The 72,089-nt window shown below is 36.0% G+C and overlaps 1 protein-coding gene across 2 annotated transcripts; it reads left to right on the top strand.

The window, feature by feature from the left end:
• The first annotated feature begins 31,206 nt into the window (after positions 1-31,206).
• Positions 31,207-71,296, top strand: LOC126856635 (protein apterous). 2 transcript variants are annotated; one of them, XM_050605327.1, is made up of 6 exons: positions 31,207-32,041; positions 42,831-43,110; positions 43,313-43,700; positions 63,287-63,828; positions 65,299-65,516; positions 69,984-71,296. In XM_050605327.1, exons 1-6 carry the CDS (start codon positions 31,994-31,996, stop codon positions 70,197-70,199), a joined length of 1,692 nt encoding a protein of 563 aa, XP_050461284.1. In that variant the 5' UTR covers positions 31,207-31,993; the 3' UTR covers positions 70,200-71,296. The 2 variants fall into 2 exon arrangements, with proteins under 2 accessions (XP_050461284.1, XP_050461285.1); XM_050605328.1 differs by having other exon boundaries at positions 31,208-32,041; positions 42,834-43,110.
• The last annotated feature ends 793 nt before the right edge of the window (positions 71,297-72,089 follow it).

Raw genomic sequence — 72,089 nt, 5'->3', positions numbered from 1 at the left:
CTTTCAGACATCCAGATCTAAAAATTCAAAAATGTATTTAAATTTTAAGAAAATTTTTTACAGTGTTTGTCCGCTAAATTAATGTGTCTACTGTCGGTTTCGTGCAGATTCATGTAGAATTGATTCAGACCTGATCGAACATGTTGCTTTGTCTTTGCAAACAGCAAAGACAGAAACTATAGTTGACAGAATTTATAGATTTACGCCAGATGAAATATGAGGCCCAATTTTCTACTGTTAACGAAAGAGGAGCAACAAATTTAGCACGTGCAAATAAAATCTATATCCATTTTATGAAATATCAGAGTATCAAACATAATATGTATGTATACGTGCATAATATATGACATTTTACCGTGATAATCGCATACAAGATTAGGTTATATCCTTTTACTCAAACCACCCATATTAAGATACTCGAAACCGCTCTAGGTATATTCTGTATGTATTCGCAACGTGCACCCGTTACATTTTTCTTTATTTAATTACATATTCGCGACCAGCATATCGCGAGCAAATACGCGCATAATAAAGCGGTAAGATGAAAAAAGGATCCGCGCGTCATGTATTATAAGCGACGTTCGGCTTATGCCGGGAATGGCAAAAAAAAGGGCGGCGCGATCCTCATGTGAAAATGTCGAAGCATAATGTAACAGTTTTATTCACAGCGGCCAGTGTAAATATACGAGATTATGAGCTCTTCGTGCGACTTGGAGATATAACCCTAGACGCGCGTGTTGTTGCGTTTGCGCCTAATTCCGCGAGTTTCCTCTCCTCCCGGTCACTCAACCGTATGACGTCACAATCCGTCACATACATACGGAGCGCATAGTTGCGCAATGTAAGATCGATCATAAAAAAAATAGTCTCTTAGGCGAAAACGTTGCACGATTATTTCAAATTTTGCATTAATGAATTATACGAGAAGTGTTCATTAAAGTATTATCCTAAGGTATTCATTAAAGTATTGTCCTAAAATGTTGTTTTGAACTACTTTTTTTTTTAATTTGCGACAAAAATTGGAGATAAAATTTCTAGTTACAATTTTACGTGCTGCATATACAGAGTATCCGGAAACTTTTGACACACTCGAAATGAAGATAGATTGGGTCAAATTGAGTCGAAAAGTTCTGTATATATATATAGGGTGTCCGGCATCAATCGCATCACCGGTCGTGTGCAGGTAGAGCAGGTAAAATTAAAGAGAAAAGTCCTGTATCACTTTGCTATTTTTGCAATAATTTTCGAGAAATTAATTAAAAAAGAGATCGACCAATTCGCGTGAGTATAAGTGTGCGGCGAGAAAGGACGGCCCAAAGCAACCCAAAAGTTTGTGGTCGCTAGGCGCGTGACAAAATTTTGGGAGGAGCTCTCTACAAATGACAATGGTTACATACGAGCGAAACATAACAATGGATTCTCGCGTTCTAGCAGCCACATATCAATGGGTTGTGTCTTTTTACTTATATATGTATATATATATATATATATATATATATATATAATTTCTTCAAATGTTTTATTAGATAGAATTCCGTTCCGAATTTTATCATGAATTATAGATTGTCCAAAGTGTCTTAGATATTTTATTAGCATGATGTATCGTATTCTCTGACTGTCCAATCAAGGATTAAATTTCTAGATTAAATTTTGCAGTTTAAGGAATGACTAGATAGACATTACGCGGCTACAGGCATTCCTATATATATTTCTTATCTAGATTTTCACACGTTTTCGAAATATTTTAATGCCACAAGAAGGGAAATAAGTAATACGCGGTATGTTGCTTTTGAAGCTGTTAATCACACAATGCAGGTAGCACGAAGTCACATCGGAGAGTTAATCGCGATTACAGGTGGCATGGGAGACGCGGAGAGAGATTCGCAAGCGCCTCGGGTCCCACATATCCCATAATCTCATTCAACATGCGCCTCTCTCACCCTCTCTTCCCTATCTCCCCTTTCTCGGGCGCGGAATCACTTCGTGATCCGAGAGTCGCCTCGATACACAACACGCCGAAAGAGACGACCGGTGCGTGCCCCGCGGCAATTCCCCAGCACGGAATTCGCGATTCGCTCGAGATTTAATGTGGAAGGAAGCGGGCATATACACAGTTGTGCTTTACCACCGTCGTGGCGTGCAAGCGTGCGCGTGTATAAGCTGCGCTTTGTAAAGCGCGTTCTATAAGAACCTACGTTGCAATGTACAATGTAAAAAATTTTCTAAAAATTAAACACATTTTCGTCTTAATTTTAAGATCCGAATGTTCGAAAGAAATTTTTTAGATAATCTGTCTTAATCATTAGAGTCGTTCTTCTGAAAGGTCAGAAGAGTGTGTCTGAAAATTGAAGTGTGTCTGAAAGTTCAGACAGCATTCTGTTTGAAAATTCAGACAGTGTATCTACAAAAAAACTGCAGACATTTTGTCTGAAACTTCAGTCAGTTTTTTTTTACAGTGCGTCTGCTAGCGTTTTTGAGTGAAGCAAATTTGATTGCTCCGAGAGCGATTAATGATGTCAAACTCCGTCTTGGGTTATTAGGGATACTTAGATTATTCGATTAATCAATTAAATACTTTGAGTAAGCAGTTGATCGATTAACTAGAACAAAGAATCTTGTGCTTTAAAATCAAAACAGCATCAAACAGAATTCGTATTATTAATGTATTATTTTTTTTTATATCAATTAGATTCTCAAAACTTATTTTTGATCGAACATATGTTCTTGGCAAATTGGATTTAATCACTTTTATCGTTAAAACAATCAAATCTGCTTTGCTCGAAAACATTATAAGATTAAATAAAGATTTCATGCATATTTCCCAGCTAGGGCAATGCCCAAATTTGAAAATTTTATTTAACTGATTGTGTATCTTGCTTAATCGATTATGTAGCGTAGCAAGAGACTAATGAAAGTCATTGAATAAAATACCTTGATAAATAAAATATTATCAACACATTACACTGCTTTTATGTATAATTATACGAAGAAATGGTAAGGTATCGTGTCAGGAGAGCGAAACAGGATATCCTTGGACGATGCCAATCCAGATATCAAATTCAAGATAATGTTAAGAAAGATAGGGGGGAGGAGGCATGTGTCTTGAAGAAATGTCTTTTCTAAATTCCCCCAAGGAAAGAATCTTGTTTTGCTGATGTACACCTTCCGCTCTGCCTCTCCCTCTCTCCCACCATCGTCTGTATTTATAAAAGTGCGTATTACACAGGTGCGTGACCGTATATATATAAAATGCAAAGGCGCAAACAGGGACCACGGTTCGCACTGCCGTTTAATAGGAAGCCGCGGACTAGATCGGTAACTTCTCCCGGCAGCTCGTATTTATTAGCCTCTTACGGCGCCGTGCTCAGACCCGTGAGGGATGGCTCGCATATAAAATTAGTGATACACGTAATTGTTATCGCTTATATACCGGACGGCACGGTGATAGCGACTAATGTACGCGCGCCTTTCCTGTGAACTAGCGCGTATTTTATAATAAAGCGGAGAACAGCGGGAAACGCGCAAGCTTTCTCCTTATACAATGCATACCTGCATGTTGTGTGTGTCTGTGTATGTGTGTGCGTCTTATAAATTTAAAATTCAGAAATTTATACATATTCCCGGATCAAAAATCTCCCAATTTATAATTAAGATGCTTATATTTTAATTCATTAATATAGAGTTTTTGAAAAATAATTTTCTAAAGTTTCTCTCTCTCTCCCTCTTTCTTTACTATTTTTGCGTTTGAATAAATTTGTCTCAGAGCACTTAATAAATAAAGCTCTCTTTCTCTCTCTCTTTCTCTCTCTCTCTCTCTCTTTCTCTCTCTCTTTCTCTCTCTTTTCTTCCTCTTTCTAAAACAAATATATTATGTTACACAATTTTTGCATTAAATATAATGCATTAAATATTGCATAAAAAATTTGTACATTTTTTATATGCATCATGTATGAATTAATATAAAAAAAGAGTACACTGTGTGCTATAAATATAAATGCAAAATTTAGCTTAATCTCGGTTCCGTCGTGAATAGCCTACACGCTCCAGTCATTTTTTGGGCATCGATGAGCACGCGGTTGCTCGCTTTTGGATAAAGAGAACAATTAAGGAAATGTTGATGTCCAAGCGAGAAGCGCGCGGCATTTTTGTAAACGATAATAAGCAACGCGTGTCGGATTCCCGAGAAGCGGAATAAATTTATTGGTCTCATGACTCGCAATTACGCGTCGCAGTTTTATTTATCGTCGGTTAATTCGTTCCACATACAAATTTAATTGTATTGTAACATAGATAAAATATTAAGCATAAATAAAATGGGGAAAAAATTATTAGACGAGTCGGAAATCATAAAACTTGTAAGAAGTTAAATGCTCAAAAATTTGGGGATATTCACTCAGAAAAAAAAAAACTAAAGATTTAGAGCTTGAAATATTTTAAAAGAAATTAGTTTTTTGTTGTGTTAAAAATGATGAATTTTAGATAAGGAAATTTGATTTGAAATTAGAAATGCATATTTTATTTAAATTGTAATAGAGATTAATAAAAGGACCGGTAAATTAAGATGGACATCGCGAGATTATATCACGGTTGCGATAAAAAATTTGATGTTAAATACCCTGCAATTAAGTCTCAAATTAAATTGTCGAGAATAATTACGGCAAAGGTTTTAATTCGAGAAACAGATTTGACTATAAGATAAAGAGAATGAATAGAAAAGTCATGAAAAAGCAGGCGGTGAAAACGCGGTCGGCTGTCATGCGTTTAATTACCAATCAGAATCGCCAGGTTATCGCGTCGTTGATTTTTGCCGCAAGTTTTTGCGGATTTCTTACGAAATATAGTTACAGTGATTAAAAAAAGAAAAAAAAAGTAGAGAATTTATAATATATATATTCTGGCTGAATTTAAATATATTTTTTGCTTTTTTTGTTTTTTTTTCGCAAAAAAAGTAATCGATATTTTTAAATATATCATAGCGACATTTCATTAAAATTCAAGATAAAACTTAAAGAATGTAAGCACCATGAAAATAATGCGCTATATTTTTTTGAGATTCATATTTCTAGCAGAAAAAAAGGAATTGATAGAAAACTCATTTAAGTGGAAATATTTTACAAAAGATATAATTTTTTAAGAATTTTTTTACATATTAAATAAATAATGTATTAAACATACAGTTCTACATATATTTCTTCAGATTAATTTTAAATAGAAATTTTCAGCGGTTAATATTGATGCGACTTTTAATCACTAAAACAATGTTTAAAATGCCTCGAAGTTTGGCAATTTATTCCAAAACAGCATGTACTCCACTCCATTAATACGAAGGGAGCAATTTTCCAGGCCACCCCGTATAATACGTTCACATAGCTCGTTTGCGGAACGTGCACGCGAATGCATCTAATTCATATTTGTTGGCTGCGCGTTAAGACCGCCGTGCTAGCCTTTTTATTATTATACATTGTACATGCACACAAACACGCACGTACTCATACACAGCCGTACGCCACTCGCATAATCACCATCAGATAACGAAGCGCGCGATCCGTCGATGACAGGAACACGGTAGACGCACTCGAGCTGCTTCCCATTCTCGCGTTCATGCTCGGAAATTACCTCTGAAATTACCTTCCTCCCTTTAAGGCCGTTCCACCCTCCGTCCTTTCCCCCCGTCATCAACGGCGATAATATGATGCGCGACGGTCTGCTTCGATGACGCGCACCGGAAATCCCTTTGAAGACGCGCACCAGAAGCTCTTCCGATCTTGATGAGGACTGAAGCGTGCAATGAGAGGTTTAACGTGCAAATTCTTATAAATTCATAGAGAATACCTTGGTAATTAAGAGCCGGAATATGAATGCGAGAGCAACGAAGGTCCAATGTGTGTACCAAGAGTGTGACCTTGGATATTCCCGAGAGGTTTATCTAATGAGAATCGCATCTATATCCGGAATAGACGATATTATCGGGGTGATGCATGGCTTTGGATAGAAGTCATTGACTGATGGGCAAATTTCAGATTTGAATCCACTCAAATCTCATCCCCCATATGTTCTTTTAAAAAGTTGCAGAAAAGGATATATGTTAATTTTAACAATAATAAGTCTTATGAGATTTGTGCGAGATAATCGGTAGATTGAAGGCACTCAAAAATGTACCTACATTGGGTTAAATTTAAAATAATTTAAAATAAAAAAAGACAATATTATCCATATTTGGGAGAGCGTGCTTGTTTACAGCGACTTTCCCAAAGACGAAATTCGCAAGTTCGGCCGTTATGCAAGCCGTTAGAATTCACGAACATACGAGCAGAGAAGTGCGCGCGCGACTCGCCTAATTAATATCTGCAGTTAAATCTGGGATCTAGATCTGAACGAACCGCTAGCTCTCCAGCCAGCCAGCCAGCCAACCAACCAGCCAAGGTGTACCGGCTCCCTGATTCCGTTGCCCGTTGCTGTTGTTTCCAGCGTCATCGCGATGGTGTTCGTGTGAATGTTCACTGACCCGACCGGTTGCGAGTCCGGTCGCGAAATCTGCGAGGATCTGAGAGCACACACAGAGTCCCAGCTATGAGCACGTTCTAATTGTTTATACGTGGAGCGAGATTGTATCTGTAGGTTGACGCGTCTCGTCATTTTTAATCAAAGGGTATAGAATTTTCGAATTTGAAATTTCTCAATGTACGCGTATCATCTTTAAAATCTCTAAATTTAAATGTTTCTATGCTTTCCGAGTGTTCTCTTTTTTTTCGTTTCATCCTACGAGGCGGCAAAAAAGAACGACCGATACACACGGCCCGTAGATTTCACGGTACAGCTGCAACGAGGCGGTTGTAGACGATAAATCCTCGCCGCGGTTGCGGCGGAAGCGCGCGGATGTGTATCCTGCAGATTCGCGGCGCGAACAAATCGCAACGATTGCGACGCGATAGCTTTTCCTAATTTCGCATTATCAATGACAGATCAAAGAAAACATCGCATTAATGGAGTTCCGGACGATTAAATATCGAATGAACGCAAAAGGGGCAATAAGGATCTCAATATGCTCGTTTTTTTTTGTTTTTGTTACATTAATAATATTAATAAATGTATAGATTGTATTATTTATTGAAATATTTTATTTATTATTATATATTTTATTATTTATTGAATTATTTTATTTAGCAACAAAAGCATGAATTAGACATTTTTTGCTCTTTAATAACTACTTAAAGAAGACTGCAATAGTGAAATATTGTTATGCATCAATAAAAGAAATAAATAATGACGTCCAAATAAATAAGACAAATAAGATAATAAGCTTATGTTTTCAAATACTTGCAATAAAACATAAAATAGATCATATTTTGTGTTGTAAGTGTGGGACAGATTTTGTTTAAGCTTGTTTTTTATTACCTTCGCATTGTACAGTATTACTACAAATTTTATGTATGTCGTATCTTATGTAGTCATATATTATATGTGTAAAAATCTTTGTAATATACGAATGCGTTCTATGAAAAAACTGTAATTGAATGCGAAAGAAATATGATTTTTCATGATTTTGAACAGTCAGACTTAAGTTCAGGGTGTGTTTTATAATGGATAGTATTGAAATAAAAAAACAAATATTTTTATATTTACTAAGATATAAAAAAAAATTAATCCACTTATTTAAAAAAAGTCGTATTTTGGAATCTTCTTTCTTTTTGGAATCTACTCAATTTCTTCCGAGAATAAATTTTATTTTTTTCTAATCATAAATGTAACATTTATTATTACAATATTTTTCTGTTATTCTTTAATTTGAAAAAATTAACAAATTGAGAAAAGCGTGACATCGAATCTTAAACTACGTTTTTCAATTTAAAATTGAAATCTTTCTGGTTTCGAATTAAAACGGTCGATCTCAAGCAGCACGAAAATATACCAGTCTCATTCAGCGCTTCTCAATCCGGTGTTTACGGTGCACGAATGGCAAAGCGAGACGATCGACAAGATTGTCAAGAGAATCAGTAAACTCGTCGGAGGACGCTCAACTAATTTGCCCGGTTTATTTCATTCGACAGTCTTTATATCGGACTTTGCAGCGTGTCTCGCCGCATCTTCGAGGTCTTTAATCAGATCACGGCTGCGCAAGTAAACGTATAATTTGGCCATGTGGAAACTGCTATCTCCTAGAGGAGAAGTAACATTATTATATTATGTATATTTGGAATCGCGAATTGATTTTTTTAAACCCCTTTCAAGGTTGCGGTGTACATTTCCCGTAGATATTTCGAGTTACAGCTTTTTATCTCGGACGACAAGAGGAGAGATACATTGATTCTTTTTAATAAGATCACCGATATTTTAAAGCTCAATCACATACAATGTCCTCAGGCGATGCGCATGTGATTTGAGTATCACTGCGTTATTGGGACCGCATTCCCATTATGGGACCCGATGTGTGCGGTGTTTGAGGAGCGCGATTTAGAGCGGCGGCGCAATGCAAGGGAGATAACCCGTATGAAAAGCTGTCGGCGGTAATGCCGAATAAAATGTTTGATTTGCTGTACTGCCACCAATTCCTCGATCCCATGCCGTTCGAGGCGGCACGATGACCAAACATTCCGTGCCGCGTTTATGGGCCTTTCATGTCGATCATGGATAATCGCTACTCTCATCTTATACAGACAGAAAGACAGAGAAAGAGAAAAAAGAAAGATTGCGTGTAAGAAAGAGAGAGAAAGAGAGAGAGAGAGAAATAATACATCGGCAAGAATAAGAAAAATCCGCGCGGTCGATCTTTATGAGATACTTAATAAGAGGCCTTATCGTCCAGCGCTGAAGTTAGAGGCGTTTGCGTGAATATACGTCGATAATGCATGTTTAATCGTCGCGGCTGTCATCGAGCATTACGTTGATGAAAGCTACAATTAGGCCCCAAACGCGATTGGCGCGCTACTCGGTGAGTTACTTGATTTGTGTACTTGCCGATCAGTGACAATAAAATATCGTAAAATTTCTCGAGTAATATCGAGAACACAAGAAACTAAGTGTTTAAAAATAATCGAGATTACTTAATTCCTGTAGATTAGACAAATTTCAAGACTCTAAAGGTCATTCTACATTAGTCGCAAGCAGCTAATCACAAACATTGTATATCTAGACCGAGCGTTTGCCTTTATTTAAGAAGTGGGGATAAAGGTTACGTAGAAAAGAATACATTCTGTTTCGTGCTCCTTGCGTTCTCTCTCGCTCGCATAGTGCTCTTTTTTGCTATGCTACGCGTGAGTGAGAGAGAACGCAAGGGGCATGAAACAGAGTTTATCCTTTTCTACGTGCACCTTTATCCTCACTCCTCAATATTCGGTTTAGATATATTATGTCTATGCAGCTAACATAGAATTATAGCGTATTCGATTTGTTGATTCTACCCGACTCTGGGTCGAGTAGAGTCAGATCTCAAGATTTGAAACTCAATGACTCTAAACTATCATGGCGGTTTATGATTGGTTTCGCGATTCATAACCTCCATTAAAGAGTCTTTATTTTTAATCATCATCATCATAGAAATATAAGTTTATATTATATAAAATCAAAAGAAGAATAAGTAGTAATAATGAAAATATGATAAATAATAATGTTAAAAACTCTTTGAGGGAGGTTATGAATCACAAAACCAATCATAAACCGCTTTCCGCCATGATAATTTAGAGTCATTGAGTTTCAAATCGAACTTGAGATTTGACTTGACTCGATCCAGAGTCGGGTAGAGTCAACAAATTGAATAACCTTTTATAGAGATAGACTGCGCGCTCTTAAGGCCATTGCACGTTAAAAAATTTTAGTCATAATCGTAAAGCCGTAAGTAAATCAATCAATCACAGTTCAAACATTCTTATTATGTTTAGAATGTTTGATTGTGATTGGTCAATTTTCTTACGGCATTATGATTACGACTAAAATTTTTTAACGTGCAATGGCCTTTACGGTCTGGCTGTCTTAAACATTGAAGGACAGAGATATAGTGATCGAATCTCTTTCTCTCTCGCACAGTTGAAGGAGAGGGGATATTGAGGCTGGCGGAGAATGAATGGAGAGACGATGAAGTGCGCATATATTCAATTGACAGCAGTCTTGCTCTCCTCTCCTTCAATTCTCCCCACCACATAGCCGATTAGAAAGAGAAAGAAATCTGACTGCAATCGCTCTCTCTTTCTAATGTTTTTTTCTCTATAAGTCTATGGTTTATGCGATTAGCTGCTTGCGACTAATGTACGACTTAAGGCTGCTTAAGGATAATATTACATTTGTCGTACGACAAACTTTTTAAACATATTGATTGGCTGTAAAATAAAAAATTTTTTAAGTTTGTAGAAATTAGCTAATCAATGCGCTTAAAAAGTTTGTAATATCATTTAATTCGTCGATATTCTGATATATCATTAATTATATTGTAAGATTTTTATTAAAATAGAATCGAGATCTTTGTGATGTTTCTGCATACTAAAGCACGTAACGTCAAAAAGTTGCTTCGTCGCGTATTAGTGGAGAGGAGAATAAAAACAAATCATTACATTCTTTATTTTGCACATTGTGTGCCTAAATAAGCAGAGATTCCAAATTCAAAAAGTCCAAAACTATGTGATTCTGGCGCAGGAGTTGGCGTAAAAGTTAGGGCGCGCACAGGTAACGGGGGCATCAAACTCTCAGGGCCCGGACCAGGTCCGCTGCAGGGGGTCCAGTCACGCTGACATGTTTATCACACTCGTTCCTCCGACTCGTGCCATGCGTTATGCGAGCTTTGTATTATACCGGAGAGAGAAGAGGAAGAGAAAACCCGTGAGGTTTCACGTTACTGGCGACACAATGACGCTGTGTACGTGTCTTTTAATATTTTTCATCTCCCGGGTGAACTGCGGGAAGATGTTGCGCGTAGGATCTCGCGCGATAACAACATATAGTATGAATATACGTATGGATGCAGCGAATCCGACAAAATTGGAAACATTAAAAATATCAAGATTTGTAAAGATTAAATGGTCAAAGAATTTTCTAGTAAAAAATGTGAAAAACATTTTTATATACATAGTCTGAAAATTTTATATTGTTGTAACACACCTTTCCTTACAAGTTTTAAGATTGTTGATCTTTCAAATTCAATTCCTGGAAGTTATTATTCTACAAATTACATTGAACGCGAATATGTTAATCGCGTATCATGATATTCATAAGTCGCTAATAAATATGCATATTAGGGAACTCATTTCCAATGGCCTTGACCTTGATATATGTTGTCAAGATCATGAATAACATCCAAGAGCCATTACCTGTTGTTTATTAAAAAATTATTAACAATTAAATTGTACGATAAAAACAAATAACAAATGCAATAATCTAAACTTCTCCGTTTTGAAAAACTATGAATTTTATATTAATTGTATATTTAAGTATTTAAATAAATGCGTGCGTGATAGAAGAGTACCATCCCTCCATTCCCTCCCTTCAAAAAACTCACCAAACTTAAATTTAATTTTTATTTAAAAAATAAAAATTGGTTTGAATTAAGTTAAAATATTTCGGAACAGCGGTGAAAGGAAAAAAACGGAGTCCTTAAATTAAAAAAAAAATTATTCAAAAAACAAATCAAATATATATATATATATATATATATATATATATATATATATATATATATATACAGGGTATTCAAAAAGAATAAGACTCCCTTCTGATCTCCAGAAGTACTCATTTTCGGAAAATGATTCGAATAAAAGTTATATGGTTTCGAGGAGGACATAAGATGATGTCATTGCTTTGACCTTGAATGACATCGTTAAGATCAAGTCAAGGACACCTTTAATTTCTTAATTGGAATTCCCTATTTTTTATTGCATATTCTTATAGCTTATGTCGAGAGCTTTTCAAAACATTATAACAAAGTATTTTTTCATTAAGAATTTTTTGAGTTATTTTGTATCTTAATCTGACATATCTTAATATAAAATATAAAATATCTTAAAAATTATTTAGTTCGATAATTGTATCGTAATACTTTTATGTCCAGAATAATAAGATAAATTAAATGGTGTGAAGAAAAAATAAGTAATTGTTTTAAAAAAAAAGTATGCAATTATTTGCAATATATTTTTTTATAATAATTATTTATTTTTTCTTTACATCCTTTAATTCATTTATTATTATTCTATACATAAATATATTATCATATATACGTTATATAATTATTCAAAGTCCGTGGTCTAGTCACTCATCACTCATCACGTGTTGAAATTTCAAAAATTAAAAATAAAAGATCTAAAGTGGCGAATCTAATTTTTGAAAAATCATTCAAATCAAGGAAATGGCTGTAGGTTTCTGTAATCGCTATAACTTAAGAAAAAAATTAGACTAGTTTTTTATTACTTTTGTTACTAAATAAAAATTTAGTAACAGACAATTGGAGACGTATGACTGGCAAACACTATGATAGATTTATGTTTCGACTACTTTTTTTCGGGAAAACCTTTTCTGCCTGGAGCTTCTGGGATTTTTATTAAAAAGTCTTGAGTTTTATTTTGAGCTGTCGCTATAGCACGTCTCCATCAAAAAATATAATTTACGTAAAAGTATTAAAAACGCCTATTTTAGTAACTTTGACTAACAATAAGATTTTCTCAAAAACTTGGCATGATACGCCATCTTCACAACCAGATTTGCAATTAGCGCTAAAAAATCTGCCAGAAATGTCTGATGTTGGACAGTGTTATCACGGATACGTACGTATGCACGTTTGTATGCATCTCTATGTATCTGTGTACTTCTATGTACAAATGAAGAATTATGTGTGGAATTCAAATAGAACTGTATAATTATAAATCATACAATTATAACCATACAATTATATTGTTTTTTTTATATGTATATATTTGTCATACTTAATTATAACCAATAACATATATTCGTGATAATTATTAATATTAAGTTATTATCTATATAGTTACAGCAAAGTAAATGCATTCATTTCTTGTTCCACCTTCAATAAAACTAACCTAACCAATTTTTATTATTTGAATAATAATTAGATTTGGATTAAGTTAATTTTTTTTTTGGTGGGGGAGCGCAGGAGAAGCGGCGGGGCGACTCTCTCGCTCATGTATACTGAAATATTTAAATATAGATACAACCAATATAAAATTCATCCTTGGAGAAGTTTAGATTAGAAGTATTTTTTAATACTCGTTCTTATCATACAATATAATAACTTTTTAATAAACAATGAGCAATAGCTAAAACCTATTAGATGTTACTCAGGATTATGACCTTGATATATAAGGTCAAGGTCATTGAAGATGAGTGCACTAATATGCATTTTTACCATTTTGCCATAAAATTCAGAATAGAATTGTTGGATGAAAATCATGCTTTAAAATCGTTTATATAGAAAAATTCGGTAATAAGGTGAGATTATGTGTCGCATTAAGATTTATCGATTGTCCGCTCTCTTCCGTTGCGTGCACGTGTCTCCCTTGGGTGCAACAAATAAAACGTTTCATTATTCATTTTCTAATTATCAACGTCGACCATCATACCATCGTGATCGCGATATTCCCCGACATCTCTCTGTCTTCGCTAATTCTCTCTAGTTTCTCCCTCAAGGTTGTCTCCCGTATCTCTCTCTCGACCGTACTGTGTTAAGGAAGCGTAATGTACGAAGTAATGCGCATGTAAGAATGAGCAAGATTAACAGAATACTGCATAATGTAACATTATCTGAAAGATGTTATTAATTCCATGTACAGTAAAAAAAGGCTCATGACATTAATATTTATATCGAGTACAGGATATCTTCGAGCTGTCTCGCTCGGTGAGTTTGATTGGATATCAACGCTCTGATAAAACTTTTCTCCGTATGTAATATGATATATCTCGGCAATTAAAGCAACGTGCATTTTGTAGCCATTTGCTTCTGATTCAGTTTTACTGTGCGCATTTAAGTCCCGGCGCAAGACGGATATTTCCCGGAAACGTTCACGGCCAGAGCTCTCTTTAAAGCGCGACTATTCGTTGCCGTACAGTAGACGCGCGGATATGTTTCAGTCAATGATCTGTGACGCGAAAGATGACGCAGATAAATCTTGACAGCGATTAGAGATACCGTGTGTCTCTTCGAAACTTTTGCATACGTCAGGTTCTTTCGGCATTGTTATAAAAAGATAGATTTAATTTACTATTATATGTATATTCTAGATTTAACACGCATTGATGTCTAAGTTTTAAGATTTTATCTCTATAAATTTTGAGTTGTAATTTTTTGGAAAAAAATTATATTATTAAAATTTGTTATATATTACAATTTTTAAAAATCCCATAAATTATCGTACAAATTAAATGTCTAAAAGAATTAATTGTTGCAATTTTTTTTTAACATTAAAGAAAGTCGATTTTTATTTCTATTTATTCGATTAATATCCTAATAGCGGTATATCGAATATGCTTATCTATATTTTATTTTGGGGCAATCTTAAAAAAATAAGAAATAGTGGTAATGCGTTTTGCGGCGCCATCCCTTTCGCTTTTCTTCTTTGAAAATTAGTAAGACGTTTCGCATTTGTTCGAGCCATGTAAATATTGTCTTAGGACACAAAACTCTTGAGACTTCAATAATGAAGGCAATGATCGAATAAATCATCGAATTATCCTTTACCTTTTCTTTGAAAGAAAGGCGAGAAGAGCCGTCAGGTAAGAATTTTGCGACATGACTCGATGAAAGTGATCCGAAATAAAATCAAGCGTTCCTTTTTAAGGAGAACATAATTGTTAATTCTTCTTCAATTTTAGCATTTTTAATCATTTTTAAATATAGATAGCATTATTTTTTTTTATTTTTCTAATAATTTTCTTCAGAAGAGAGATACCTCGTCATTTTCAATAGATTCTTGTTTGTTAATCTTATTTTAAAATCTTAGCTAATTCGCTCTTAAATTGACTTTGACTTATATCAAAATGATCTTCATGACAAATATTTAATAACGATGTAATTGTATGCACGACTTTTATCTGCTCATATTATCTGGTGATATATCGCCAAGAGATGCATGCATTGATATCTAATGATTTTCGGGTGAGTTGGCGGCGAGAAAAGAAGAGAGAGAAAGTAAGAAAAAAGAGAAAAAAAGAGAACGAGAAAAAAAAAGCGAGAGAAAAAGCCGGTCGTTAAAAAAGATTTCCTCGCGATATATCTTCATTTATGTACGATAAATAACTCACGTGTCGCGCTCACACTCTCGAAAAAAAATATGTATCAGTGTGACGGTCAACTGATTTTTTCGCCGCCCTTTGATACCGTCGCACATTTTCGTCAGTTTTGTTTCTCGTCTGATGTGATGATTAGATAATTTTTTATCTTCTCCGTATCTTCTTTTTGTATACTTTCAATTAAATTTTAAAAGTTTTATAATTTTGTGTTTTTATAATCTTGGAATTAAAACTGTAAACAAATAGCAACATTTTCTTTTTTTTTCTCTAAATTATTTAAAAAATGCGCTAGTTATATTAATTTTATTTAAAAAATGCAAAAAGTACTGTCTTCTTTTAATATTTTAGTATCGAAGAATAAGATATAAGAATCAATAAGACGTTATTCATACAATATTGTTTCGAAATCCTTAGAGATGCTTTTCAGCGATGCTCATAAATAATCACCTCTATCGGAGAGAGCAAAGGGAAGAGAAAAAGAACGCGTCTCCGCGGGAGAGTGAAAGACATCGAGTTGCTTAAGTCGCATCACTACCGGTCATTTGATAAGGCTGATAAAGCGCATAAAGAATGCTTGTTCCCCCCTCCTATCTGCCTCTCGTTGGTATCTTAATGTCCGTGCGCGGCCATGTCTCCCTCTCGCTCTTTTACTGTTAATCTTCCTTCCTCCCTTTGCTCCTTGTTTCTTTCTCCCGTTTCTCTTTCTCTTCGTCTTTCACCCCTCCCCCTCCTTCTTCTTTTGGCCCGTCTCTCCTCGTCGATGCCATAAATTATGCGACTGCAACATGAGCGCAGCTGCGCCGATGCTCGAACGATCTTTTCGTTTCTCTCGGTATTGTACCGGTGGTCCACGATCGCCCCGGCCTCGAGAAAATCGACGCCGAACCGGATTAGAGGAGAAGATTAAAGTCGGATTAAAGGCGAATGAGCTCAGAGTTTGGATATGAGATATATCGAATCTGCGGAATTTAATGCTACGCACACCGTTTTGCTACAATTTAAAGTGCTTTGTTCTATATGAAGCGAAGAATGTATATACATATGTATATATTCATCTTCCTTCCCCCCCCTCTCCCCCTCCCCCCTTGAAGATAAGGCGAATTGTCAAGAAAGTTGCAAATGGCATAAATTTTATCTTAGAAAATTTGAGAAGGGAAAAAAGAATTTAACGTTCATATAAAGTTCGATATTTGAAATTATAAGAAGAGAAAGATGTATCTTCCTATATATGTATATCAAATTTATAAATTTTAGAAAGATATGTTTTGTAAAAGTCGTTAATAACACGCGCTTATATCATATGTTTATAAGAAGCATGAATATATAAATTTATAAAATAAAATTTATTCTTTTTTAAACTGATATTATTTCAAAGCAATTTTCTTTTTTGAGAAAATTTGTTTACATCATTAATATGATAGTTTTATATTCTATAATTAATATAATTCTCACAAAAGTAAATCGATTCTTGACTTATTCCTATCTGAGATTTATATAATTAACTAAAGATATTTTATTATAATATTTAAGTTTACACTTTCACAAAGTTTTTCGATTCAACAAAAAAATAATGAAATTAAAATGTAAATAATTGTAAATAAATATTATCACTGTGTATGTTTTTAATTTTGTCCATATTTTATGACGCACACGTGTAAATTTTTCAATATTCTGCAATAGCTTGCTCTAACCAAAATTTTTACTTTTATTCAAAATTTTCATTAACCAGGAATTTAAACAAATTTAAACAATGAAAGCTCAGCGTTGCTCGAAATTTTTGTATTTTGGAAACGAACGACAGGTTTTTCACTTTGGTAATACGCGTGAAAACGAACACGCCCCTGTGGATTTTTCGCTGATGACAGGTGTTATAATGCCACCGTGAAAAGTCTCCGAGGGCAGCTGCTATTTTATTGGGGTTGGCGATCTGTCGAAAAACATTTCACGACACGAATGGTTGTTCCGTAGAGTACCCTTGAATGTGTTCACACAGTTATGCTCATTTATAGTTCAATCGAGGACTCGCGATGTGCTCGATTGTATTAAATATGTATATATATATATATATATATATATATATATATATACATATAGGGTGAGTTATTAGAAACTGCCTTTTAAAATATTTTTATAAATATTGATTTTACACAAAAACGTTTAAGACAAAATATAAATAATTTTAAAAGAATTGTATTTTAGTCGTATTAGTTTATTTTTATGTGGAGGCGCCAAAAAGTTTCATCTCAAATTTTTTAAATGAAAAATAATAAAAATTTGAGATAACTTTGAAAACGTTTTGGCGCCTTTACCAAAAAAATAAATTAATATTACTAAAATGTAGCTGTTTTAAAATTATTTAATTTTTATTTTAAACATTTTTGTATAAAATCAATATTTATGGAAGATATCTTAGGAGGCAGTTTCTAGTGGCTCACCCGGTATACATGTTCGTCGACCCCAGAAGAAAAATCATAAATTCTAGATGTAAAACAAGCAATATAAAAAATCTGTAAGATAAACACAAAATTAAAGATTGAAAACTGTTTCTCGTGATAAATTATTGTAACTTGATTGCGCTTAAATCTTGAGATGATAATTTCGTACGAGAAGTAAATAAGCAAACAAATATCACATGGGAAAAATATATTGGTTAGTATTTGCTCACGTTTTCGTTAGCATTCGCGTAATGTCCGGCTGACAATGAGTGCATCGAACGATGATGCACTCCTCGCGAGACGCATCGGGAGAGAAGCCGCGGCGCAGCGTCACTCTCTTCACTCTCTCGAGAGCCTGTGCATCGAGTTGGCGTCTGATTGATATACGGACTGTTAAGTGTTTGCAATAACCGACGTTTATATCCACCTCTAATACATCCAACCATAAATAACTGCCACTTCGAGATCCGCCAGCCGGGCCTTCGAGAGAACGAATAAGAATGTACCGATGCGGACATCAGTATTTTTGGCTGTATTTTTGCAAGTTAACACCGATCCGCACAGATAAAGATGAAACCAATGTTTTACACGTAAAACTATAAATTGTATTCATCTAATGTCTGGAAGTTTGAAAATTATAAAAAAGCTTCTCTCTGATTTTTAAATAATCTTCAAGATCTCGTTTTTTTTCTTCGACAATTTGAATTAATAGTTTTAATCGATTTTTAAGATTACAAACGAAGACACTTATAATACAGAACGACGTTGCTTCCAAATGTAGAATTTAAGAAATTAGAGAGACGTTAAGCAGGCAATGACAGCTGGATCCAAGGATCATAGGTGCGTGCCAGAAGAATCCTTTTGGAAACGACCGATTTTCAAGGCTCGAAGAAGGGCACAAAGGGGCGTGACGACACGCTGAGCACGTTAAAGGTAAACGGATGATTTCACACAAATTAACCACAGCGTGATAGCTCATTTAAAGGAATTTACCGCCTAACGAGGAATCAGTAAGCTTGTGCACCATTTTAAGTGCCGAAAGCATCGGGATCACTTTCTGAGTAAACGCTTTTACTTTGTCGGATAAATGAGAATCCCAGTGTTGTGTACCCGGTTGCTTTGTATATATTTATTGTATACCAAGTCTACGAGAATTCAAAAGAATGTACAAGTTTCCAAAAAAATTGCAAATGTCAAAAAATTCAAACTATAGTAAATACGAAAATACTTTCGAAAATTAACTAATCTGGTTAAAACCCGAGATCAAGAATAATACAAATCTGTGAAAGTCAAATTTTTAAACTTTAAACGCGTTTAGAAAGTTTAACTAAGCTATTTGCACAATCCAGCGCTAACACATTTTTTAGGGATACGCACAAGGGGGTGAACGGCTTGAGGATTGAAGATGTTAAGGGTTTGGGTTAACTAATTTGACATTTTATCAATCACGAACTGCCACGTCGGCGGTTTCATTGCGACGGGGCTTTTTCTAGCATGATGGATGAATCCTGGAAGTCTGTAATATGAAACGCGGATGGGGTGCACGACACACGTCCTGTCGCGCGTTCCGGGCTGATCGTATTGTTTATTAGATTTTTATGGTGAGGTGAAATATTGGGGAAACACGCACCCTCGCGATAAGCCGGATGATAAAGCGCCATGGAAACGTTCCATTTTTTTCACATAATGCTCTACAATTAGCCGCAAATCTTACTGAAATTGCTGCAAAGAATTATCACGATATAATTATGATCAATAATAATTAATAACAACTTTTTTTCTTAAATTATTTATAATAGTGAGCCTATTTAACGCATATCTGTATATATGCAAATGTATATGTTTATACACGGATTGTATTTATATTTATATATTTATATATTTATATATTTATATATTTATATATTTACATATTTACATATTTATATATTTACATATTTATGTATTTACATATTTATATATTTATATAATCTATATTATATATTTATATATTTATATATTTATATATTTATATATTTATATATTTATATATTTATATATTTATATATTTATATATTTATATATTTATATATTTATATATTTATATATTTATATATTTATATATTTATATATTTATATATTTATATATTTATATATTTATATATTTATATATTTATATATTTATATATTTATATATTTATATATTTATATATTTATATATTTATATATTTATATATTTATATATTTATATATTTATATATTTATATGTTTATATATTTATATATTTATATGTTTATATATTTATATATTTACACACTTTCTACAAATGCATACATACACATTTACTGTATATGTATATATTACACACATATAATATTACATAGGAAATATAATATTATCTAGGATAGCTAACATTATATTTTGTGCCCTTTCATCTCTCCCACATTTCTTATAAATTGCTGTGTGCTCGAAAAAAAAAAAACGTACGAGGGTAGATCGAGCTTGGAATATTGCCGCTTTTCCCACAATAATAGCACACGTGAACTCATGGCAGGGCGCAGAACCCATTTTTTTACGAGTATCCCTTACGCGTCAGATCAGCTCTGTCAACGTGTCGTGTTACTTTACACGGCGGATTTAACCGTCAAGCAGCTCGCGTCACACGAAACAGTTTTACACGTGCTCTTGCTCTTTTATCTTTATTTCATCGATTTTTACCCAGATTTAGTATCAGCAAATTATTTTCTGTTTGTTAAATCAAAACAATTTTTATACATTTACGCGCGAAAGATTTATACTGTGTCTTATTTGTGAATTATATATCTATTATCCATATACTCAATTTTTAATAATAAAAAATAACGTTGTATATGTAAGAAAAATAAATATTATATTTAATTAAACAAACTTTTTTGTATTTCCGCAATATGTAGTCGTCAATTTAATTAAAGTTTAATTGATACATACGTATTTGTGCAACACGTATTAAAAATATTGAAAAACGTGTGTGCAAAGATACACATACACATGTATATAATTATTAATATAAATTGGCGACTACTTGATTTTCATGGTAAAAATCATGAAAAACCTATAAAAATTATAGTTTTTTACGCTTATCTCAGTAAATACAAAAAATCATGATAAATGTTTTAGACAAAAGTTTTAGATCTCACAGAGATAAACATTTTAGGTTCTATACATTTTCACCGTACGAATAATAGTTTTCGAGAAAATAGAGTATAAAGACAGTAACAGCGTTAACACAAAAATCCTAGGTAAATATGCATATAGCGCTGACCTCATCGATTTTAATGACTTTAATATATGTTGTCAAGGACATAATTCCGAGTAACTTTTTCTTCTGATTTAATCGTCACTCATTGATTATTAAAAAGTTATTAACAAAAAAAATTTGAAATATACCAAAGTACATGCATGGATTTGGTATATTTCAAACCTTTTGTTAATAACTTTTTAAGCAACGAGTGATTAAATTAGAAGAAAGTTAAGGAAATGTTACTCAGAATTATATCCTTGACAACATATATCAAAGTCGTTGAAATCGGTGAGGTCTGCACTAATATGCATATTTATCTAGGTTTTTTGTGTTAACGCTTTTGCTGTCTTTATACTCCATTTTCTCGAAAACTATTATTCGTACGATGAAAATGTATAGAACCTAAAATGTTTATCTCTATAAGATCTAAAACTTTTGTCTAAAACATTTATCATGATTTTTCGTATTTACTGAGATAAGCGTAAAAAACTATAATTTTTATGGGTTTTTCATGGTTTTCACTATGAAAATCAAATACTCGCCAATTTTCACTATGATATTCGTTATCAGCGCATCAAAATACGTAAGAATACTGAGTTTCAAAAAAATCGTGGGTGAGTACTATTTGGAACTACACCCATTATTTTTAGCATTTATTTTAAAAATACATTTATGTATGCAAAAATATTATTACATAAAATATGATTTTAATATTTATAAAATTATAGTAATTATAAAGATCTGTTAAATTATTTTAACTTAAATAATTATTTTCCTAATAAGAATAATATTTGATATGTAATATACATATACATAGGATGTCCATTCGCGTAAATATTTCGTAAATAGTTAAAGTTACAAGAAAGTTTGATAAAATAAATTTGCACGGCTTTTAGTCTGCAACAAAACGTATGTAAAAAATTTATTTTACTCGATCTTTTCGAGTTATAAAGGTTATCGATTTTTTAAATGTATACATATTTTTTTATATATTTTTATTTGTAGTAGAAGTCAATAGAAATTAAAATCATATTTATAGTAAAAAACGCTATTATGCATTAGTTATGAGATAATAGGCATCTTAAATATTAAAATAGTAAACTGGATTATAAGCATATTTAAATTTGGGGTTGGAATACCGAAAAAGAATATTGAAAAAAACAAATTATTTTTTTTAAACATTTATTAACACACAAATTTCTTGAAATTTTGACATCGTATGAATTATGTATTTTTTCGATAACAATTGGAAATAGAATCCCGGAAAGAAATATATATATATATATATATATATATATATATATATATATATATATATATATATATGTAAGTAAAGTTCAATTAATATTCACTGATAAGAAAAAAAAATTAATTGCAATTTTAAAGACAAAATATCTGCAGCTTCTTTTGCAGACACATTGTCTGAATTTTCAAACAGTATGCTATCTAAATTTTTAGACAGAATGCTGTCTGAATTTTCAGACACATTTCAATTTTCAAAGACAAATTCTTCTAAACTTTCAGAAAAATGATATTGATTAAGACAGATTCTGAAATCTGAAATTTCTCTCAAACACCCAGATTTGAGTATCCAGACGAAAATGTGTCAGAATTTTTAGAAAAATGTTTATTAATGATATTAATCATTTATTTCGCGAAAATGTATTTACGTACGAATAGACAATATATTCTTTGTAAAAAAATAGAATTTTATACAGTTAGTGTTGCGAGTTATATTATTATTTTGATTAAAATATTTTATACATTATATTTCATAACCTCATTTCATATGCTTTATCACATTCAATGCTATCGCGTAAAAGCATTGGCACATAGAAAAACTTAAGCAATAAAATTTAAAATGTAAAGAATGTGACCAATTATAATCGAGAACATAAGCAGCCATATTGAAACGTAAGCAATGCCGATAATTTTGTGGATTCTTTCGAAAATTCTTATGTCTTAAGTCTCACTGCTAAATTTTTTCATGTGCCATGGCTTTAATACTGCTTTTGAGGAATTTTGTGTATTTCGGATTTGCTATATATATATTTTAACGCGTTAAATTTTATTATATAGCATAATGCTTATGTATTATAATTCTCGCCACTGACAAGAAAGAGAGAAAGAACGAGAACAGTGTCTTTGTGTACAGTGCGCCCGACTTTGGAATTTTGGAGGACTTTTTTGACTTTGACCGAACAAGAGTCTGCGAAACACCGGCCGAACTGGGGATACGTACTATCACTACATCTGCCAGAAGTGAAATGAATAGATCACGGCTACTCACGTGCTAATATATCCCTTCCATCTTCTACTCATGTAATGCAACGAAGTCAAAGAGAGGGAGGGAGTGGATTCGCTCTCTCTCTCTCTCTCTCTCTCTCTCTCTCTCTCTCCCTTCTCTTCTCCCTCTTTCTTTCTTTCTCGCCGCGCGAATATATAATAATAATAAAAATACGTGCATATTATATTATGAAAACTTGACGTATTAAAATATGTGCGTGTACATGAAGCGATTCTAAAATACGTAAAAAATATGTAATTCCTTAATTAAAACATTATTCCATACATTTAATGCACTTTAAAGTATGTGAAATGCTAATAAATATAATACGTAAAATATTTCAACTTTAAGAGCAATATCTGATGATTTGCTGAATAACAGTACAACAATTTTATTTTTTTATTATTTAATTACAATAAATTAATTAATTATAATGTATAATATAATTTATATATAGACTGTATATATTAATTATAATATATAATATAATATTAATTATAATGAATTAATTATAATATATTGTAATTAAAATTATATCAATGATGTTAACTATTTTATTTGAGAAATTTGCGTATAAATACATTTACTGAATATAATTATGCAATTTTATAGAAATTTATCATTGTATTTATCAAGTAATTTATCATTGTATTTATCAAGTAAACATATTATTCTTTCTCGTTATAATTATTTAATTATTTCTATATATTACATATATTTATTTATTTTTTTTTTTAGAAAGGAGAGAAAAAAGAACAGATATTTGATTACTTTAATCTATCATTATTGTTAAGAAAATTAATTTATTAATTATAAATACAACTTAATATTTTATATAATATTTATTACGTAAAATATTTTTTTATTGCATGTATTATGTGTGTATGTATGTGTTTATTAGGTTATTTTATTTATTTGGTTAAACTATTAATTTTGATTTCTCAATTATTTAATTGATAAAAAAATTTTAATAATAATATATATATATAATTATATAATAAGTAATATAATTAATAAGTAATTTACATGAATCAAAAAATATTTGAGAATTATGAATTTTTGTACGGATTAAAAATAAAATGACGAAGACTCAAAAATTATCACGAAACTTTGATTCGTTAAGTAATGCTTGCCTATGAATGGATAAATGTCTATGAACCGTCATCAAAATTTAATAAATATCTGCTCAAAATAACTTATTGCTTTATTGCATCGTGTTATTTTAAATTATTATTTTATCGTGTTTTTTAAATTAATGCTTTTTTTTAATTCATCTAAAATTCAAGACATTTAATGCTCTATATTTGACACGATAGAAGCTTTTATTTTTGAAAGAAGACATTCGGATTTCAGGATAAGCATAGTTCGGGCTAAAATCTGAGATAATAAAGGCGATCGGAGCCGACGATTGGCCCGTGCCAGATTTCAAAGCCGACGGAAATGTGACGCATGTTTCGAAGCTACGCGCGTATGCAATGTCTTCGAATCTGACGTGCCTCGAGAATCTCGCTTAATTAATAGCCTTATAGGATCGCGTTGGAAGACCCCCCCCCCCTCTTTTTCACCCTCGTGGAACTAGTCGACAAAAGGGCACGTGCGAGCCACGTGTCAGTAAGAGGATATCCGTCCGTGCAGTCTCAAGAGAACGCTTTCGATACGAGAGAAAAAGAGAAAAAGAGAAAAATATAGTCGTCAAATCTCAGGTGCTTTTTCTTTTTTTTTTAGTCAAATAAACTTTTATGATAAATTGGCCCGTAATAGTTTTCTTAAACAGGTAAAAAAGCTTTTTTTAATTTAAAACAAGTTTTAAATTTTACAAATTTGTAAAATCTTGAGACCTTTTAAACATGGAATGTGAAATATGTTTAAGTATCGCTGAAATTTTTAAGATTGATATTAAGATTTTTCAATATTTATATAACTTTTTAAATCTTCGCAGAAAAATTGCATAGTACAATTTTAAGAATTACTTTTCGGGTTTTTTTTTATATTTTGACTTAAGACTTTATATTGAATATTTACTCGACATTCCATATCATATGTTTACTCGCAGGCAATATTTATTCTCGGTAACTTATTTAATTTCTCAGTAATCTTATTAATAAGTTTAACAATTTCTGAAATTATATTTGCGTAAAATTTAGTTTTGATGTACATTTTCATATTCTTGCTAGCAACCAGATACCATAGTACTATTTACGCATGCACGCAGTTACGACCATCACACATTCGATATAGTTAAATGAGAATAAATATCGTCTACAAGTAAACATACTAAACATATCAAAAGTATCAAGACACATCAGGAGTGCAAAAAAAAAGAGAGAAAATATTAAAAATACCAGAAATCGAGATTACTGTATTATGCAAAAATACAATATCTCATTCATATAAACATAAAGTATTATTATTATAAATTAAATATTATTATAAGTTAAATATGTTAACAAAATTATTGAAAAATCGCCGAGAATAAATATTAGTAAATAAGCTTTTAGTATTGAGCGAATGCTATATTATGCGCAATTGCAACATATCGCATCGGTGATGAGAATGTACAATAATTCCATCAAATAAACTCCGCGCGACCATACATTGTTATATCAAATATATACATTTGTCCATTGTGTAAAAAATAAAAAAATTTGCTTTTTATATAAATTTTCAAAATTTCTACTTCCTCAAGAATTTTTCAAGTTCTTCGCTAATACGCCGATTTTTAATAATTAATATTTCATTAATTATTGCGAAAATTGCAAAATGATAGAGAACTTTTCGACTCAGTTTGGTCCATTCTATCTGCACACAAGTTTTGTCCCCATTAATCTGGGACACTCCATATATATGTACAATACATACGTCAATACATACGTCGAACAGGCGAATGTGTTATATGTATGCTGAGCTACGGAAAAAGGGCCCTTTAGAACCATTCCGTCAGTCAGTCCGGTAAAGCCCTCGTAAAACCCGTCTCGTCGAGCAGGCACGTGTTACCGCGAAACACGTGCCTCCTCGACAACGAATCACCCAGCTCTCATAATCCACGCAGCGCTCATTGATCGGCACGCGCTGCTGCTTCACGATCTAGAAATCCCGCCAATAAAATGACCGCGTTAGGCGAGATTAGAATCGCCCGGTGACGTATTGTTGCAAATAATGGCATGCGCAAAGCGCACGAATTCAATTGTGATCCGGTTTAGATCTCATCTGTTTTACAATTTTGGTTATTTATATTTTTATTATTTCTTATTATTTATTATTTCATCTTATTATTTATTATTTTACATGAGCAAATCTGTTTAAAATAAAATAAGAGAAATTTTTCGGAAAAATTCTGAAACCAAAAATTTTGTTAGCTATCATCGGCATATTAAATATTAGTTTGTTACTTAAAAACATTTGATATATATATATATATATATATATATATATATATATATATATATATACATACAAAGTGTCCTGCAAAGATTGTACCAACGCTCGTGAGCGGGTAGAGGACAGTAAACTGAACAAAAGTCCTTCACCATTTTGCAATTTTTGCAATAATTATTAAAATATTAATTAAAAAGCACTGGCGAATGAGCACGCGTTTCGTGCGGCTATCGCGCGGCTAGACCATACGCTTTAGGCGTGACAGTGTGTGTATATATATATATAGGGTATCCTAAACCACACAGTACACCCCTTTTCTTTCAAAAAGTAAACATTTTAGAGAAAAACGTTTTGCACAAAAATTGTATGGTTTTGAGGAGAACATAAGATAATGTCATTGGTTTGACCTTGAATGGCATCGTTAAGGTCAAGTCAAGGACACCTTTAATTTCTTAAATAGAATCTCCTATTTTTTATTGCATACTCTTATAGCTTATGTCAAGAGCTTTCCAAAACACTATAATAAAGTATTTTTTCATTAAGAATTTTTTGAGTTATTTTGTATCTTAATCTGACATGTTTTAGTATAAAATAGAAAATATCTCGAAAATTATTTAGTGTTCGATAATTGTATTGTAATACTTTTATGATACAGAATAATAAGATGAATCAAATGGTGTAAAGAAAAAATAAATAATTGTTATAAAAAAATATATTGCAAATAATTGCATACTTTTTTTTAAAAACAATTATTTTCTGTACACCATTTGATTCATCCTATTTTTCTCTAAAATGCTTAGTTTTTGAAAGAAAAGGGGTGTACGGGTAGTCTAGGATACTCTGTATATACATTATAATTTATCTATTGTAAAAACAATTAAACTAGTCTTTTACACGTTTGTGAGAAATACACAGCTTTTCGATGAATGAAACTGTTGAGTGAAAAAACTCACGCGGAAGGAGGATTTACTTCTAGATTGGCCATAGTACAACGCCAGTTGAGGGTTAATCAATTGATCTCGCAATCATCCGGCGTGCTTGAGCTCTAACATAAGTCGCTTTTCCTTTCGTTCCTGAATTTGTAGATTTGTAAAAGAGGTGGTAGGGAGAGAGAGAGAGAGAGAGAGAGAGAGAGAGAGAGAGAGAGAGGAGGTTCGGCGGCGCGTGTTGCATTGGCCTGAATGAGCGTGTAATCCCAGCGATGACCATTCAGCAGCACGCGTTTCCGATCGCTTGACTACTGTCTGGGATATTTTCTGTTCGTTGCCACCACAATGGGCAAGCGGCGTTTCCTAGCGGGACATTTACGACGTCCTTGTCTATTGAGACACCGCTGTCGTCTCTGCTCTGTTGTCGTGTATATGTTTTAAACTTTCTTTCTACATAATACAAAATTTTGATGCTATCTAATACGTTCGATTATACGTGTATTGTGATTGTACAAAAAATTAAAAATTTTATTAAAAAATATTGTAAAACAGAAAATAAAGTTTTTTTTTACATGTACTCACGTATATGTTGTGAGTTTAATTTAATGATATAAATATTAAATGTTCCAAAAATTATTTTCTCCATTCCTTTTTTCTATTCTTCTTCAAATCCTACAATTAAGTTCTTGCAATCGTGTCACAAGTAACATAAATAGCATCATGTCAACATATAACAACAGATTATTTATGAGGAGTATACGAAGGTTTAGGGTGTTACGCTGTAACCAAAATTGAGGGTTCTGCGCGCACGTCCGGAGCTCGTTTGTGCTCTAAACGCTCTATTCGAACGTTTATAAGATCCTTCTCTCATTGTAACTTCGTTGTCGACCCTGCGTGTAACTGGCCCAACCGCTCATTGTCGCGCGTCCTGCTTCTCTCCTGCGGAATCACGCGTGCTCGCGGCTTGCCGGCCGCAGACAATAGCGACAATGACCACTGGGTGGACCGTTTAGCACAAACGGCGACACAAACGAGAACACTGCCGGACTGCGGAAAGCGGGTGTCCCTTTCCGCAGGGCGACCCAAGGTGCGATCTTTCAAGCGAGAGTCGAGTTGCACCGCTCCTAGAGTGTCGATTCGAGATACTCGGCCGCTAGGCGTGAGATTTCTTGTATATTTAAATACCGAACCGATCATAGATTTGCGAATTTTACACGCGCTTTAATTTTAAGTTTACAATGTAAAAAGAATTGACTGAAACTTCAGACAAAGTGTTTGCAGTTTTTTGCAGACATACTGTTTGAATTTTCAGACAGAAAGCTGTCAAAATTTTCAGACAGCATGCTGTCTGAATTCTCATGCTCTTCTGAAAAACGATTCTTTGATTAAGATAGATTGCCTGAAATTTTTACCCAGATCTGAAAATTTAAATAAAAAATGTGTCTGAATTTTTAGAAAGTTTTTTACAGTGTACTTTGAGAATTCACAGTTTTATATACCAAATTTAAAAGTTTTAGATATATTTTAGATTTTAAGAAAAATTCATCAATTCAAACTTAAATATAGTATATGACAGCTTTTTTTTATAAACAAGTTCCTTCAGTTTATTAAAACAATTTTAAAAGAGGGTAGAAGGAGGCAGGGGATTAAAATAAACTTTTTATCTTTCTGTCAAACAATCCGCTCTTTTTTTCCCGAATCTGGTCTGGAATTCCCGAGACTCAATTCGAGTTTTTGTCCTTTGATTCTTCTGTCTGTTGTTACCGGTTGAAGCCGAAAGCGTAAAGAGCGACGCGAAAATTCAGTGGCGAGTAAACCAAAGCCCTTTTACCCAGGTGCGCAAGGATTTTAGCCAGAGACAAAGCTCAAAAGCGCCGACGGCTCTCAACCCGACCGCCACTTTCAATTCGGAAGCTGCTTTGCGGTTTATCGCTCGCATATCATTTCTGTTTGTCGAAGACAATAACAGCAAAAATACCGAGAGAAGTTTCAAATATCTCCGTGTGTATATTTACGGCGTAACATTGCGGAAAACCTAATAAGGAGCTAAATTATATTTGATAGAAGTAGAAAAACATCTTGCGAAATATACAGATATATAAAAAACACATCTACTGTGTGAAAAAATATGAAAAATTATAATACAATTCTTTTTTTTTATAAAAAAATGGAAAATTTAATTAATACCTTTGCAAAAACTTGACGAAACTATTAACGAATTATTAACTATTAACGAATTGTTATTTGAAATAGTAAAATAAAATTCAAGTTTTTATCTTTTGTTATCTTTCCTCACAATTGATACTTTATTTAATTTGCAGACTAGCACCTCACACAAAAATCTCTCCTTATCAATGACACATCTCGCTGTAGAATTAGAATTCGCCAAGTGACAAGAATCATTGTGAGTTACCAGGAGTACGTGAACACTGTCAATGTCTGCATTCCATTAGTGAGTTTCCATTGTAAATACTCGACTTAATCGCGCCGTGTAAGACGACCGTGCGGGTATGCAATGATGATAGCGCGAATCAAATAAACGCGCGAAGCGCCGTTTTCGCAAATTCCATTATCGGGGGACACGCCGGACGCATCGCCAGGAATTTCTGAACGGAGCGACGGTTTCCGTCTACGTCGTGACGAAACCGGTTTCTCTTTATGACGGGATATCGAACGGTCGCCCTACGATCTCTCAGTTTGGAGATCATCCTCTTCGTCCCCTCTTCTTCCTCCACCTTCATATCGTTTTTGGGGAAAACACAACAGTGGCGAAGGGATGAAGGGATTACAAAGCTGAAACAAAAAAAGATAAAAATCGCCGTTTTTTATTGTATTCCTTTTTAAAAGTGCGAGAAATTTTGTTTGAAAAGCTTTAAAAAGTTGTTATAGTAGATTATGTGTGAATGATCATAATTGTAATGTCAAAAAAAAATAATCGTTACATTATATTTTATTATACTTATTATACTTTATTATCGACGAGAATTTTTAGGTTATATATCTCAACAGAAAGTATAATAGTTAATTATTGCGTTTGGTATGACAACACTTTTGGTACCATCACTATATCTTACATTGTATTACTTGAACATATAATCCGTTTTCTATATTTTTCTAGATGCAGAATAAAATATATTTATAGAAAGGGTGGATGTAAAAGGAATATGATGTATATAGAGTATATTTGTATGTCTCGAAAATTTTATTTTATTTTTAAATTGGAAGTCTCCTATTATGGAATTTTTCGTATAACTTTATTTGCAAGAAATTGTGAGAAATGTCAGAAATTTTATCTCTGAAATTCGCCTAATCATAAATGTCACATTTTTTAACAAAGAGGATTTTCTTTTCGTTGTAGAAGAGAAGATAATATTCCCTTACGCAGAATTTATGATTACTCCAGAGGTTACGACAATGCGAGACGCAGCGGCGTCGGCTTCTCTTTCTCCACCGTTCTTTCCTCACTTTGCCCACTTTCCGGCAAACCCGTTCGCCGAGAGTGAACAACGCAACTTCATCACCGTGCGAGCAAGTTTGCGAATGGGCTGGACCAACGTATCGTCCAACGAATGGGATGCCGTGGGTGTGACTTGGTTGCGACCCGAGACCCACTGCATCTCATGATGTTGCCAAGTTGATGTTGGCTCTATCGCTAGACGGCGCTGCCTCGAACATACTCGGGACTGGGGGAGCCAGGTCTGGCCGGCATCCTCACTCCGTATCGCGGCTCCGACTCGTCGGAATCGTCCGCACTCACCTTGGTGGCGCAGCCGAGTTGGTCCCTCGTCTGGCGCTCCGTTTCACCGTCGCGTTTTGTCGCGGAGCACATGGACCCGGGAGATCATCCCTGCACAGACTGAACGTTCCTCCGAGTGTGAACAGTTGGGGATGTGGAGATGATCGAGCTTCCGTCTATCATCGTACGACTCGCGGTGTGACCGATGATATTGTTTTAGTTAGTTAGTGCGGGTGCCACGGAATTCGGTGTTTCTCGATTGTCGACATCGCAGTGCGCCGGGGCGATATGGACCGCGAATCACGAGTCTCTGAACTGTCAACGACGCCGATGACAATAGTTGGACCTCAGTGCTGATTTGTGAAGTGTGGGTGTTACTCGCTGTATGATAATAATTCGCGAAGACACTACAGTCGATTTGGTGAAGGACGAGATGCACACGTAAGAGCTCCTCCCTCAACTATCCTCGAAATTCACGGAGGAATTCACACTTCCCCTTCCTTCTACGTTTATGTGATATCGGAAGTGTCGCAAGGGGAATAACGGCAGAAAGAAAGAGAGAGAGAGAGAGAGAGAAAGAGACAAGAGAGAACGAGGGTGAACGAGTGGTAGTGGTGGAAGGAAGAGAGAATCCGAGCCACAGCGGACGCCATCTCCGCGTTATCGGCAAGCGGATCCCTCGGGACTCCCCCCCGAGCAACATCGGCGTCGCGCACCCTCGGCGGGAACTACCCCGCGACAGCGGCCACCCTGATGGGAGTGTATGAGGAGCGCGCCCCTCCTACCATCGGCATGCACTGGGTGAGTGTCATCCCTATGTCCGTGTTGCCCATTGGTCGTTTCGTGCCAGCTGGTCTTCCATTCCGTCTGGGTGGAAGAGCTCCTCGCCCGGATAGCGAGTCGGCGATAGCGTCTCCGCCAACATTTCTCCCTATCAAATTCAAGATGGTGAATGTAGGGCTGCGTATCCTTTCGCGAGTATGAATGAATCTTGTAGGAAGATCTTGTAGTCTCTCCCCTCAATTATTTTCAAGTATTGCGATTCGAATTACGGATCGCGTGAAGGTTGGGATAGGATCGATGATAACGCAAGGATTTGAAATTACAATCAATTTATGAAAATCAGTTCGATCTAGTTTGTACCAATGCGCGAATCCAAGATACACGACGGACGCGAAAAGAGCCTTCAAAAGCAGGCAAAATATTCCTTGTTTAATAAAATTACATGCTTTTACTTAATAATAACATATCACCAGCGCTATGCAGATTTATTAGTAACAAATTACAATTTAAAGTCTAAATTTGCTTTTCTCATTCATTTATAATAATGCTTTTACGAGATCCAGAATAAAATATTAAATGCAATTGGTAGCTGATGTGCACTAATGTATAAAAACTCAGTAAAAGCGATCGGTAATTATTCGATAATTGAAAGCAATGCAGGATTACGTGGCAGGGTGTGATAACATAGTCTACCTTGGAGTAACATTAATTTGCTTTTAATCAAGCCGGGAGAGACCGCCGTCGTAAGTAACGAGTGCCGCTTGTAAACAAATGTAATTGATTGTCCCTTGTCGTCGATTAATTAAAGCGGCGCATTAATCACGCGTGCGCCAATGAACGGGACTGAACGTAAAGTAACATTGCGCTAACGAAAAGTAACGTTTCTTCCCTTTTTATATCATTATACGAGTCGGCATTAATTAATCTCCGTTTAGAAAAAATATTCACATTCATTTAGAAGAGCTCCAACAATTGTTTGTCTCTTTTTAACGTCGCGTTTTTTTTTGATTATTGTTATGTATTTCACATTTTGTCGGTCCGCCCCTTTATTTCAAACAATTATTTGCAAAATTTCATTAAACTTATATAAAAATAAATTTGTTTCTATTTTTGTAGATGTTTCAAAAAAGATACTGAGATGATAAATATGTATATGAAAGCTTTTTATTTTGTCGAGAGACTCCCGTTTTGCCTTGAAAAAACGAAAATATTACTATATAATATAAAGATATCACAATATCAAATTTTGCGTAGACTAGATATATTCCTAATTCTTTGCCTCTCTCTCTCTCTCTCTCTCTCTCTCTCTCTCTCTCTCTCTCTCTCTTTCTCTTTCTTTCTCTCTCTCTCTCTCTTCATTTTCTTTCTTTAAAAAGATTTCTGTTATAACACATAAATAAATATTTAATTAAAAATTACACAAAAAATTAAGATATTCAATAGAGAATTAATTTAGTTTTAAATGGATGACGCATTTTCATTAATCATTTTAATCGAGATAAACATAAGAAACTTATAAGGACTATTTTTGAGCTTATGTAACAGAGGGTCATTACTTTTGGTATTTTATTTTAAAATAATACTTTTTTTAAATATAAATTAAGTAAAAGTATGTACAATATATTATGGAGCCATCACATTACGATCAGAGATTTTATAAAGCTCGCAATAAGTACTGTATGAACGAGAGAGAGTTAAATATGTTTTCATGCATTTATCGAATATTTTGCAGACACTTTGCATAAAACTTTGCCGCGAGAAAACACTCGTTTAATCGGCGGTATCGCGGCTGTGTGATTTGGAAAAAACACGTATCAGCAATATCGCGTTTGATTTGGCGTCAATTAGTCTCACAGCACGCGCACTTTGTTGCGAGCTTTTTCAAACGCGAAACGCTTGCTAGAGAGAAAAAGAGAGGAAGGACGATTCGTTGTAGCTTCGATGAGATAAGGCCATCTTGCTGCGAATATGTGTCTGGCCGCGATAGTGCTTGTGACGTGCGTAATTTATTACATGCTGAGATTATATCCGCCGCCGTCCGTCGCCGGCAGTCATCGTCGCCGGCTGAACGTCCCGACGTTTAACTTTGCACTCGAGGCCCCAAACCTGGTCGGTTTCATCGCTACACTTGTTGTTGACGTTATCACTTGTCCGTTATTTCAGAAATGGATATACGGGGCGTCGGAAAGAGATATACGTTCGGCGGAATTCAAGCGCGATCAATCAAAGAAGTAAAAAAGATGCTTGTAAAGACTAGTGTATGGTGTAAAAAATTTTTGAAAAATCCAAACACTTTGTCTGAGTTTTCAGATCTTGAAAAAAATTTCAGAAGATCTGTTTTAAATTTTCTGAAAGTTCAGAAAATTTTTCTGAAAGTTCAGAAAATTTATCTGAAAATTAAAGTGCGTTTGAAAATTCAGGCAGTGTGTCTGGAAGTTTCAGTCAATTATTTTTTATAGTGTTGAAAAATGTTAAGTTTTTATAAATGCCATTCATACGGTACATGCGTACATGAAAATATCAAAGCGATACTTGTCAAAATTAACACATCTTATTTGACAGGATTCTTGAATTCTGAAGATGATGTCACATAATTCCGCACGATTAAGCGTGCATATATTTCTAAAAAAAAAGTAGCAATTGTTCTGAGACATCTCTTGATGTAATCATGATATTTTGGAGGAGAGTCGTGAAAGTTAACTAAGAGAGGACGGCTCTTAAGACACATTGCTTTTTTATATTTGAGATGCCGTTTGTGTTCGAAACATGTGCGTGCCGCATATCAATGCGGCCACAAATATAAAATTAACATTCGCTCATTTATTAAAAACATTGATTCAAATAATCACGAAAATTCCGTTTATACGATTCAATTTCTTAATGAGAATTTTCCGACGTAATTTCTCAATGAAAACGCGCGCGATGAATAAATATGAAAAATGAAAAAGCATGAAGATGAAGCGCCAGATGGCGTTGACGCAATGAAGGAAGAAGTAAAAAAGAAGATCTTGCAGGAGTTATTTATAATTAATTGCAGATATTAGAGAGAAGCTAAACTGAAATGAAACATCGTTTGTTTAAATAATTCGAATCATGAAGATAGGCGATGTTGAAAATTAACGAATTAACATTCAAGATGCAGATGAATGATAAATCCTTGATTTGAATTAAACTGTGTGTGTTTTAGAAGAAAATCAATTTTAAAAAATCCCATCGCGCGCGCCCGTTAAAGAATTTAAAGTTTTAAAAATTAATAAAACAGTTTTGCAGTTACACGCGAGGGATTTAATATGATTATCGCGCAGTTCTTGCTCGATTGCTGATTGTCATGTGTCGTGTCATGCATCGCACTTAATTTACCTCGATCAGGGGGGAAGCCAGATTTTAGGTACCACAAAATGTTCGCGTGCCGGAATCATTTAGCATGCAAGCGCGCATTGAATGGCGTCGATGAGCCGCACGCAAATCTGCTTTCATTGTGAGCGCAGCCATTTAAATTTAACGGGATGATATTAGATATAATCATGCACGAAATAATAAGAAAATTCTTAAATTTATTTTTAAACTTGCATCTCTTTTCATGTATTTTAGGCATCTTTTTATTTTAACGCAAATCATTTTCTTCATCTAACCTAAGTCTATCTAATTGTCTCTCCAGAAAGACATAAGATAATAATGAGATTCTTCTTGACTCTCCGTGTTCTTAGAAATATTAATATTTTGCAAATTCCTCGTATAAAAGAAAAAAAGAAATTTAAAGCTTAACTGCTTGCTAAAAAGATTTTTTTTTAAGAATAAGGCTTTCTAAAAGTTTATCGCGAGAACAAAGCGCACTTCTCTCTGACTTCTTCCATACATTCATTATTGAGAGTTTAATATAATCGAATTGTATGATATATCAGCATCCCTATATATAGTTGGCCTAACGATTCTCACGGAATGCGAGAAGCAGGATGATGCCCACCCGAAGGGGAACCGCTAATCTCCTCGGGTCAGGTCGTGATTCTTGGCCTCCTCGGCATGCGACACCCGCCGCTTTCAGCGCGTCAACAGAACTTCGTTTATCGGGGTGATCGAAAAGGGAGGATGAGAGAGAGGGAAGGAGACGGAAGAAAAAGAGACTGCGGTAACGAATATTTTTCAGACGCTTCACAATTTATTTCGCGCGCGGCCGCAATGGGCTTTTAAAACACAATCGTGATTTATGCATGCATCGCTTCCGTTCGTGATTTATGTAGCATTCGCGTAGCCATTTTTATCGATTATAAATGAGGATGAGGAAATAGATAAGAGACAACGATTAAATGTAAGGTGAACAAATAAAAAATATAAATGCCTTATTTTTTTGCAAAAATATGACGCGTAAATTACTACTTATAAATTACTATCTATAAAATTATTCATACAAGTTCTTGAAATTCACTGAGATAGATAAATATATATTTTACTGAACATGTAACGTTGTTCGGTAAAAATATATATAAAGAGAAAATATCAACACGAGAAATCACTTCGACATTAATGTATGGTTTGCTTGATAAATGAACAATCTGTTGGTATTATTAATTGATTCTTCTTGTTCAAGACATTTTATGAATAAAATTGGCAACGCGTATGTGAAATTCAGCTTGCGCGTTGTACCATCGATACATTCTTCAGGAAGCGATCTAATAATATCTTCTAAGTAGAGCGGGAATCAACGATCCGACTAATTTGCGGCGTCGTTCAGACGTCACCGTTGTAAAAAGACAAAACGTTTTGGCTTAAGAAATAGTATCAAAGGAGGCATCTTGTGATACCCGCAGGCGATGTATCCGCCGAAAATCGTCGGAATAAATTGAGCTCTCGCAGAGTTAAATCATGGTACTTATTATTTAATCTGTCAAACATTTAGTGCATTACTGTTCATATCATTCTAAGTTTGCAATAGAAAGCTGTAGTTTATTAAATTGATGGATAATAAAAGATATGAATGGATAATAAAACATATGAGATATGTTTGGAATTATTAAAATTGAAAAATCTGGGAAAAATCTCTTTTTTATTCATATTGTACTATTAAAATTCGGACGTTCTGTTTGATTTTTTTATTACGCTGATTCATATATAAATAACTTTGGTTTTTTCTTTCCTTTAATTTTTCCGAATGCCTGCATTTATTAGCTTTTCTACATGAATGATCGATCTAACAAGTTTTCTTCCACTGATATCTGAAATATCGCCAAAATTAGAAAAGCGACTGGTCGCTTTTAAAGTCTTTGGGATAAAAATTTGCAGACCACATTTTTTTTATGAGTGTAATACTACATATGTTTTCATATGTCATCCTCTCTTGTTTGAGTTCCCAAGGCGTCACGTGGCGAGTACGATTTAAGATTTCTAATCTTAATATTTTAGAAATCTTAAGAATTCTAATCTAATATTGAAAATCCCACTTTTATCATAATTTGTGAGTTTCAAATACTGATTCGAAAATAAGAGTCTATTAATGGAATGCAAGAGTCATTATAGCCAATGATGACTCATTCGGGATCTTTTGGAAGGATACGCGTTTACTATTATCGCGCCAAAAATTATTCACGATTCAATCCACAATCAGAAATATCTTCAATCGTCAGGATGTCTACTCAAATCTTGTAAAAAAAATTTCTAAAAATTCCCTTATCTTCCAGGTATTTTTGTTCAAAATTTCAAGGTAAAAGAAATATTTTAAAGATTTTTCATACGATTTCTTAAAATTAATTTTTTTGTTGTACGCGTTTTTTAATGTTTTTTCACTCGTACAAAAGAAAAACACAAAAACTTAAGGATGTATGTGACATATATCGAAATACTAACAAAAGCATTAAAATTTCATAGATTGTTCTACTATTTCTTCTGAATATTTGTGCAAAAACTAAATACAATTCTCTTAACGGTTTGAAAGTTATTTAAATTTGAAATTACTATTGATTCTTATGGAAAATCGTCTATTGTAGCACTTATTGATAAATTTGACAAAGAAAAAATATTAGCAATGAAATAAAAATTTTCACATATATTAAGGAAATTCTAATAAATAATTTTGTGCAAAATTTGATTTAGATCCACTAATTCGTTTAAAAGTTACTTATTAAAAATTGTAGAAAAATGTTATCTGTCTCTTTTTTTCTTTCTGCAAATTATTTGTTTTTCATTGTTTTTTACAGTTGATTTCAGAGGATATTTACGATCAAAAGTTTTTGCCATAAATTAGGAAAAATATTAATTACAACTATTTTCTTTTACGAAGACATCAAAATCCATATTATTTTGTGATACTTTAATTTTTTTCATAACCCGAATTTATTTTTTTAATTTTTCAAACAGTATAAACGTAAGAAACATGTTTTCTTTTTAATTTTGACAATATTTTGCTACTATTGTACATCCAGAACATCCATTAAGTTTCAAATGCTAGATTTACAAATATATTGAAAAAGAATTGAATAATTTTTGTTAAGATAAAAATTTTAATTTGCATGATATTTTTATTTTTAATTACTAAATATTAAAGTAAAAAAATATATGTGCTGCTATTCAATATTTTGTTACGTCATTAAATATATAAACACAGATAAATATATATCTATAATATAATTTAAATACAATAATTCACAATTTAGCTTATCGGCGGAATGTCTACTGATTACAGTATAACAGCAAAATTATTAAAAAAGGAATTTTTTTTTAGATTCCTTAAGTCTCATATAAAATTGCATGAGAATTTCCTGATTTTTTCAAGTACAAAAAAAAGATCCCTGAGAATTCCAGGTTTTCCATGTTTTTCCAATAGACATCTTGGATCGAGAAAAAAAGAGAGATTGTACAGTGATCTTGCGACATAAGATCATATGTTTGATGACATGGTAGCGCGTCTATGTTCAATATTTCTGGTCAACTCGACCGATTGGTAGCCCGCAATGGCGACGCGGAGAAATGCAGATAGCCGAGCAACTTATCGGCTCTCCACGATATTAAGCGTCGCCCACGCGTGTTTTGAGAGAGAGAGAGAGAGAGAGAGAGAGAGAGAGAGAGAGAGAAAGAGAGACAGAGTGAGAAAGAAAGAGGGAGAGAGAGAGAAATCGCGACCGACGCGATGGACGAGGCTGTTTGTTGTTATCGCTATCGTTGGCCGAGCAAGGGAAGCTGATACCAGTACACGTGCCACTCTGCGTAAGCCACCGAGAGCTACCAAACAGTATAAAAAGCGTCACCTGCTTCTAGTTTTACCAGTTTTTTTAGAAACGATTATCGGTTTTTATCTCAACATGATTTCCCCACGATATCACTTTCTTCCACTTTATTAAGAAAAAATTTCTTATCTTATGAAGGAGAGACACGAATATCTTCCCTATTTGCACTAAAAAAGCGGAATGTTTGGCAACTGCCGGACTTGTTTTAATCATAAAAGATTTTTATATTAAAGGATATCATTATATATGGTTTAATATATCGAGATTTGCGTTAATCTCTCGGAGAGCTTCATCAACGCAGATGACATTGCTGCGCCATTGATATCGAGGACGACGCGCTATCCCGATAACTTTTTATCCGTCGTCGTCGATGCCTAAAGAAATTTTGCTGACTCAGCCATAGCCAGCCGGCTTGAGCTTCTTCATCGGGCTCGCGCGTTGAAAAAAAAAAGAGCCAAGTTACAATTTACTGCGATAACGCGCTGTATCTCGGTAGGTCGTGACGTAAGGTTATCGTGCGCTTTTCCGTAGTCGGATCGTAGTTCGGTCTTGGATTTTCAAACAAATTATCGTTCATGACCGACGCGACGACTTCATTTTTCAAGCTCGCCACGCTGTGCAACGTTTGTTAACATTGTTAATTTTGCACTGTCCATTCTCTCTTTGTATCAAATCTCCTAGCGAAAAGAACTTGAACAAACTGAGTTTACTATAATTAACTTATCGCTGAAGAAAACGCTTAAAATTCGAAGCATAAAAATAACTCATGTAAATTGTGCAAAATAAATCATCAAAATTCAAATAATATTTAACTTTAATTAAATTTAAACAATTTTAATTTTTTATCAAACTTTAATGGATATTTTTCATGCCATTTTTCCTTGCCTTGGATTTTATATAAAATTAATGACACTTGAACAACATTTAAACTAATTTTTTGTTTAATTTTAATTAGATTAAAAATTTTTATTTTTTATTTAATTTTTCATCAAAATTTAATGGATATTTTTCACGCCATTGTTCCTTGCCTTTGATTTTATATCAAATTAATTAAACACTCAAACATGGAAAACGAGCATGTAACAAAATCGATCTGTCATTTAGAAAACAAAATTAAATCACAACAATTAATAGTAACATTCAAATTCACGCTATTAAAAATTATCAAAGTATCACGTACATGCATGCATTCGTGTTAAGTGCGCGCGTTATTATTTTTCATATTTTTTTCCATTAATAAATTACAAATTTTAATTCCGATAAAAGAGCTCTCTCTCCGGTTGCTCTCTCATCGTTTCTCAATTATCGCAGTCCCATTCGGGTCGCGAATGTACATGAAAAAAAAAGGCAACAAGCAGATTCACGCGCAGTTATAGGAGACGTCGAGAGGTTCTGCAAGAGTCCGTCAGCCGAGCCACATTTCTGACGACATTCTACTCGTTTTCCGCCCCGGCATCTCGCGACCGCGGATTCCACGCACGCATTATTTACTCCACGGTTTCGCGAAAATGAGAGGAGAAAAAAGAGAGAGAGAGAGAGAGAGAGAGAGAAAGAAACGGAGAAAAAAAGAGGGAAGGCAAGCGCACTCTTGTGCAAGCTTCGCCGCCAGTGAAAGTCTGTTTGCAGTCCGCAAGAGAGCTCGTTGCCGGACCGCTCTTGAGATGGATAAGGATCTTGAGGATCGATCGCGCACGTTCGCCGCTCCCGTGAGAAATTTATCGGCCGATCACGTCGACTGTCCTTTCGCGTATTGTCATGTCGAGAATCGCGACCGATTTTACATTCGGGGATTCGCAAAGATCTTTCACGTAATCGTTCTTTTCCCCGGAATTATAAGACAAGATTTGAATAATTCAGCGATCTTATCAATAGTATCGTAATGTCGGAAATGAGTCGTTGGCAATTTTAGAATCTTCCGCAAAAATTACGATCTCCGATTCGCGAATAATTCGCGATGCTTCTCTCAAGCTTTAACGAGCCTATTACCGCACGCGACGGCGGCTCGTTGCGATAGGATAGCAGAATGTGCGGGATAGACACATACTCCGAGGAAGGAGCGCATTCCTGCAATACCTTTGTTCCGAGACCCGATCCCCGTTACATAAGGAACAACAACGTAAAGATTACGTCGCGCTATGCGAAGCGGAGCTGGGGTAGAATTAGCGATTCCGATCACGTCCTTCGCGGCGGTTAGCATGATACCATCGTTCTACGTCAACTTTACTCCACGTCATAAAGCGGATTGTCTCCTTTACGTTTATTAATTGAGACTCTACAGGAAAATTGTCTCTGTTTGTTAAAAGCAAAATTTTGTAACGGAAAATTTGTAAATATCAATTTCTGAATTTCAGAATTTTAAGATTATTTAAAAATCTTACGGATAAATTTTTAAAAAGATTGTTTCATAATCAATAACTCTTAAGCATACCCTCAATAAATCTTTTTTTAAAAAATTATTTTAAAATTAAATTTTTTTTAACTTTTTTTATATATATTTTATCTTATATATATATATATATATATATATATATATATATATATATATATATATATATATATAAAAATTTTGTTTAATTAAAAAAAATATTTATATCGAGAGTGTGTTCGAGAGTTATTGATTTTGAAAGATTTATGATGCAAGAGGGATATTAAAAATGAAGAGTACATAGATAAATAAATTCAAAAATATCGAGGGAAAGAGAGAGAAGGAGGGTGAGGGAGACGATGAGAGAGGCAGCTCGTAATTTATGTCTACGCAACATCGGCGGGTGCGTTGAACACTTGAAACACACGACGGTTGCTCGGATTGGCCGCCTTCGGATACCTTATAGGGTCGGGCACATGCGCGCTGCGCCTTACGACATCCATCAGAGACGTTCGGTTACCACCATCGCCGATGTATTACTCTCTTTCTCTCTTGCACGTTTCTTCCCTCTGGTGACAGCAGCAGTTCCAACCCGTCATCACTTTGCCGGCTCCGTTCGATCGGTCCTCCCAGTTTTCTCTCCGCGTCCCTTTCTCCCGGATCTTTTGTTCTTGCTCTCTTCTCCGTCTCTGTTGGTCCCTTTAATCCTTTTTCACCTTCCTCGTTTTCCTATTTGTCCTGGTAGCTTCATTCTTGTTTTATTTCTTATTAAATCTTTCTTTTCCATTTTTTCTCCCATATTTTCACTCTCTTGGTCTATTTTATTCTGTTGATTTGTTCGCTCCTCGGGCTTTAATGGTATTTTTTTTAGTTTCATCTATTTTTTTTATTGATATTATATATTGTTATTTATTAAATTATATGTATACTTCACACTCGCATATAGAAAGAGTATAATCCGCGATAAACTACTTTTAATAATACTAATAGTATTATCATTGAAGAGAGAAAATACTATGTGTGCCGTATAGAAAAGTAATTTTTTTATCTACTCTCAATTTCGAGAAAGAAACACCACACGGATTTTTCGCCAAACGTAACATAAGATGTTTAAATTTGCGACCTGCTCATATGCCTGACTTCGGCTTTCGTGACAAAGCACGCATGATGAACACGCGCGCCGATTCGATGCGCCAACTAAAAGTGTCGATATGCCGATTTGTTCCAGCAGCCGCCCAGCACGCAGGAGCGTGGCAGCGGCTTGGCTGTGGGGCGTCAAGGGGGACCCGGTAGCGCGGGGGGACCCGGTGCGGTAGACCAGGCGCGAGATCTGAGCCCCTGCCTGCCCGCGTCGATGGGCGATGCCGCGCGACCGACTACTCTGCCGTGCAGCCCCCCCGCCGCCCATCATCACGGGCCCTTGCATCAGACCCATTGTGGTACAAACAACAACTGTTACGACAGCTCGACTACCCCTTACGAGTCGCGGGACTACGATTCTCCCGGAGGTACGATTATCTGTCAAAAGGGAAGAAACAAGAGAGGGGAAGGGAGAGGATATCCTAAAATTTAATTACATTTTATTTTAAGACAAAAATAGATTTGCAATTTTAATAAAAATTCATCATGTTTTTTTAAGTTTTTCATGTCGATCTGAAGTTTTCTGCTAATCTCCACGGATGGCGAGTATTATTCCGTCTATCGTTACAGCGGGCGGACAGGAGTACAGAGCTGGTAACTTTGAGAACGCGAGCGACCTGAGCATGCCGTCGCAGACCGCACACCACCACCACCATCATCATCATCACCATCATCATCCCCATCTGCAGACGCAGGAGCAGCAGACCACGACGGATCACCTGCATGCCGTTCCTAAGCTCGAACCGCCACCCACACCGCCCGCGCAATCCGACGATGTTCCCGGTGTAGTTTGCGCGGGATGTGGCCTCAGGATATCCGACAGGTTCTATCTTCAGGCGGTCGACAGGCGGTGGCATGCCGCGTGTCTCCAGTGCTCGCACTGCCGTCAGGGTCTCGACGGGGAGATCACGTGCTTCAGCCGTGACGGGAATATCTATTGCAAGAAGGACTATTATCGGTGAGCAAGCATTTAAATTTACAGAATTAACAGTCTTATCTTGGCGATTAGTTCTCTTATTTTGTAACGTAAGAGGAGAACAGATTTCAATAACCGACGCTAGTCTTAGAGACGGAATTGACTCAATCGAGTTTTTACGAGATAAAAATGTTGACCGAGTACGCATAAATCGATCGGCATTCGAATGAAAGAAGATATGAAATTGCTGCTTGATAATGTTTGACGTTTCACTGAAATACTAGTTGGCGAGCAATCTCATCGATTGCTCGGCAATTTCGTCCTATGTCGTCCTATTTCGACGAAACGAGGCCGCGGCTTGTTACGAAAACAGTCATAGTATTCACGCGAGCAAGTCAAGCGCGAAGTAATTTCTGCGCTTCCAGGGACGAGAATCCAAAGAGTCGTTCTGAAAATGCGTCGCGTCGCTTCTTGCGTAATTTGCGTTCCTACGCTCGTTGTTTCGCTCGTTATACGAAGGTCCGCAAATAACTAAAAATTGCGCTGATGGAGCTGCATTACTAAGAATAATGCAAAACGTAATCTTTGAGCTGATTTCTCTTAACACAAAATTGTTTTTCTCGGAAGAAGAAATAGATGGTTTGAGAAATTTTTTGTTTAATTTTTAAAAATATATATTTAATTTTTTCGAAAAGAAGAAAGGATAAAAGACTAGGTAAAAATTTCAAGTAACTTTAACTTTCATTTCTGGGAATAGCTTTTGCAATGAACACTGTAAAAAAATTGACTGAAACTTAGATACAAAGTGTCTGCAGCTTTCATATAGACACACTGTCTGAATTTTCAGACAGAATGCTGTCTGAATGTTCAGACACACTTCAATTTTCAGACAAGCTTCTAAACTTTCAGAAAAATTGATTATTAAGATAGATTGTCTGAAATTGCTTTCAGACACGCAGATCTTTTAGAAAATTTAGATAAAAATGTGTCTAAATTTAAAAAAAATTTTTTACAATGGAAATTTTGTCAGGTTTCCAAAAACGTTTGATAATTGATCTTAAAAGCGGACTAAAAAGTGGCTGAAAATCTTGAATAGTTTTGATTTACGTATGATTCTTACAGACAGTGAAAGTATATATAATTTAATAGGTTTATTAAATGGTTTCACTTGATAAGGACCAAAATCATATGGTCGAAACGTCGTGATAGAACAATCAAACAATAAATTGCCAGTTTGGTCGTATAAACACTCGTCTATTAATTTATCTACTGGCGATATTTTAAAATTAAACATAAGTATATATAATTTATATATAATTTTGAAAGTATATATAATTTTCATCAGTCATTCGAAAGTATTTGATGAATAACGTAAAACGAGCCAAGGTCGAATGCAGTCCGTATTGACAGCCGCTCGAGACACGTCGTTTTGTGCAGGGCCGTAACAGAAGGCCGATTGGCGTCGTGTTGGGACCCTGCCGGGCCTCACACAGTGTCGACTGTATGTATTATACGTTGTCGCTTCTCGTAGGTATGGGCCAGCCTATACGTAGTCCGCTGCGGACTAATGGTCACGACTCGGCCATTTACCTCCGGCGGAGCGTTGATTGTCGATAAGTAAATCACCGTCGATCTACATTCGGAAGAAGGGCGGGGGGGAGGTAGCTGCGGATGTGGATGTCGCATACGAGTCGCATATTCGGCGTCATTCCAAGTGCACTTGATTCCAAGTCGTTCCCAAATGACTTCGTCAGGCTACGTTTTAGTGATTATCGATTTCTCCAGCTCTTTTCTTTTTTCCTTCGTTTTTGTTGAGTATTTAAAAAAATATTCTAAAGTCTTTACATAATAATTAAAAATATTTCTTCTTTCAATTTATTAAAATCTTTTCGTGTAAAGTAACTGCAAATAGAAATGATTAAACAAATGATATTATCTAATCAGAATAAAGATATCATCTAATCTGTCTCTATGTGATACATTTCGTAATGATGCTAGATGTTGTCAAGATTTTAATTCTCTGCCGTTTATAAATTACGGCGGTTGAAGAGAAAACACCAGACGCGTCTCCCTCTGCATTATATAGATTTAATTTCGGTGTCCGCCATTGCGGCGTCGTCACGCCACGAGCTCATCAATTATGTGGCTTCATCGGTGTCTCCTTAATGTCTTATCGTCTTAAAATCGTCGCGAACGAACATAACTCGGCCGCTCGTTCCGTCGCAATTTCGGGAACTCTGCCTCTTCCCGTCCTCGCACTGCGCCTCTTTCAAAATCGCATTAGCCGATCTTAGAGAGGGTGAACCCAAGATCCTGGGATAAGCAGCTGGTTTCGTTGGACGCGTGCTCGCTCGTCGCTATCGCCGAGAGGCGAGCACGGAAGAAGAACAAGAATCGCATGCATGCAGTTTGAGAAACTAAATTAGCCAACGCTCGTCACTTTCGGCGACTTGGTTCGTTAGGTAACCGATGTGATCTTAATAGCATAATAACGTAAATAAATATATAATAAATTTTATTTGCGCGCGCGCGCGCGCGTGTGGTTGTGTGTGTGTGTGTGTGTGAGAGAGAGAGAGAGAGAGAGAGAGAGAGAGAGAGAGAGAGAGACAAACAGACAGACAGAGTATAATTTGCGAAAGAGATATCAGATTTGTTGAATTATGTCTGCAAATGTTTTTTTTTTTTTGCATTCCGTCTTTTCCGAATTTTTAAACGGAATGCTGTCTGAACTTTCAGACAGAATGCTGTCTGAATTTTCGGATAAAATACTGTCCAAATTTTCAGACAGAACGTTGCCTGAATTTTCAGACACACTTCAATTTTCAGATAAGCTTCTCTGAACATTTGAAGAAAACATTTCTAATTAAGATAGATTGTCTCAAATCTCTTTCAAACACACGGATCTGAACATTCAGACGAAAGTGTGAATCTGAGTACGTGGAAAATTTTTTACATAACGCGATGCAATGACAACTCTGACGTTTCACTTTTTCAATTTCGCGCATATTTGCATTTGCTTCATCCCATTCTACGATGTATATTCGAAAAAGCGCTTTCTTCATTACGATTTCGTACGTTTCTCATTCGTTCGAGTTCGGAGGATACGAGAATTCTCGCGCGTTCACACGTCGCGCACTCATGCACGCCAATTCCGCCGTCATACGAAGCCGAGAATGGAATAGCATAGACATCCCGTCACGACACGGTTTTAGCCCAAAGCCTTGTGCTTTATCTCGCCGCTTCGCATGCGCGCTCGTGTGTATTTGCGACGACCCGTTGTTATTAGTCGAGAGCATCAACTCGCTTCTGCTGTAATATGCGTTTGAATATTTTGGGGGAAGAGGGAGATTGATGATTTAAATCATTGTATGTAACATTTATTTATTGAAAGTGTCTTTAAAAACATTTTTTTTTAAAGCTTGAATAAATGTTATAAAATTTTCGAGAAAAGCCTTTCACATTTTGACCTTAATGATAAACACACAGAGGCAGAATCGCTGTTCGATCTACTGTTCGCAGAGGTTGGCGCCATGCGTGTCAACGGCTTTTAAAAGATTCTTAACGAGTCATTCTTTCCGGAAGAGGAATACGAATATCGCCGCATATTACATGTCGAAAGTACCTCGTCACCTCGCGTGTTGCCTCGGCCCGCCCGGGTGGCTTCGTCGTAAAAATTGCCTGCCCGTAAAGAGATCGTTGCACGCCAAGGAAGCAAGAGCTTCCTGAACTCAACTCCGTTTTTTTCTTCCTTCTTCCCTTTTGTTTCTCTCCGCTGCCTCTCTCTGCCTCCTTCCTCTTCTTGCTGTATATTTTTCTCGAGCGCGCGCCTCGTCGTGCTTCGATCCGCGTCGCTCGCGAGATGTACATTTGCTGTTAATCGAGCCGTGAATGGTAAAATACAGAGTTGCAAGAATTCGCATATCCGAAGGTATAATAGATACATTAAAATCGAAATATATATAAAGGTATATATAAAGAATATAAAGGTTTTTAAATTTTTATGTTATTGTGAACTTCCGGCTTCAGTACCTCAAAATAGAAAAAAGCATATTTCGTAGAAGGAAAACGAAGTTTCTAAATAAATATAAAAATGTTGAAGATTTATCAATACGTATCGAATTTACGGATCTCAGACACAAAAGGAGGATAGTAATTTACAAAAAATATACAAAGTAAAATTTCGAAAAGGCAATCAAAAAGTTGAAGAGCTTCCGTATCGTAGACCAAAGTGACATCAAATGACATCTTAATGACGTTTCTAACATTAATTAAAACGTCATTTGATGTCACCTGGAAAGCAGTGCGGGATCAGAGGAATGGAAGTCATTAGACTTATGGATGATTCCGAGTGGTGAGGGATCGAATTTGCCGAAATGTAGATTTATTTTCGTTATAGATAGCCGTTCGAGCGATTGTCGCTGCAAAATAAGGTACACTTTTTTTGGCCACCGGTTATTTATCGCGGCGGCGTTTGTGTCGGTAACCATGTGGGAACGCCGAGCACGAATAATTTATATCGTGATGCGATTCTACGCATGGTGAGCGCAAAAATTCCGACAAGTCCCTTGAGCCTCGCGTAGTGATTGAATTCTTGAAGAGAAATTCCGCGTATGACCTCTCCAGATAACACCTGACATCAATGTTGTCGACTTGTTACGCTCTCGATGTGTAATTTCAAAAAAGAAAAATGAAAATCGATTGAGAAAATCCATGTTTTACGAATAAATTCCAGTTGCTTGCATAGTAGAAAAAGAAATGCACGAGGATATAATACGGGACTATTATCACGACTGTTATCAAGATTCTAGCAAGTTGAATCTAGATTGTCAATAAATTCTCCGTGCCTGATCTAATTAAGCTTTCGCTACACCTCGCGTCATTTATTGCGCAATGCTAATTTTTCACCTTAACGAGTAACAGAAATTATTTGTGATCATTCCTTCGTAGTAGTGGCATAATCATGCTTGCTCATTCATTACTAATTTCACGGGGCACTTAACGTATATAACACACGCGCGCGGCCGCGGTGCATTTACCTTCTGCCGCATGAGAACAGAGAAGAGCATCGAGTAGGGGAATTCAGATGTAGACACCTCCGGATCTGGAATGGTATATCTGCTCATTCATTAAATGCATTAAGTGCGATTTATCAGCGATCAAGAGTATAGACACGCTTCGATTCCCACTTGCATCTATGTAACGCTGGTGAACGGAGCGGAAAGAAAGAAAAAAGTGCAAAGGAAAAGAGAAAGACGTATATAATTGAGGAATCCGCGGTTACTCGAATATTAATTTGAATAATACGTTCCTTCTTTTTTAATCCTTCATCTCCTTATCTTTGCACCTTCTTGGTCCTGAAATCTTTGAGTATTTAAACGTTCGAATCTTTGTATTCTCGAAATCTAACATATCCAAGAGAAAGAGAGATACTTTTGTTCTTTATAAACTTGTTTATAAACTTAAAGAAACTGTAAAACATTGTTGAAAAAATTGATTAAAACTTCAGGCAAAGTGTCGGCAGGCATATTGTCTGAATATTGTCTGAATTTTCAGACATTTTCAGACTCTTCTAAACTTTCAGAAAAACGACTTTGATGATTAAGATTGTCTGAAATTTCTTTCAAATACACCCAGATCTAAAAATTCAGACAAAAACGTGTCTGAATTTTTTACAATGTATTTGGAGTATTGCAATTTTTTATTTTATAAATTTTAGAAGAATATTGTGTAGATCGAGAGATCATTCAATCTTATAATTCTATGTCTTGAATCCTCTTTACTCTCGATTATTATCAGAAACGGGGGATCTTGTTAAAGGGATGCGAAACAAGTTTCTCGCGATTTCTGTCGGCGACGATCGTCGGACACTGTTTCCGCTGTGGGAAGTGGTCGTCTTAAATCAACGGCTCGCAAAGAAAATAGCGAGTGGTAATTGAGTCGTAACCCTCGGCTGGCGAACACACAAATATTTCAGCGCCGGGAGCCCGCTCATAATTTAGCCCTTATAATTAAAATGCGCCGGTAACTTGTTGGAAGCACTTTGCTTTCGTTGCATCCGCAAGGCTCCCATTTCGATACAACGACGAACGATATCACGATGACTCATTAAAATAGGCATAATCCATAATCCATGCTCTCGCGATATTATATTGTTATGGAAGTTAAAGAACAAAAGAACTTTGTTAAATTAAATTAGTGAAAATGTGTCATTAATAGCAATGACACAAGATTTCATCAAAAATCACAGTAAGAGTATTATATATATATATATATATATATATATATATATATATATATAAATCCTCGGATAATTAATCAACCTCCTCCTCCATAAACTTTGATCTACAACAAATTGCAGACTGGTCTGCTTCAAATGGCCTCCACCTAAATCCTTCCAAATCTTTCTCCTTAATTGTAGGTTTATCTCTCACTGTATCGCGTCTTTTGAGAGTATATAAAGACAAGAGAGATGAGAAAAAACTCATTGTATGCGTATAATAAATCCACAAGCTTTTGCATCCGGATATCTGAATATTTCGGATACAAAGAGATTGTGAATTTACACAATAGCAACGAAATTTTTCTTATTTCTCTTGACCATTCTCTGTCACTGAAGAGAGTTGAATGTGCACCGAAAAGTTTATATTTTATAATTTCATTATTATAATAATGACAATACAGAAAATTTATATGTACACTAGAGCTTGATTCTTATAGGCCTAATTTTTTTTTATTTTTTTTTTTCATAAGCTACTAAGTCGACAAATATACATAAATTATTATTGCATATATATATATATATATATATATATATATATATTATATTGCTATGTCGCTGCAACATTGCAATATTGCAATATTTCTAGGCGGACATTTTACTGTTGCTGCAATATCATAACAGCATTGTAGCAATATTTTGCAATGTTTCTGCAATGTTGCAATCTTACAAAAAAATGTTACTGCAATGTTGTTATAATCTTGCGTGTTGTATGGGTGTCCATCTGTCATCGACTTTCTTACCGCGTGCAAGTGATTTATGTTTCAATTTAGTTATTTACACAAATTTATTTTATAAATTTTAGTTACTCACACACATGCCATTATGACGTGGGTATAAATTCCGAATATTTTTTATAAGGTAGAAGGCAAAATTGTATAAAAGGTAACACACGTAACCTTCGATTTTATTGCCACTTAAATATGTTGTAGGGGAGATTCTTCTAAGTAATTTCCCGCAAGAAATTTATGGGGGACGGCATTGGTTTAGGAAGTGTAATAATAATAATTTCTAAATATATATAATAATATAATAATAATAAGTTCCTATAATTCTAAACTTCAAAAGTCAATATCTCTTGAACGAAGCGTTCTCGAACATACTTCCAAAGGAAAATTTTTTAAGATCCTAAATTCATATTTCAAATTTGGCCATTTCACCCGGGAACACCCTGTATATTTTTTTCATTGAAAAAAATTATTTATGATACTCTCACGTGTGAGTGGAGAAGGAGCGAAGTCTCTCCCCCTATACCTGCTCCCGAAAAAAATCTAACCTAACTTAATCCAAACACATATTTTTAGGGTAAATTTTCAATATAGGGACAAGGAGATTTTTAAAAAACTTACATATTTTATGTATTTTGAGGAGTAGAGGCATAAATTTTAGTTTGAAATCAGAAATAAGTTTGGATTAGATTATTTCTTCCGGAAGTGAAGCCTTCCTATAGGGGAGGAGGAGCGAAACTTACTGTGTCCACACTTATACTTTATAACGCAAAGCGAGGTCCATCCCACAATTGTTGTGTGGATAAGTATACGTGTAGGCACAGTGGGTTCCGCTCCTCCTATGGAAGGGCTCCATTTCCGCAAGATGTAACCTAACCCAAACCGGATTTTAGTTTTAAATCATAATAGGAGGATAAAGTATCCATGAGTGTACCTATCCCGTAAACAAACATTTTTTTTACGTTTACTCTACATAAATACAATGTAAACAAACTTTATTTTTCCTTATTTTATGATAGAAAATGCATTAGAATTGTAAAATTTTATATTGTTATATCTCCTAGACCAATGCCGTCCCCCATAAATTTGTTGCGGGAAATTATTATTAGAAAAATCTCTCCTACAATATATTTAATATAAGTGGTGATAAAATTGAAGGTGTGTTACTTTTTATACAGTTTTACCAGATAGAAAAAAATATATTATTCATGTTCTTTTAATTCTCAATAATAAAATAACATTCGAATTGACGTATATTTTAATATATGTATAATATCAATCTACTAGTGATTTTCATTTTATTCGTTTGTATCTCCAAAACATCCTGTATCTCTTTAAAAAAAAAGTACTAGACAACATAAAGCGCGCGCTTCACACGCGCCATTTATTTCTTTTCATTTTTAACATTATACATTTTTAATGGCACAATTTTCAAAACACGATTAACCTCTTGATACACATAACTGTCAAAATATTCAATGACAGCCGCGAAGTAAGCGCAATGATAGAACCAATTAGCATCGCGGAAAAGAGGCCTCAATATTTCGATACAAACTGAATTCACTCAGTTAACATGTCTTTTTTAAAAGGATTAGTTGAAGATTTTTGTTTTATATTCATAAAAGTAATTTGTAAATAATGTTACAACATCTGAGATACAAATAATACTAATTAAAACTTCGTCATATATTTTTTCTGAATTCAATGTATACAAGTGCATAATAAGAAAATTATTGTCAAATATTGATACACAACGTGCCAATCATGTGCCGATTAATTAATTGAATAATAAATACGATATCGCAATTCTGTTAATTGTTAACAAATATGTTACTCTATCTATGCATTTTTACTCTGAGAGTAAAAAAAAATTTGTCGCAACATTAGTTACGAGTACTTATATAAAATATAAATATTAAAACTCTCCAAATTATCAATTTCTTTTTATAAAAGATGTGTGTATGTGTCTTTTAGAGATACAAATAAATTAAATGAAAATCTCCAGTGGATTAATATTAATATAGTCAGAAACATTATTTTATTGTTGAGAATTAAAGGAATATAAATAATGTGCATACATTTATTTGTTCTACCTTATAAGAAATGTTCGGGACTACACCGACATTATAATTGCGTGTGCATAACTAAAGTGTGTGAAATAAATTTGTGTGAGTAACTAAATTGAGACATAAATCACTTGTACACGATAAGAGATTCGATGACAGGTCGGCACATAAATAATGTAATTTGACACTTTGATACCAAAAAAACTGAAAGTTGTGAAAAAAGTGTCGATATATTTTGTTTTATTTTTTTTATCTTTATATACTTTTTTATCGATCTTACGGAAATCGAACCTCATTCCAGATTCCAGCATGTCTTTCTAGGAATTAAAGATAACGTGAGAAGGATGCGAATAAGGTGCGAGAAGGATAAAGAGATAATCCGAGACATCAATAAGACGTGAGATATTGGGTGCTTTTACGGACTCAATAGTTTAGCATCGTCTTATCAACACTTGACATTGATTTGTTGATTCTAAAATTAACAACCAATCACGTTTGATTGCTCAACTGTCGAGTCCGCTTAATGCACCTATTGAACGGATCGACCAATTCTACAAAAGCTAATTTTTCTATTGCAGATTGAGAGACTATTAGCCATGAATCCATGCGAGTTATTTAGGTCAGATCTAACCTAACCTAAATAATTTGCGCGAGGATCCGTGGTTTGCATATAACAGGTAAACCATGAGAGATGTCAGGTGTCAGGCAAATTATATAAGTGCATATATATATATATATATATATTAAATTTTTCAAGCGACAATTTTTTTATTAGAATAAATCGACTATGGCTATCAGTTATCACTCGGGGACTTCGCGTTGATTATTTAATACATATTCTAAAGATATGATTCTTGTTTATTTCTAGCCATTTCTATTATTATTCTACTATAAATAGCAAATCATTTTTATTCTTCGAACGCATAAATATATATAGTAATATATATATAGTATAGTAATATATATAGTAATATAAGTATAGCGTGTTTATTAGTAATTGAGCGGATCGCATTTGTATTTATTTTTGAATTAATTAAATCGACGCGATTAAAGATTTAAATTAAAATTTCCATCATATTTGTACATTTAGTCTTTTTCGTTTCTTAATATCGCGCTGAAAAATCGATTTTGGCAGGCGAAATGCCTTTCGGCAAAATGACTAGACTTTAGTAATGAAAGGGATTAACCGTGGATATCTCGCGCGGATCTTCACGATGTCTCCTGGAATTTCGATGCGCGGGAGAGAGAAAAAGAAAGAGAGAGAGAGAGAGACATGGTCGAGGACATAAATATGACGACAGAGTCCACAATCCCGGCCGACTCTGACACACGTGCTGCGGCAACGACGAAACGAGCAGGGTAACATAATATGCGCGCAACGGCCGACCGACTCCGCTCGGAGCGGCTCTCGCAACGTAAAATGCATCGCGGCGACATGCATAATCGGTAGCCATTCCAGTGTCGCGCGGTATCTTCTCCGCGCCTTCTTCTTGGATCACTGGTAAACGCACCGAGATACAACGTATAAGATTGACTTCTTCGCGTTATCTTACGTTATCTTTAAACCTAGTATAGTGTTTTGAGTTTTCTTTTTGCAAAATGGAGAAATGAGATTTTATTTATTTGTATATTTATTTATTTAAACGGTTTGTTTAGACTATTTCTTTTAGTACAGAGAGATATAAAGCATAAGGCATAAAAGACAATTGTTGAAATGCATATAATATTTAGGAACTACAATTATATTATGTTATAATATTATTATTATAATTGTTAATTGATCAAATTGATTAATAAAATTGGAATTTATTGCATTCAAAAATTTTGAAATTTTGATATACTTTTCCAAAAAGAAATTAAAATCTATTATATTAAAAAATTTGATGAAGAATCATGTAGTGACCTTTTGCTAAAAATTTTGAACTCTTAATATAGTTTTTCAAAAAAAAAAAAAAAATTAGAAATTTTAATCATTGATATCTTGAAAACTATTGATCATAGCGCATCGTGATTGGCGGTATTCTTTTTCTCGGTAAAAAATCTATCAAATTCTGAGAGGTCCTAACATAGGGAAATGACATTCTCTCTAATCTAGTTAAGATTCGCTTGAAGATAAAACAGAGACAAAAGAAAACAATTTCGTCAAAAAGTTCGTTATCATATAAGAGCAAAAAACAGTTTAGTGGTTTAAATCTATTAGTGGTTTTAATTTATATAAAGTATGATGAAAATTTTTAAATGTTCGCAATTTCCCTCTTTTATGTAGAGATCTAAGCTCTCTGTAAAGCTGAGAAACATCCCAAATTTGTTGAATCTCAAAATGATGAAATGCCGATACCATTTTTATTTCTGAAAAATATCAACTTTAAATAAAAGAACTTGTGTTGCGCCGTTGTAAACCAGCCATATATCAACAGTCCATTTGCAAACAGTTTTCATAAGCGACGATAATTATGAGTTGATTGAGACATCAAGGCTCTTTTTGGGGTATCCCTTCTGGAAATCCTTAACGGGTGAATTATATCCGTTCAGCTGGAACATGCCCAGTCTCTTTATTACGGACGGTGAGTGATCGGTGCGATATCTCCTTGATGTAGTAGATCTCGTGAGATAGGGTAGGAGGGGAGGGAGTATTTGTGTACGGCGACACCTGCACGCGCTGGGCCCCACTTCATGCGTCACCAAGGAGAATGCGAACGACGCGCTCCTACTTCGTCGACGATATATACCATAACTCGCGTTATCAGATTCACGAACAATGGCGCCCCGCTAGCATCCGTTTGTCCGTCCGCACCACCCGGACATCCTCGCAAAATTAATTCGGCGACGCCAAGTATACATACATTGTGCTGGTAGCATTCTTTCTCTTTCTCTCTCGCAAAACAAAATATTTAGTGACTTTACATATTGTGAGGATTGCGGCCTCCAAGAGACGTCTTGCGCGTTATACAGTTCGAGAAGATTTAAGTTACAACGCAAAATTAAATTAAGAAATAAGAATTATCTCGAAAAGAGCCCCATGTTTTTTCATAAAAGAAAAAAAAAACACTAAATCGTTCTCACGCGAGTATAAAACTCGTTGCCTGCGTGTCTCGGCGAGGATATTCGTTGGTGGTTTTTACGAGCTGGCGGGTCGTCGCTCATTGCCATACTCGCACTAGGGAGATTCGGCGCATATCTCGGCAGGGGGTGCGTTTCCTTCCGCCAAGGTCATTCGCGTTCGCCACATTCACTGGCATAAACAATCCCCCGCGAAAGTATCGCGTTACCGCCTTGCAAGCCACCGCGCGCCAAGATGGACAGCTGTAGATTGTTGTTCGCGTGATTTACAGATGCGACTTTGTAATCCCTCGTGTGCGAGTAGGTTACATCCCTCGTTGCCCCCGCAAACAAGAGGCCGGAATTTACCGCGTATGCATAAGAGGGTTACATAAATATTTCACCGTACGGAATTCCGGCACTTTTGGTCTTCGCGATTTTTGCATTGGAATTTCGAAAGTTCAAAATTGCAAAATGTGTCATTAATTGTCATGTGTCGACAGACAAGGGCAATTTGCGAATCATTGGCAATTTGAAACTTTGTCAAAGCGGATGTATTTTAAATTGTCCCAAAACGGTTCGTAAGGTTATCCTTGCGTATGCGATAAGAGAAAATGTCTTCGAAAATTTTACTCACTCTTTTTTTCAAGTGGAATAATAAATGCGTTTGAAACGCATAGTTGTAGGTATATTGTAGCGCGTAAAGCGCGTTCCGGATAACTTATAACTTTTTTAAATTATAATTTCTCGCATCTGTTACAATGTCGGATGAGATATGCTACAGGATTGTCTCCGGTCGCGGAAGCATAAATCGCGTCCACCTCTGCCGTGCGAAGTCATCCACTTCGGTGCACAAGTACCAGAGATCGTTTAGTCTGCACAGTAGGAGTAAGTTACGTTGGAGGAGGAATTATGGAAGTTGGAATCATGTTTCTACGGTGAAATGGAAGGCAAGTGTCCTGCTTGTAAAACAAGTAGCAGCGGAGATTCGAAATTAGAATTTGCTAGAATCTCCTAGGGAATTTTCATAAGGATTTAATCAAGCAAACATTGCTTTATTTAAAATGTGTAACCGAAAATGTAGGAAACACAAAGGAAATACATAAAGATTATAGAATCCAAGAAAGACTCGCAAGAATGTGGATAGAAACGATCGTAGAGTCAATTTTAATATGTCATAACCTAAATTATATCTAAAAAAATTAAAAAAAAATTATAATATAAAAATATAACTAGCGAGAGATTCAAGAATCCGATAATTCACCAGGATCACCGAGTGATGTCGCAGAGGATGTGAATCACGTAGTAGCATCGACGCGACTTTCTTTCTCTCGCCATGTATTATGTGTACATTAACTGTCGAAGGGGGATTAGGGTTCGTAGCGTGGTATACCAACAAGAGAAGGCGCTATAACGCCGTGATCTAGATTAATGCTGGAGCTGGTGCCGGCAGCAGTCACGTAGCGTCCCACGCGCAGCGTGTGTCCACCGTGGTTTGCGCGCGAGAATGTCCCACCGGGCCCCAGCCAGAGGTCCGGTGCCGCGGTTTCTCTCTTTCCTTCTCTTTCTCTCTCTGTCCCCACATTATTCATAAAATAAAACGTGCGAAAAGGTATCTCGGCCGCAAGAGGGAGCGAGAAAGAGAGAGAAGAGAGAAAAAAAGCGAGAAAACCGCGAGTCGGGAACCGAGCGTCGAACCCTTGCGTGAAACGACGAGCTGCGTTTGCACGGTCGCTCGGGATTAACGCGAAAATCATTCATCAGGCTCTCCACTCTCGCCCCGACACTTCCGCCGACCGCGTGTGTCGTTAATAATGCGATACACGCGAGCGCGCTTGTCCGCTATTAAGACCGCCTTGAACTCGCTGACAGCGAGTTTTTCGTAATCTTCGGTTACCCGAGAGGCGATACATGTGTCGTAAATAGTGATTGCACTATAACGCATGTATAACGAGCTTAATTAGAATTATAGTTGCGTATAGTTACTTGCAAATAGACAATTATATTCTTTTTTTTTATTTTTTAACGCATTGTAGGTGTGTTTTTAAGTGCTTCCAATCTACCGATTATCTCACAAATTTCATTCAACTTATTAAAAAAAATGTATATATATTCTTTTTTTAACCTCTTAAAGAGGCATGTAGGAAATAAGGTTCGAACGGGTTTGAATCTGGGATTCGGCGGCTATCAGTCAGACTTCTACACAAAGTTACTCATCACCCCTAGACAATTGTAGCTACAAATAGATGACACATGGATGATTACGCAATTGTATAATGTGTATTTTGATAATAAATCGAAAAAAACTATTCTTTGTAAAACTTGGATTTCGAGTTCGTTTTCTCGCAATTCTGCAAACATATAAGTAATTAAATGTTTGAAGATTTTAAAGCTCTCGCACACTTGGCAGCTAAATCTCGAGGATGTTATCGCATTGTGGGCAGTCATGCGTCGACGGTCAAGCGACCTTGATACAGATTCTGTACGCGCCTTATGGCATCGTGTCTCGATTGTATTAGTCAACGGTTAAATGTCCACAAGATACGAAGGTCTGGCGCTATCTATTCGTCCGCAGATTGTTATATGTTAAATACGCAGTGTTCAATAACTACACTGCATAGATTTAAGTTTGAGTAATTAATATTTCTAGTTGTAACGTTTTCACTCAATGGCAAATATTCTGTTCGCGCGTGCATTTGCAGTATAAACTCAATGTACAATAAATGCTTTTAATATAAATATAATTCTCAATATAAAAATTGCACATAAATGCTGTCAGTATAAATATTATCACGACAAATTAACTAAATAAATATACATTATTAAAAAATTTTTTTTTAATTTAAAAACATTTTTGTCTGAATTTTCAGATTTGGGTGCCTGAAAGAAATTTCAGACAATTATCTTAATCATCAGAGTTATTTTTCTGAAAGTTCAGAAGAATATGTCTGAAAATTTCGACAGTGTGCCTGCAAAAAGTTGCAGATATTTTATCTGAAGTTTTAGTCAATTTTTTTTTACAGTATAAAGTATCATCTTTGTCTCAGTATAAATTAGTTATTTATGTTTACGCTTCAAAAATGAAAAGTTGTTATAAAATTTTTGTCACAATTTTTTTTCGTTAATTGTCAACTTTTTTACATTTTCTAATCTATCAGTATAATCATGTTATAATCGTTATATTGCTGCCACGCTATTCCATTTATATAATAGTAATTATAAGAAAAGAAGAGTATATATATATATATATATATATATATATATATATATATGAGAGAGAGAGAGAGAGAGAAATATGTGTATGTATTCAGCGAATTTTCCATTGTTTCCATATGCAAAACAAAACATTCACAATTTCCTTCGAAATCACGCGAGAAATGTCCTGATGTCCGTATTTCGAGACACCCTGCATTGTGCTATAATAATACAGCCTTACATTTCTGTCTGCAAGTCGTTTTCTGCATGCGCGTGCGCGCGCGCGCATTAGAGGATTAAGAAGCGGCCTCGGCCTTGACGCGACCGATGCCGTAAATTATTATTTGCACGATAAAGGCCGTCGGGGCAGCGCTGCTGAGTGGAATTCTACCGGTTACACCGCAATTAATGCATCTAACGATAACGGCGGCGCAGATCCGCGCGTCGATCGCGATCGCGAAATAAATGCACGCGCGCGATTTGATAAAATATACCATTAACATACGTATAGAGACGAGCGAAATATCATGTCGAATATGTGCTCTCATGATATCTTGCTTTTATGGCGCTATTTAAAATATCCGCACTCATCTTTGAGCATTACATAAATACGATCGTTGCACTCAAATCCGTGAGAAATCGCAAAGTGGGCATGGTTTTTTCTGTTTCGCTTTCGTAAAAACGAGGAAATTGTTTCCACATACAGCGACCTCTGACCGCTAATTATCAAATCGTGCTTTGTCGAGCGTTAGATAAACCGCGTTCGAAGTTCGCAGATTCTTCCCGGGACGCATTTCGTACCCGGAAGAACGCGGGAAGAGAGAGAGAGAGAGAGAGAGAGAGAGAGAGAGAGAGAGATCAGCGTTAGGATTACTCTCTTTCTTTCGGGAGAGAAAAAGGAAAGAAAGAAAGAGAAAAGAGGAGAAGCGGCGACGAGGAGTCCACGTGGTCCGAGTGTGCGAACGCGCGGCGAGCGGTCCGCCGCGCATTCGCGCGCTCGCTCCATAAAGGATTTCCGCCGCTTTTTTTTTCTTCCCTTCACCCTCGAAGGAGAGCGAGTATAGCGCGCTGCCGAGCATTGTATAATAATGTATCGCATATGGCGCATCTTGTAAAACTCTGCAGGCGTCCCCCCTCCCGCTCCCGCCCTCCCTCCGGCGTCTCGTCGGGAGGATGAAGACCCCTGAATGAGGTCTCGTTCCTGGTTCGGGGCCGGTTCATTCATCCGCCACGACGGGCCTTAGAGAGGTGTCGAAAGGTTCCGAAAAACCGCCTCCAGGTCACGTTCGGCGGGGGGGCCGGAGTCTGCGGATTTCAAGCGGCTTCTAGTTTCCGATCACCGGCGACGTTTACCTGTGATGGTTGGTCGGCCGCTCAAAGAATGCGCGGGGTGTGGTGTGTTTCGACGAGGAGTAAATAGGGGGAAGAATGTTTTATGGGATTGAGGGTAATACGGTTGGGTTGCGAGAGCTTCTTTGGTTCGCGTTATGCGTCACGTCACAATGTCTCACGCTGTTTCACGCTTCGTCTCGTATTTTAACCTCCCCGTGAACGTAAATTATTTCTCTTCTCGAAGAAAAAAAAACACTGATTCTGTACGCTAAAGCTAGATAAGCGTGAAAGTTGTCTAGTCAGATTTTTGCAATAATAAATTTCATAAATATATGCATAATAAACTTCACAAATTACTTCTAATGCTACACGTAATACACACGAATTGTGTTAATTTATGCGTCACTTTATCGTTGCTTTGCTTCCGGTTTTATTCGACGGATTTATTCTTCACATTTTTTTTTTACATTTTAATAATACAATTCAAATAGTGTTTTTCGCAAGAATTTTCTGCGGATTCGGAAACTACATCTACTGTGTTTGTGTATTGTTCAATTTTCCTCAAATAAGGGGAAACCTAACCTAACCTCAAACGGCGATATTCGTTTGTACGGTATCTCGCTCGATTAGCCAACAGGATACGACAGATCCGATTAGATGAAAATATGTGGTTAGTACACCGCTGGAGACAAAACTAGCTTCACTGTGGTCATCGCCCTATTCAGGCCGGGGGTAGTCAATAGGATCAGAGACGATAACAATATGTCCCGAGTCAAGAGACCCTCGAAGGAACGAGAGACTCGGCGCGCGGTTAATCCAACAGATTAGGTCTTACATACACATGCACATATCACAAACAGCTCTTCGAATTTACAATTCTCTTCCGCTCGCCGAACTGCCACCAAAAAGGATGTTCCTCCTTTGTAACGAGAATATCCCCATTCTAAATCATCTCTCGTCCTTCGAACGGAAATTTGCAATCGCATGTGCGATTTTTATTTTTATATATGTATATCCCTTTAGTTTCCTCAGATTTCGATTAATGTTGTAAAATCTACAATGTGATCCTGAACAGAATTAATTTTGTAAATGTTACTCATACGTCATATTACGTCTCATTCGCGATCGATGGTATTCACAATTTCTTATTCAAAATGAATAATCTTGTTTTTTTTTTCACGCGTATTTATTCCGCATTTCAATCACAAAGATTTAGATTACGAATGCATCCACATCCTCCGTTTGTTTCTCTATTTATCTCGTTTTCTATCAATATCTCTGATGTATGGGAAATTCACTTGCAACATGTATTTCGAATGTATTTCAAACGAGTTCTTCGTTCGATTTAAAAATCTGACAATCTATCTGTGAATTCACATAAAGAGAAAGAGAGAGAGAGAGAGAGAGAGAGAGAGAGAGAGAGATGCGAGAAATAATAAGTGTTAAATTTGTAAAATTCTAGAATGTGCGAATCTAAAAACGCAGAAATAAATAAAATTCAAATAAATAAAATACTTAATATAAAAAATGTAGAAATATATATCTTTTAAATAGGAAAATCTAGAAAACATAAATTGTAGCATGCTTTTTTTAATGATTTAAATATTAAGCGCGGACATGAAGGATGAAAGAACAAAAAAAAAAAAAAAAAAAATTCAAGAACCTAAGAAACGTGCAGGATCTGCATCTTTTCGCGGTGAACGAATGGGTGTATCTCGCGTCGCCAAAATATACATATCCATTTCCGATCCCGAAAGTTTTTTCATGAGAGGGAAGGGGACATCGTAAAGGACGAACGCGTATCCTTCGATGGGACCGGCTTCTTCGAGACCGGGATCGGCCACGTTATAAGATCGGCCACGTCTTTATCTAGGTTGTTTAGTATTCGTAGAGGGGGAGGGGGGAGGAGGAAGAGGGGAGGGTGCGGTAATATATTTCGGAAGGCGCGGAGGAGAGAGATAAGTGGACGGGTAGGTAGCCGCGGCGCGCCGTTGTCGGCCAGATAGAGAGAGGAGTCGACCGGCTCCGGTAATGGAGACTGCAGGGTGCCGCTAATGCAGTAGCGATGTCACGGCGCGCCCGGTATACTCTTTTCTCCCTTTCCGCCCTTTTGCTCCGCCGGCGATATCTTCTCTCTCTCCTAGAAAACCGTCGCGATATCACAGCGCGTATATTCCTCTCTCTCTCTCTCTGTTCACGTTTCCTTCTCTCCTCTCTTTCCTCCCTCTCTCTCTTTCTCTCTCTCTCTCTCTCTCTCTCTCTCTCTCTCTCTGTCTTTCTCTCGCTGCTCGTCGCGCGTGTACGACATGGTCGTACTCTTTAAACTCTCTATCGAGGACATTGATATCGGGGTATATCAGGATGCGATAGCAGTCGGACGTGTGGAATGTGTTTATGCGAGATAATGCGGCGTAAGTTTATTTTCGTGTGAATTATTTCTCTCTCTCTCTCTCTCTCTCTCTCTCTCTCTCTTTTTCTTTTTGATTAAGTGAATGCGAGAGATTCGTTATTTATCTACATGTATTCTACTTTCTGGATTATTTGGTGGCGGAAAATTCTCTTTACAGGATTTAATTTCTTGAATTAATCAATTATTAATTTCTTAATTTAAATAATAAAAAAGGCAATACATATACAAATCTTCTCTCTCTCTCTCTCTCTCTCTCTCTCTCTCTCTCCTTCTTTATATTATTTAAATGAAGAAATTAATTTAAATAATAAAAAAGGCGTTTATATCATCTTTTTTATTATAAAACAAATAAGCTACAATATTCTTGAAGCATAAATAAACAACTGCGACATTTACACATTTAGTTAGTATAAAATATTTGCAATAAATAAATATAAATTTTTTTTCTCGTATAATCGAACATTAAACAATTTAACGTTCATTTTCAAATTTTGCATTTTGCACACAGTGTATATTCGGTTTGCGCGTTTGGTCACGCAGTATTAATATTGATCCCCATCCCCCGTTCTCTCTGTTCACAGGATGTTCGGCAGCATGAAGCGGTGCGCGCGCTGCCAGGCCGCGATCTTGGCTTCCGAGCTGGTGATGCGCGCGCGCGAGCTCGTCTTTCACGTGCGCTGCTTCTCGTGCGCGGCGTGCGCGGTGCCCTTGACAAAGGGCGATCACTTCGGCATGCGGGATGGCGCCGTCCTTTGCCGGTTACATTACGAGATGGGCGCCGAGCTGCATCCGGCCCAGAGTCCGCCAGTGCCGGTCTACCCGCCCGGACCGCACTATCCCGGCCAGCCCTACCCCTCGCCCGAGTTTCTCCACCATCATCCCCATCATCATCATCATCATCATCACCACGCGCCGCCGCATCCGCATCACTCGATGCATCCCCAACACCCGCACGTCAGCCCGGTGTCGCTGCAGCCCTCCACGCCTGCGGTGCCCGATGCATCCTCGCCTCCTAAGGTGCCCTACTTTAACGGCGCCGCCGCCGTAGTCCCGCCACCTAGACAGAAGGGCAGGCCCAGGAAGAGGAAACCCAAGGATCTGGAAGCCATGACCGCGAGTCTTGGTGAGTGCTCGGATTTTATCGACTTTGGTATCGCAATTGAGAGAAAGAGAGAGAGAAAAAGGATTGCATGTCAAAGTATCAAAATTTCAAAAATCTTTTACTAACTTTCATTAATTTTCAAAATTCTCGGAATTTTCGAAAATTTGCGAAAACATTTTTAAAAACCTGGAAATGTGTCCAAGAGTCGAGAGATAGTGAAGCTCACAATCAAATCCGTCGGAGAGCGAGCGTGTCTCGCGAGGGCCTGCGACGCCCCGTGATTTACGGGTGTGCGTGGGCGCGCAGGACACGCTTGCCACCGAAGCCTGATAAAATTTGGCGCGACATAAATTCCCGAATCGAATTCCCAACAAAGCGCGTAGTATGCGGTCGCGCGTAGGCGGCAGCTCTCTCGCTGATAGTTCTCTCCTGGGCGAGGACTCAATTCCCGATTGTTGAACGATCGCGTGGGAACAAGAGCTGGTTTCCAGTCGAAAAACCAATGCGGACTTAAGGCTTCCACTTGCTTCTCTCTCTTTCTCTCTTACTTTGTTTTTATTTTTCTCCGTTCTCGCTCGAAGAGGTCACTCGGTGTCGCCGTGTCGTCGTGAAAAAGGATTGTTGCGGCGCGCAGGTGATCGTCCGGGTACCACAAGCCGGTCTCTGATCTATCGTGGATCATGCCGGCAATTTTTTATGGCCATCGCTAAGGGCCGCGACGGTCCACGCTTTCGAGGAGAGATAAATAGCCATGCGTTTAGTAATTGCGCTTGAGTTACGATTGTAGTTCGAAGCGAGCGTCTATCTCTCTCTCTCTCGCGAGCGAATGATTTGTAAAGATTAATTGTCTAATAAGCGACGCGCAGTACCGCGGTCTCGATAATTTTGCGTCTCTAGTGGAGAACAGATAATTATATATGAAATTAAAGAGAAAGAGAGAGAGAAAAAAATTAAGGAAATAACGTCCTGACCTAACCTAACCTAACCTAACGTCTTGAAAAGAGATTACGAAATCTGCAAACGCGAGATTTACTTATCAAACATTCTCCAAACACTTTCTCGATGTCTCGCGAGATTGAATAGAATTATTGACTGAGTTTAGTTTCGAATAAAACGACGGAAGCAAGTTTTAACGCTGTTTGTGTATCACATCTCATTAGCTTCTCAAGTGAAAGAAATCGACGAAGGGTGAGAAAGAGTGGAAGGGGACGCGAAAGACCGGTGAATACACGACCAATTACAACTCTATACGACAAATAATTTATAGATACGACACTCTTTCCGGCAAGCCAATGATATTGTCGATTCTAAAGAGAAGAGCAAATTTAGGGAAATTGATCGATACGATGTGAAATAGAAATTTAATTTACATTTCTGACTGTCGCGATTTTAAAAGCAAGAGCCTTGGCAATAAATCTCGAATATTTAAATTCTAGATGTCTTCATCAAAGTTCAATGGCAATTTCACGACGCGTTATCTTTATGTTGCAGATTTAAACGCGGATTATATAGACATGCCCTTCGGTAGAGGAGGTCCTGGGACACCAGGTATACCCGGCTCCAACAGCAGAACGAAGCGTATGAGAACGAGTTTCAAGCATCACCAGTTAAGGACGATGAAGAGCTACTTCGCGATCAATCACAATCCCGACGCGAAGGATCTCAAGCAGCTTTCTCAGAAAACTGGCCTGCCGAAAAGGGTGTTGCAGGTAAACAGATCGTTCGCTATTCCGATTTGCAATTTCGCGCATGTTCTTCCTTTACGGTTACGATTGCGATGTTGAAACTGAGATTTTCTCAATCATTACGATTTTATTGACCTCTTAAGCCTAGCGCGCGCGTTCAACTCCAAAAGCAGTTTTTTAATTGATTTTAGTTGGACTCCGCTTATTCGCGGAATCTAAGATATGAGGTACATTACATTTTTTAATTCCACGTGCATAAAAAAAATTTATATTGTAAAAAAGAAAACTGACTGAAACTTTAGACAAGGTGTCTACATCTTTGTTTACATACACGCTGCCTGAATTTTCAGACAGAATGCTCTGACTAAACTTCTAAAAAATATTTTACAATGTATACCAAAATTCAATATTGACTATGAAAATAAAAATTGTTTTTGTTATAATATATTATATGGCAAGAAGAAAAGATAATTTTAATAACAGTGCCTGTTTAGTCCGAGATAATTATACAAAGTGCTTAAATGCGTTCTCTAATAAAATTTCTTACCATACATCTTTTTACGTTTTGTCATATAATATTCAATGACATTAAATATTTTTTATTTTACATTTATAAAAATTCTACCTGACTGAAGTGATTAGCGAGTTAAGTTTTCCAATATTGTAAAAAACTGACTGAAACTTCAGACAAAATGTTTGCATTTTTTTCGCAGACATATTGTCTGAATTTTTTGATACTTCAATTTTCAGACTTTTTTTTTAACTTTCAGAAAAATATGACTTTGATGATTAAGACAGATTGTCTGAAATTTCTTTCAGACACTCAGATCTGAAACTTTAGATAAAATGTTAGCAGCTTTTTAAATACACTTTCTGAATTTTCAGACAGAATGCTGTCTGGAATTTTCCGACACATTTCTATTTTCAGACATACTCTTCTTTCAGAAAAATGACTCTGATGATTAAGACAGATTGTCTGAAATTTCTTTTAAACACTCAGATCTGAAACTTTAGATAAAACGTGAGCAGCTATTTTGCACATATACTGAAGTTTTAGACAGAATGTTATCTAGAATTTTCCGACACATTTCATCTTTCAGATACCCAAATCTGAAAATTCAAACAAAGATGTGTCTAAATTTTCAGAAAATTTTGTAGAGTGGATGTACAGTTAAATCTTTGAAACGTGCCATCTCTCCCCGAGATGAGAGTCTTCAACGGAATGTTCCACGTAATTGTAAATTTTGCGCTTTCTAGATTTAATTTACGAACGTTTAATAAATCAGCGTGTAAATATAACAAGAACAATCACGCGCTTTGTCGCAAACGCGGGGAGGAAATCGGGAGATGGATAGCCGGTGGTTCTCGCACGGCCTTTGCTTCGCTCACACGAGCTCACTCTGAGAAAGGGTGTGAGATGCGTCCTATAAAAATATTCACGTGCGTGCGCGAGCCGCGTAGACACGCGCTTCTCCTCCCAATTAGTGCGGCGCACGGCGGCGTGGCTGAGAAGTTAAAAGAACCACGCGGAACGGAGCGATATTTCCGTCGACGCTCGGGCTGCGGCCTTTCTCCGTAATTACGAGCCGGCGTCAATCCGAGGAGACGCAGTCAAAACCCTCCCTTCCCCCTCCCCCGCCCCCGCCCCGCGCCCCGAGCTAAGTAAGCTTCCGTCGGAACCCGCGCCGGCCTGCTCTCGTTAACCCACCTACCGTTAAATTATTAGACTGGTTACGAGAGTTTCGCGCGTTCCTTCGCTTGTGAAGCGTGTTATGGTCGCGTGGGAGGGGACGATCGGAAGTGATATTGACGATTTGGAAGTAAATGAGGCGATGCGAAATGAGGTAACACGGTCTAGAAAGGAAATGAGGTTCTCGCTTCATACCTGGGTTTTCATTCTTTACAGATTGCAAACTCGGCTTTCTGCTCAATTTCAAACTGTAGAGATTAGCCGTGAAGATTTTAATACAAGGTCATTATGCAATCAAGAAAGTGTAAATTTTCAAAGTCTCAAGAAAGTTTCACCATGCTATCAACAAATTATGAATCTTTTAAATCAAGTTTGACAGAGTTCGATAGAATTTTTAATACATGGATGTTGCAATAAACTTATTATTTCTCTCTAAAAAAAAGCTAAAGAAGATAAATGATTTGATCGCAATCGAGAGGAATTTCGGAAAGAATTTGATACTCGAAGAATGTTCAGAGATCATCGCGATGCTTCTCCGAACCTCTCTTCCGTACAGTCATTCCGTTACATATTGCTCCTGCTCCTGCGTTCATTCGTCGAGTACGAAGGAGAGGGTTGGAGGTGGCTACTATTGTATTCGTAGGGTTCTTGGTCGCCATCTTGCTTGATATTGATCGCGAAACGCACGAATACTTGTTCGCCGCGCGCGCGTACACACGCACATACAATCTCACGCACTCGAGGGGGAAACTCACGAGTTGTCGGTTTGCGAGTTCTTTCGTTGCAAGACTACGGGGGAGGAGACTGTCTTGAAAATGGCGCCGCGATCTGTATCGTCTTTCATCTATTGTGAATATAAAGAAAATCTTTCTCCTCTTTTGAACGTATGTATCTATGTGCGTTTTCTCTTATCTATTTGAGCAGATAGATACAGAGCGGTACTTGAATTCTTCTCAATAGGAAGTAAGAACAACATAATTTCTTTACGAGAATATAAGAGGTGTCGTGTGACTGCATGTAAAAGTTGCTGACTGATAGTTGGCAAGATTCCGTTTGATTATCCTCCGTATAACTCTTTTAAGTGATTGGAAAAAGATTATTATATGTTGTTCTTGAGAATAATTGTATTATATTTGTGTGAGATAATGGATAGATTGAAAGTACTTAAAAAAAATACAGGAATATTATATACAATAATATATATACAATAATATATTTCTCATTAATCAGAAAGGACTGTGCTTAGTTTATTGAAGTTGGACCCCCAATGAATAGCATTGAGACATGCTTAGGATTGTAGAGCATTAAAAGAAGATTAGAAAGTTCCATGGACACAATCTTATAAACTGAGTCCCCCAAGTTCTAGAGCTATTCAAAAGTTCACCATGCATACGTATATATGGTGCGCATGTTTGCCAGACTTCAGTTAAGCAATTAAAACTGTTTGTTTTGTACTTCGTATCGAATACCCCCTATCGATTAATTAATATATACCTTATGACTTCACTCAAGTCCTAAACTGGGCCTAGTTCTGGATTATGTCCAGTTTCTTATTGAAATTGGGCCCCCGATGAACAGCATTGAGACATGTTAAGATTGTAAGACAATTAAAAGGAAAAAGTTCCATAAACATAATCTTGTAAAAGTCCCCTGAGTGCTAGAGCTGTCCAAAAGTTTGCTATTATGATCATGTATACGTACGTATAGGAAAAAGTAGGGTAAAATCGGGTTGGCGGTCAATCAAACCAGGTACTTCTATTTCTTTGTGATAAGTGCCACTATCTTTGGCTAACTCGTGTTATTAGTTATAGCGATGCCATCATTATTTTGAGATAAACCGCATACACGATGTTCCTCTTTTGAGAGAAGTTAAAAATTTTCGGATCAAAAAAGATCGATATCGGGGTAACAATCGAGTCGTTATATTACTTTTACTATACAGAACATTTCGATAAATGCAGCATTGCAATCTATACATATTAGAAAGTATATCACATTAAGTTTGATCGCTATTTTGTACGCCAGAATACATAGCCGCCGTGTTTGTTATTTTCCTCGTGTTGGAGCAAAACCGGATATCCACACACTTTATGAAAAAAGAGAAAACTCCTGACTTTATCTCCATACGAAAAGCAGTTGACAATGAAAACTACCACTCAGAAAAAGAAACCATTAAAAAAAAGCTTGTTGAGACCTCTAAAGTTAAAAAATTAAATAAGTAAATCCTGCAATAATATAGAACAAGAGGATATCTTTGTGATTTTTTTTCAATAGAATACATTTTTGTATTGTATCTTGATTGAAATAAATTTTATAATTGCATGATGTTTTACATGTTTTCAAATAGGTACTCAGTTTTAGTCTACGATAGGGCAAAACTGACTATTTTGACTTTTCCAAAAAATCTTGTTATCTTTAGTAACTAAATATTTTTTTTCAGCAATTAGCCTCGTTTTCTAATAGTTTAAGGTCCACTGAAAATTACCAACAGTCAGCAAATTTTTTTATTCTCTGATTTTTTGTATTAAGAAAAATCCGAAAAAGTATCTGATTTTACTTACTACTTTCTCCTATATGGTGCATACGTTCGCCAGACTTCAATTAGGCAATTATAATCTTTTATTTCGTACAGTGAATACCCCTGTATCAATTAATATATGACTTGGAGCCCAAACTGGGTATAGTCCTTTCTTCAATCATTGTAATCGATTGTTAATCGGTCGTATCTCATACAAACTTTAGCAATATGACTCGACACGTAATGTAACACAACCGAACCTTGTGCTTGTCTTTGTTCCCAGGTCTGGTTCCAGAACGCGCGAGCGAAATGGCGGCGTATGGTGCTGAAGCAGGAGGGCAAATCGGACAAGTGCGACAGCGGGGTGGACGGCGGCAGCCTCGGCGACCTTGAGCTCTACGGGAACAGCGCCGGAAGTGGCGGGCCGCCGATGAGCCCGCCCTTCATGCTCGGCGGCCCTCACAGCCCCGCGTCCTTGGCGTCTCTGGATTGCGCGTGATCCTCGAGGTCCAGGTTCGTCCTTCCTGACTAGCGTTGCGTCTTCGTCCCGCGATACGACGTCTCTCGATTCCAAGACGACGTCGCGGACGATTTCTCGCGCGAGTGATCTCGCTTGCGAAAGCAGCGACGGATTGTATTACTATAATCGGCGAATCAGCTGTAAAAAGAGAACCTTTCTTGCGATGTCAAGCGGTTCGAACAAAAATTAGGATGATTAACAAAGAATCGATCGGGAAGCGTGCTTCTTGAAGATAACTTATCACGGGACCCGAGTTTTCCTTCGGTGGTAAACCGATGGAAATACTCAACTTTTCTTTTCGTCAATTTGTCAAGAAGTTCGCATATCAATTTGAACAGCCGATTGAGACGACGTGAAATCGACGGACGTGTGGGCATGTTGACAGGCTCGCGTGGATCCGTTTAATTGATAAAATCGTTGTATTTATTGTAGCTCGAATTGCGACTTTGTCGCAGAACACTAAAGTCGTTCGTTAAAGACAATGTAATTAGTAATGAGATCTATTTATTCGTCTAAGTGTAATTAAGGGTCGCGAACACATTACCAGTGCTATGTAAAAATCCAGCGTTTCGGGAGTTCTCGAATAATTGTCGACTGCCGACATTTTTCAGAACGTTGCTTGTCAATATTTTTTAGGTGTCAATATTTTTCACTATTATTGGAATGTCAACAAGTCAATTTGTTGATCGCGTATACTGGAGTTATCAGCATTATTTTTTTATAATTTTTCCAACAATATATGTATTTCTTTAAATTCTCTCTGCAGAGATATTTTCCACGAATTTAACTACAGTTGATCGATCGAGAAATAATAAAATTTATATTCTATTTTTACATTGCGTCAGCATTTTCTCTAGAAGACAAATAATAACTCAAAGATCAATCGACACTTCGTCGAATGCGTGAGAGTGAAACGTTGGATTTTGACGAGATAATATTAATTATTTATAAAACACGAGCTGCGAGAGCGCGTTATCGTAATTGTATATTATTGCTCAAGAGACGGCGAGACAGAACCCTGAGATTAATCCACAGTTCGACCCTGTTACTGTAAATAAAGGATGTTCCTCCTCGTATATATATATATAACCGTTATATATATATATATATATATATATATATATATATATAACTGTATATATATATATATATATATATATATATATAAATCATATGTAGTATATATATATATATATATACATATATATATATAGAACCGTTATAGGTTGTAGGGCCCTATTAATTGCGGTCGTGTGGTTTCTCTACTAGGCGAGAGGTAATAATAGCAATGACGTTACGCAGGATTACTGTTATTATTCCTCCTTGTAACGATGTGGAAGGATTGTCCGACTCTTTTGCAACATCATTTTTTCATCGAATATATTTTGACGATATATACGTTGCTTATGTGTGTCTCTTACCCGTCATATATTTCCCCATCCTTCCATCTCCAAGTGTTCTTCAAGAAACTGGACTTCAATCGACCTCTTGAAACTTTCGACATATAATTTAAATTGAGAAATATAATTACTAACTGATACGATTGAGTTTTTGCAAAATTCATAAGTAAATATATGCTGACGACGTTAATTGAAAAAAATTGCAATTATTTCGTGCTAATATTTTTTTTATGCAGAATAAGTTATACTTCGCGATATAAACTGGATCGGCAATTGCATATTACATCCATTTAGTTCGTAGAATTAGCTTTCGACAACAGAATCCGAGAGACTTTCCACGAAGGGGACGCAATGGAAAGTCGCATGATGTCGTGCGAGTGAACCAGAATTTCACCTGACAAAAACAGGCGTAACAATGTCCGTCCTGTCTTACCAGTCGGTTAACTGGATTCACTGACCAACGATAATG

This window comes from Cataglyphis hispanica, chromosome 19, assembly GCF_021464435.1.
Source record: "Cataglyphis hispanica isolate Lineage 1 chromosome 19, ULB_Chis1_1.0, whole genome shotgun sequence".
NCBI lineage: Eukaryota > Metazoa > Arthropoda > Insecta > Hymenoptera > Formicidae > Cataglyphis > Cataglyphis hispanica.
Note: the sequence above shows the minus strand (reverse complement) of the source record. Positions and strands in the feature narration are given on the sequence as shown.

Coding starts and splice junctions, on each gene's coding strand:
- LOC126856635 (XM_050605327.1), top strand. CDS start 31,994: ATGGGAGTGTATGAGGAGCGCGCCCCTCCTACCATCGGCATGCACTGG. Junction 43,701..63,286: donor TGCAAGAAGGACTATTATCG/GTGAGCAAGCAT, acceptor CTCTGTTCACAG/GATGTTCGGCAGCATGAAGC. Junction 65,517..69,983: donor TGCCGAAAAGGGTGTTGCAG/GTAAACAGATCG, acceptor CTTTGTTCCCAG/GTCTGGTTCCAGAACGCGCG.